The following is a 72,089-nucleotide window of genomic DNA, read 5'->3' on the forward strand; positions in this document are numbered from 1 at the left end:
CAGCTTGCAGTTTCATCAATGTTTTTATTTTTTAGATTCTATTTTATTTATTTTTGCTCTAATCTTTATTTTTACTTCTACTCATTTTGGTTCTAGTTTTTATTTTCTAGTTTTTTTTTAGTTGTAAGGTTAAACTGTTTATTTGAGATTTTTCTTATTTCCTTAAGTAGGCCTGTATTGCTATGAATTCTTCTCTTAAAACTGTTTTTGTTTGGTCACATTGATTTTGGGTCATTGTTATCTTTTTATTTCTTGCTTCATCTCATTGTTAACTCAGTCATTGCTTAGTAGCATGTGTTTGTGTGTTTTTCAGTTTTTTTCTTGTAATGGATTTCCAGTTTTACACCATTGTGGTCAGAGAAGATGCTTGGTATGATTTCAAAGTTCTTTAATTTATTGAGACTTGTTTTGTGTCCTAGCATGTGGTCCATCCTGGAAAATGTACCGTATGCTCTTGAAAAGAATGTATGTGTTGTTGCTTTGGGGTAAAATTCTCTAAAAATGCCAATTTAATCCATCTGGTCTAATGTGTCATTTAAGCTTGTTGTCTACTTGTTGATTTTCTGCCTGGAGCGCTCTGCACTGGTGCCAGTGGGGTGTAAAAGTCCCCTCCTATGACTGTATGACTGTCAATATCTCCCTTTGTGGCCACCAATATTTGCTTTCTATATTTGGGCACTCCCATTGTGGGTGCCTACACATTTACAAGGGTTATTTACTTCTGTGTAGATTGACCCCTTTACATTTTGAATTGTCCTTCTTTGTCTCTTATTATGGCTTTTATTTTAAAGTTTATTTCATCTGATATAAATATTGCTATCCAGCCTTTTTTTGGTTTCCATTTGCATGAAATATATATATATTTTCCATCTCTTTACTTTTAGTCTGTTTTTTTCATCTGAAGTGGATCTCTTTTATTTATTTTATTTTAACATTTTAATATATTTTTAGAAAGGCAGAGGTAGGGAGAAAGAGAGGGAGAGAAACATCAATGTGTGGTTGCCTCTTGCAGGCCCCCAACTGGGGACCTGGTCCACAACCCAGGTGTGTGCCCTGACCCTGAATCCAGTCCCCGAACTTTCCGTTTTCAGGATGACGCCCAACCCACTGAGGCACACCGGTCAGAGTGGTCTCTTTTAGGTAGCATATTTATGAGTCTTTCGAATTTCTTTAGCGACCCTTTATCTTTTTTATGTAATCACTTTTATTTAGGTTTTTGAAAGCAGTAGGATAGATTAATACCAATGTTTCCAAGTTAAGCTATAAAACTATTTCCAAAACTTAAAGTAAGACTCTCCTGCTCAAAGTGCGAGGATAATCTGTGTCATCTTAAACCTGTGACACTAAGTGAAATATGAAACATACTTTTATTTAGAGTTAAAGCAAATAGTGGCATCATGCATGCACTACTAAACTTCAAGAAATATACTGCTAATTTGGAGCGAACATTTATTTGCCCAATTACAACACGTGGACAAACTCAGAAGAGGGGAGCAGGCCTGGTATTTGCACCCCATGCAGCGTTAGACACAGGGAAGGACTAGTCTGTGATGATCTCTCAGTGGTGGCAAAGGTCAGGGGCGCAGGGAGTGCATGGGGCGCAGCTACTATTCCTTGTCATCAGAAGACTCTCTCAATAGTGCAGGCCATGAAGCAAGTGTCGGGTCTCCTGGGCACAAGGGGATGCCCTGGCTTCACGGCCTCAAAGCCCATAAAGCTGGAGGTACAGATGGAGCAGAGCATCTTTGTCATCATGGTTTTTGTGGAAGCAAGTGTGGGCGTGGTCAGCGTGCAGCCGCTCCCATGCAAACTGGGGGAGAACTGCGAAGCTGCCTTTGCTTCCCTCGGACAAAGCACAGCCAGGGATGGCGGTGTAGTGGAAGCTGCTTCCCAGCACTGCGCTTCCTGTTTGCCTCCTGTGAGCCCGGTCTGGACGCTGAGAACTCTGGTCTTGCTATTAGACATTGGTTTCTCTGTTACATTCAGCCTACATATCAGAGTAAAATAAATGAGCTGAAAGATTGCGATCCCTCTGACGATTCCCTCGCCCATCCGGGATGGTCAGGGGTGGGTGAGGCACCAGGAGTGCCACTGAGGCCCTGGGCCCAGGTTGCTGCGGCAGCGGAGGGACACCCTGGAACCCTCTGTGCTGCCAGCCTCTGTGCCGGTTGAGGAGCGCAGGGTGAGGCCGGCGTGGAAGCTGTCGCTGGGCTGATTCCCCCGGGGAAGCGGTGGCTGTTGAGGATCTGCGGCAGGTGGATTTCACGTCTGGCCACTGGGGTTTGAAACCAGGAAAACCTCTGAAGCACCTCTGACCTCCGCTGCTCCTCGTTACCTATCCTGTATCTTTTAATTTCAGCATTTAATCCGTTTAAAGTGATTGTCCATAGGTGCATAGTTATTGACATTTTCTTATTTATATTGAAATTCCTTAGAAATCTCTTCAACCTTTCTTGTAATTCTGATTTGGTGGTGATTAACTCCTTTAGTTTTTTCTTATCTGGTAAGCTCTTTATCTCCTTTAATTTAAAGTGCAAAATTTAAAAAAATTATATTATATTGACTATGCTATTACAGTTCTGATTTTTCCCTTTGCCAACCTCCACCCACCGCCCCCCCCTCAGGCAATCCTCTCACCCTAGTTCATGTCTGTGGGTCATGCATATAAGTTCTTTGGCTATTCCATTTCCAATATTGTACTTTGTATCTCCATGGCTATTCTGTAACTACCTATTTGTCCTTCTTAATTCCCCTTTAATTTTAAATGAAAGTGGTGGTGCTAGAGTAGTCTTATATGTAGGTAATTGCTTTTTATCACTTTAAATATTTTGGGCTAATCCCTTCTGGCCTTTAAACTTTCTGTTGAGTAATCATCTGACAGTCTTATGGGAGCTTCCTCGTTGGTAACTGATATGTCTTTGTGTAGACTTTTTTTGGCTCATCTTGTTTGGGATTCTCTGAAATTTCTGGACATGTATGTGTATTTTCTTCACATAGTTAGGGAATTTTTCAGTCATTAGTTCTTCAAATATGTTCTCAATCATTTGTTTCTCTTCCTTCTGGTACCCATATGATGCAAATATTATTATGCTTTATATTGTCTCAGAGTTCCCTTACATTATCATTTTTTAAAATTCTGTTTTCTTTTTGCTGCTCTTATTGGATATTTTGTGCTATTTTTGCCTTACAAGTCACTTATTTGATCCTCTGCTTTATTCTATGTACTTTCGATTCCTTCTAATGTATTCTTCATTTCAGTTATTCTCCATTCTGTTTTTCTTCTAATGGTTTATAGGTCCCTTTTAAGCCTATCTCTTTGTTGAAGTTCATGAAGTTTATCTATGTTTTCCCTAATTTTCTTGAGCATCCTTGTAACCAGTGTTTTGAGTTCTGTATCTGGTAGATTGCTTGACTCAATATTATTTAGTGTTTTTTTTAGATTTCTTCTGTTTTTCACCTGATTATATATATATATCCTCCCCCAAATGGAATTTATTTATTAAAAAATTATGTATTTAAGCCAGGTGGTGAAAGACAACTACCATATGATCTCACCTTTAATAGGCATCTAATCAACAAAACAAACAAATAGGCAAAATATATAACCAAAGACACTGAAATAGAGAACAGGCTGACACTGACCAGAGGGGAGAGGGGAGGGAATTTCAGGGGAAAAGGGGAAGGATTTGCAGGAACAAGTATAAAGGACAAATGGACAGTAACAAGGGGGCAGAGTGGAAACAGGAGGGAGGTAGGGAGGGCTGAGGGGAGGCCTGAGGTGGGAGTAAAAGGCAGAAAATTGTACTTGGACAACAATTAAAATAAAAAATAAAAAATAAAAAATTGTATATTTATTCTTACATATTTAAACTTTAATCACTTTCAAAGTATTCTACATTTTAAAAACATATTTTATTTATTTTTAGAGAGAGGGGAAGGGAGGTAGAAAGAGAGGGAGAGAAACATCAATGTGCGGTTGCCTCTCACGTGGCCCTTACTAGGGATCTGGCCCACAACTCAGGCATATGCTCTGACTGTAAATCGAACTGGCAACCTTTTGGTTTGCAGCCTGCGCTCAATTCACTGAGATACACCAGCCAGGGCTCAAAGTAGTCTACATTTGATGTAATACACCTATTGAGACTTTTTCCCACTGCTCAAAACAGTTTTTGAACCCATTAATTTTGATGCCTTTCAGTGTATCTGCTTTTTTTTGTTGTTTCACCTCTTCCACATTGACAAAATGTTTCCTTTTGAGGACTTTTTTCATTCAGGCAAACAAAAATAAGTTACTCAGAGTGAGATTTGGTGAACAGGGAGGGTGGGGCATGGGGGTGGTGCTGTTTTGGGTCAAGAACTGCTGAACTCACTGCAGTGTGGGCAGGTGCGCTCATATATTACCAATCACAAAATGGGCAAACTGGTTGAAAGAGTCTTCAAAAAAATTCACTGAAGCCAAATGTAGCCTCTTACAAAAATGCCTGCTGGTGCACTGATACAGGTGGGTTCCCAGGACACTTCCCTAATGGTGGAAGCCTGTACTACAAGGGGCCTGCCCTCCAGAAGATAATTCCTGTTTTGGGGGGGGTTCCCCATATATATATTGACTGCAGTGGGAGAATGGCTTAATGCAAGAAAGATGGCAGCCATCCTTCCTATCTTTATCCCAAAGCCACTCAGCTCAGTTTCTCCCTGTATGTCTTTGGTAACCCCTGAGCTATTTTTCCTTTAATGGAGCCCAAGGTGAGTGCCACGAGCAAGAATTTGTGTGCTGGCCCTTTAAGAGGACACCTGGGATTACCGCTGGTTTTCACAACCAAACTTTATATGGACACTTTTTCCTGGCACTGGTGCTCTGAATGGGGAAGTCATGTGTTGGGCTAAGATCTCTCGCTGCCAAGGTGTGACCTCTGCAGATGAGCTATCTCTTCAGATTCCTAACCACTGGTCTGTTTTGTGTCTCTGCCCTCCAACTAGTCTTGATGTGGCTTATTTATATCCTTCGTTACAGGACTTCTGTTCAGCTAGTCTTCAAATGGTTGTACAGGTTGATTGTTCTATAGTTTAGTTGTAATTTTGTTCATCTCCTCTGCCATCTTGATCAGGTTCTTTGAAATTACACAATTTTTAGATTCCTTTGGAGAGAATGGCCAGTTTCATAATATTATTTTTTAAATGTATGTACATGATAACTCTTCATTTATGTTTTCTTTAACATATCTTAGCAAAATTGCATTACTGTCTTCAGAAATGTAATAGACATCTTTTGTTGTTATTATTCCTATACATCATCATTTTCTACTTTTTTATGGATGTCAAGACAAACCAATTCTATAATTTATATATAGAGACAAAAGACCCAGAACAGCTAACATAGTCTTGAAGGATAAAAAATGAAGTTGGAGGTCTGATATTACCCAACTTTAAGACTGACTATAAAGTTAAATTGATTAAGATAGTGTGGTATTGATGAAAGAATAGACAGATAAGTGGACAGCATAGAAAGCCCAGTAACAGACCAACATAAATCAAATAATCTTTGACAGAGGAGTAAAGGCAAAACAATGGAGTGAGGATAGTCTTTTCAACTAATTGTGCTTGAACAATTGGCCATATATACAAAAAAATGAATTGGGACACAGGCCTTGCACACATCACAAAAACTAACTTAGAGTAGACCCGAGACCTAAATGTGAAACACAAAACTATAGAACTTCTAGAAGATGACATAGGAGAAAATGATGACCTTGGGTATGGCAGTGACATTCTACATACAACACTGAAGGCAAGACAATCCACAAAAGAAATAATTTATAACCTGGAATTCATTATAATAAAAAAACTTATGCTCTATGAAAGACAATGTCAAGAAAATGAGAATACAAGCCACAGAGAGGAAAAATATTTTCAAAAGACACATCTGATAAAGACTTGTTATCCAATATATACAGAGTTTTTAAAACTCAATGATAAGAAAGTGAACAACCAATTTAAAAAAATGGGCAAATGACCTTAACAAACACCCAACTAAAGAAGGTGTACAAATGGCAAATAAGCACATAAAAGATGTTCAACATCACAAGTCATTAGGGAAGTATAAAATATTAAAACAGTAATGAGATACCACAACACACCTGTTAGAATGGCCAAAATCCAAAACACAACACCAAGAGCTGGCAAGGATGTGGGGCAACAGGAATTCTCTATCATCAGTGGTGGGAATGGAAAAAGGTACAGTCACTGTGGAAGGTGGTTTGATGGTTTCTTATACAGCCAAACCTATACTCTAATCACATGATCTAGCAATTGTGCTCCTTGGTAGCTACCCCTACCCCTAAAACTGAAAATTATGTCCAAAGTCTGCATATGGGTATTTATGGCAACTTTATTCATAGTTGTCCAAAACATAGACAACAAAGATGTCCTTCAGTAGGTGAATGGATAAAATGTGGTATATATACAAGATAATGAAATATTACTAATACTAAAAAAGAGCTATCAAACCATAAAAAGATAGGGAAAAAAACTAAAGTGCATATTACTAAGTGAAAGAAGCTAATCTAAAAAGGCTACCGTGTATGATCCCAACTATATGACATCCTAAAAAAGACAAAACTATGGAGACAGTGAAATGATCAGTGGTTGTCAGAGGTGAGTGGGAGGGAGGGGTGTATAGGCAGAGCACAGAGAATTTTTAGGGCAGTGAACTAGTCTGTATGATCCTACACTGGTGGACATATTTGTATAAATCCATAGAATGCACACCACCACCAAGAGTGAACCCTAATTAAACTACAAACTTTGGGTGATCACTAGGCGTCAATGTAGGTTCATTAATTGTAACTTTCAGCTCAATTTTGCTATGAATCTAAAACTGCTCTAAAAATAGTTTTTAATTAAAAAATGAATCCAGAGGGAATGAATGGTATACCAGATACAAAGGAGAAAATGGCAGAGAAGCAATACTTGAAGTGATACGAAGTGATACTAAGTGATACTTTTCTAAAATTAAAGGAGAGCATGAACTGGTAGCAGCTAGAAGCTGGGGAGGCAGAGCAGTGAAATATGGTATGGAGGGCTGCCCGCCAAAGCCAGACCCCAAGGGGATAAAATAAAAGATGTGCAAGGGTGTGATCACCCCCATATGGAACTTCCGCATTAAGTGGCCCTGCTGTGAGTCACTCCTTTTATCTCAAAAACATTGGATGGCATATAAAGATTGAATGTCACATGTGGGTGTGTGATGTGTGAACCTGGTTACGGCTTCTACTCTGCAAATAAGTCTGTAGGTGACGTGGAGACTTTTATTGAATGGACATAAAACTTCTACTTGTTAAGAACAAGTTTGGCTCTGGAAACTGACCTTCATAGTTAAAATGTAAAATTATTTGGGAAGTACAAAAGACATTTTGTGGTTATAGTATGCCCTTGTACCTGTGACGTTCAGCTTCCATGAATGTTGGTGTAATTTTAAATAATGTCAAACTCCATTTTCTTGCAAGTATTCTATAAGGGAGTTATGTCTGCAATGACGCTGTCTTGTCAGTCATTTTTTAAATTTTTATTTTATTTTTTAAAATATATTTTATTGATTATGCTATTACAGTTGTCCCATTTTCCCTCCTTCACTCCCCTCCACCCTGCACACCCTCTCCCACCCATATTACCCCCTTTTAGTTCATGTCCATGTGTCATACTTATAAGTTCTTTAGCTTCTACATTTCCCGTACTATTCTTATCCTTCCCTGTCTATTTTCTACCTACCATCTATGCTACTTATTCTTTTTTTTAAAAAAGATTTTATTCATTTATTTTTAGAGGGGAAGGGAAGGAGAGAGGGAGAGAAATATCAATGTATGGCTGCCTGTCCTGTGTCCCCCACTGGGAACTGGCCTGCAACCCAGGCATGTGCCCTGACCGGGAACCAAACCAAGATTGTCTGGTTCTCAGGCCCACGCTCAATCCACTGAGCCACACCAGCCAGGGCACTACTTATTCTCTGTATCTTTTCCACCCTCTCTCCTCATCCCACTCCCCTGTTGCTAACCCTCCATGTGGTCTCCATTTCTGTGGTTCTGTCCCTGTTCTAGTTGTTTGCTTAGTTTGTTTTTGTTTTAGGTGTGGCTGTTAATAATTGTGAGTTTCCTGTCACTTTACTGTACATGTTTCCTATCTTCTTTTTCTTAGATAAATCTCTTTAACATTTTTCTTTTTCTTTAAAGATTTTATTTATTTATTTTTTAGAGGGCAGGGAAGGAGAGAGGGAGAGAAATAACAATGTATGGTTGCTTCTCATGAGTCTCCTGCTGGGAACTGGCCTGCAACCCAGGCATGTGCCCTGACTGGGAATTGAACCGCGATTGTGTGGTTCACAGGCCCGCACTCAATCCACTGAGCTACACCAGCCAGGGCTTTCTTTAACATTTCATATAATAAGGGTTTGGTGATGATGAACTCCTTTAACTTGACTTTATCTGAGAAGTACTTTATCTGCCCTTTCATTCTCAATGAAAGCTTTGCTGGATAGAGCAACCTTGGATGTAGGTCCTTGCCTTTCATGACTTGAAATACTTCTTTTCAGCCCCTACTTGCCTATAAGGTCTCTTTGGAGAAGAGACAGCTTACAGTCTGATGGGAACTCCTTTGTAGGTGACTGTCCCCTTATCTCTTGCTGCTCCTAGGATTATCTTCTTAATTTTAATCTTGGCTAATGTAATTATGATGTGCCTTGGTGTGTTCCTCCTTGGGTCCACCTTCTTTGGGACTCTCTGAGCTTTCTGGATTTCCTGGAAGTCTATTTCCTTTGCCATATTGGAGAAGTTCTCCTTTATTATTTGTCCAAATAAGTTTTCCACTTCTTGCTCTTCTTCTTCCCCTATAATTCGGATGTTGGAACATTTAAAGATGTCCTGGAGGTTCCTAAGCCCCTCATTTTTTGAATTCTTGTTTCTTCATTCTTTTCTGGTTGAATGTTTTTTTCTTCCTACTGGTCCACCCCATTGATTTGGGTTCCAGTTTCCTTCTCATTGCTATTGGTTCCCTGTACATTCTCCTTTATTTCACTTAGTGTAGCCTTCATTTTTCATCTAATTTGTGACCAAATTCAACCAATTCTGTGAGCATCCTGATCACCAGTGCTTTGAACTGTGCATCTGATAGGTTGGCTATCTCTTTGTTGCTTAGTTGTATTTTTTTTCTGGAGCTTTAATCTGTTCTTTCATTTGGGCCATTTTTTTTTGTCTTAATGAACTTCTGAGGTAGTGAGGGGAGGAGCCTTAGGTGTTCACGAGGGTGGAGCAACCCACAAGGCTGGGCTGTGACACTGTATATAGGGGAGGAGTTTTCAGTCACTTCCACTGCTTCCTCCAAGCAAACTGGGCCCTTCTGGTGCTGATTCCCATGTGGGTGGGCTTGTGTACATTCTAGGACCCTGTGGATCTCTCCAACGAACTCTCCTGTAAGGCTAGGAGTCTCTCCAGGCACCTCAATCCCCACAGGTGTTTACAATTGGTGCTTTTAGGTTTTATTTCCCTGCCCTGGAAGCCTGGGTTGCATGGTATGTCTTGCTCCCCAGTTTCACCTGGTTTATCTGCACACGAATGTGGGATGATCCGGTTCCTCAAGCCACCTTGTGCACCAAGTCCCTCCACAATCCATCGCCTCACTGGGTCTGCCTGCTGCTGCCCTGTGCACCTGCTGGTGTCCGCCGGCCACCACTTTTTTTTTTTTTTTGCTGTGAATCCCCCACTGCCCAACTCCACCCCTCCTACTAGTCTGGATGAATACATCTACTTTAACTCCTTGGTTGTCAGACTTTCATACAGTTAAATTTTCTGTCAGTACTGGTTCTTTTGTCAGTCATTTCTTGACCTTTTTGTTCTGTCTGCAGTATATTTGTTGAAGAACTCCTTATATTTACTTATGTTTTATGAAGCCAGTGCACACTGCCACAGCATTTAAGTGTAGGACCATAAGTCTATATTTTTAATGAATGTACCAATGAGAAAAAGCCATAAACCTTTACATCGAAAGTGTGTTCCAAAACTGAGCACACTACATCAAACATGAATATCCACATCTAGATACCTCACAGAGAAATAGCAACCTACACATCAAGGATAACAAGAGAAAATTAACTAGAATTTCTCATTTAAAAAGCGAGATCAGACTACTTACAAAGGAATCAAATTAGATGAGAACCTATTTGTTATCAACAGCCTTGACTTTGAGTACAAGGGTTCAGAAATCAACAAAAAGTGTAGGGAGTGTCTATCTGTGGGTAGGCACAGGGTTAGTGGGAGGATCAGTGAGAGACAGAGAGGAGGATGGTGAGAGATTTAGTGCTAAAATGGTGAGTGTCACTTTGGATGAGTTGAATGTGAGGTACCGAATTGGCCAAGGGAACAACGGGAATGGACAGATTGTCGGACCACTTGTAGAGCTAACAAGGAGTAGGGGAGCACGTGGCTGGCTGTCAGACCCACTAATGAGGGATATGGTTGCATCCATGCACTGAACCACCACACAGAGGCCTTGGCCTCATTCACGTGAATTCCTAAAATGCTCATGGCTCAGCAGGATGGAAAATAATGTGGGTGAATGAACCAGAGTTCAACGCGTATGAAGATCTTAGCCAAAAAAGTGGGAATAACGAGGAGAACAGCAGCAGTGGAGGCTAGGTAACTGGGAGTCGGTGATCAAGTGGACAGGAGTGGATACTAGAAAACCTGTCTACAGGGAGTAGTGCCTTGCCTGTGGATGAATACTGTGACAAAGGGACCCAGTTCTGCTGTGGGAGACTTGGCAGGACAGAGGTGGGTATCGAGTTTTGAGATGTAGGCCTGAATTAGGATGTGTAGTAGTGTATATGTAGAGCAGATTTTATGGTCTGGGTTGACCAAGGAAGTGAGGAGTCCTGCGTTTTGGGTGTGGGGAAAGCTACATGTGTTTCGGGGTTCACACTTAGCACATCTGAATATGTAACAATTAAGTAGAAATGGACTACAGAACGTGTGAAGACGCACAAAATGGTTCTAGGGTACGGTGGGCCCTGAAAACTTGTCAGTTCCAAGTCCCGAATGATGGTGGACCCAAAGATTTGCTTATTTTCTGCCCTGCCAGTGTTGGCCAGGGATTGGACGGACCTGGGTCAGCAGAAAAGGTCCACAGATAGATGCACGATGTGCTGGGGGAGTCAAACACTGGAAGTCCAACTAGGACCTGATGGGACTCAGCTCACACGCTACCCCTGCAGCTTCGTTGATTTGGGGCTAAACTTTGGAGATCACCAGGCAGGTAGCAAGTTCTGACTTAGTCAGCTTCCTATAGCTCACTAAATCCTGTGACAATGCTTCCTTTCTATACACAAGCAACAAGGCACCTGCAGCGCCAGGTGGTCAAAAGAATCTAATTATTCCCTGCTATATGTTGTTTCTGTTCTCCTATGATCCAGGCTGAAAAAATCAAGTTACCTGTGCTTTCTTCTGTGACCTTCGAATACAATCCTTCCTCAGTCCTGTCTGTTCTACTGTGAGGAACCCCCCCTTGGGGCCCCTCCTCTCCTCTTCCTGCCAGTCTTGACCCAGACCCTTACTTCCCTTCTCCTGCCTTTCTGGAAAGAGGTTCTTACCTGGTCCGCCTGTTCCAGGCTCTTCTCCTTCCGATTTTGAAATTTCCCTTTCCCTCACACCCTCATACAATCAATCAGCCAAACCTTCACCATCACCTCTAAAACATAGTCCCAAACTGACCACTGCCACAGCTACACCCCTGCTTCCGGGGCCTTTCACTTCTCATTTGGATGGTAGTAATAGCCTCACTCTTGCTCCCCGTAATTCCCCACCACAGCGTGAGTGTTTTAAGATGCAAATCAGGTAATTTTACCTCTGCTTTACCCAGAAGCTTCTAGAATTCTGCCACTGCATGTAGAATAAAATTTGAACTACTGTCCATGTACTTCAAAATGCTGTGAAACCTGGGCCTACCGACTTCTCTGAGACCATCACGACACCCTGCCCCAGCCCCCTCACCTACACTGACTGACTACTTGCTTTGCGCAGAAGTGACAGGCAGAACTGTGCTCAGGGCCTCCTCCTAGTACTCCCTCTGCCTGGAAGACTCTTCCAGACCTGCGCAGGGCTCGCTGCCTCCTGGGGCTAGAGTCTCCCCTCTGATGTCACTTGCTTAGAGAAGCCTTCTCTGGCTCTCCAATGGGAAATGGTTTTCGCCTAATGTCTATTGGTGTGTCTTGCTTTACTTTTTCTTCACAACATGTTATTATTTGAAATTATCTTATTTATTAATTTTCTTGTTGTCTCCTCCCCTAAAATAAAGACGTCTTGAGGGCAGGGATTAGAACTTCTCTCTTCAGCAACTAAAACAGTGCCTGTCAAATATGGTGATTTAAATAAATGAATAAATGGTCTTAATAAATTGATCTCAGAGTGAAGCTTTGGGCATATCCAATATAACACATTCAGTTTTTACTGTCCTTCAAGATGCTTCAGAATCTGTTCCACACTTTCTTTATATTCTTATCTTTCATAATGTCCTTTCCTATTGCTTGCAATCCACCCAAAGTGGGTGGTGTGTTGTTTCCCAGGTACGCAGCTCTTCCTCCCTTTTGGCTTTCTCTTCAATCAGCTTCTCTAACTCATATGCCATTTCCCACATATTCTCAGTTTTTCTTCTTAAAATAAATCTCATCTCAGTGTGTCCTCATCTATGAGGGTGCAGTATGACCATCTTCCCTGCCTACAAAGTTCCCTTCTCACTCTGAATTGCATGAGACTTTGGTACCTGTTAGAGTCTTTCACCACCACATCCTTGAAATCTGGTACTTGTGTCTTAGTAAGTACCCGGTACATAGTTGTCAATGGAGAGTATAATTTTGTGTATCTCTTTCACTTTTCTCCAATTTCTCCACTTTATATCTTTTTTTGAGATATAATTAATATACAACATTATATGATTTTAAGGTGCATAATGTGTTGATTTGATACACTTACATATTGCAATATAATTACTTTCATAATGTCGGCTAAGATGCCCATCATAATGTAATTATGGTCATGTAATTAGCATATCTTATTCTGTGGGAAGAACATTTTAAGATCTACTCTTAGTAACTTACAAGTATGTAGTATGATATTGATATCTAGGTCTACAGAATTTATTAATCTGTTAACTTGAAGTTTGTATTCTCTGACTAATTCTTCCCATTCTCACCCCCAGTTCCTGGTAAATACCACTCTACTTTCTATTTATACAAGTTCAGCATTGTTAGATTCCACAAATAAGAGATACACCAGTATTTGTCTTTCTCTGTCTGAATTTTTAATATTTATTTTAAGATTACAGTTGGTGTACATTATTATATTAGTTTCAGGTGTACAATCCTGTGATTAGACATTTATATAACTTAAAAAGTGATCACCCTGATAAATATAGTACCCATATGATGTCATACATCAGGGGTGTCAAACTCATTTTCACCAGGGGCCACATCATCCTCTAGGTTGCCTTCAAAGGGCTGAATATAATTTTAGGACTGTGTAAATGTAACTACTCCTTAATAGTTAACCAAGAGCTTGATGCTGCCGCCAGGTAAAAACAAGGCACCGGGCTGGATAAAACAAGGTGGAGGGCCAGATTCGGCCTGCAGGCCTTGTGTTTCCCACCTGTGCCGTACATAGTTATTACAATATTATTGACTATATTCCCTGTGCTGTACTTTGCATCCCCATGACTATTCTTTAACTACCAATTTGTGCTTTTAAATTTCTTCACCCTTTTTCTCTCAACCCCCCAATCCCCCAACCCCTTTTCCCTCTGGCAAACATCAAATTGTTCTCTGTATCTATGAGTTTGTTTTTGTTCTGCTTGTTGTTTTTCAGATTCCACATGTAAAGGAAATCATCTGGCATTTGTCTTTCTCTGTCTGACTTACTTTACTTAACACAATACCCTTTAGGTCGATCCATGTGTAGATGGCAAGATTTTATTCTGTTAATGAAATCTAATTAAAAAATGGCTGAGTCATATTCCATTGAATATATGCCCCACTTCTTTTTTTAAAAATATTTTATTTATTTATCTTTAGAGGGGGAGGGAAGGAGAGAAATATCAATGTATGGTTGCCTCTCGGGAGTCCCCTGCTGGGAACTGGCCTGCAACCCAGGCATGTGCCCTGACTGGGAATTGAACAGCGATCCTGTGGTTCGCAGGCCCATGCTCAATCCACTGAGCTACACCAGCCAGGGCTATCCATTCATCTGTGATGGATACTTAGGTTGCTTCTGGGCTATTGTAAATAATGCTGCAATAAACATATGGATATATATGTCTCTCTGAGTTATTGTTTTGGGTTTATTTAGATAAATTTTCAGTAGTGGAGTTGCTGGATTCTTCTTTGACTCTTGTTATAGGCTTTGTTTTCAAGTCTATTTTGTTTGATATAAGTATTATTATCCCATTTTTTTTGTTTTGTTTCCATTCCATGAAGTGTCTTTCTTTCATCTCTTTACTTTCAGTTTGTGTGTGTTGTTCAGTCTGAAGTGAGTCTCTTGTTAGCAGCATACAGAAGGGTCTTGCTTTCTTATCCATTGCTCTGTAAGTTTGTTGTATGTTTGATGTTGTTGTGGCTGACTCTGAGTACCACATTTACCTATGCCACCATCTTGTTCAAAATTCTCCGATTTATTTCATTTAGCATAATCCTCAAGGACCATCCATGTTATTATAAAAAAGGAGGGTGTCATTCTTTCTTATGGCTAAACAATATCCCATCATATCCCACAAATTCTCTATTTTTCTGTTGGTGGACACTTAAGTTGTTTCCATGTTTTGGCTATTGTGAATCATGCTGCACTAAACCTGGGAGTGCAGATGCTGCTCTGATAATCTGTTCTCAATTTTGGGGCTACATACCCAGAAATGAAATGACTAGATCATATGGTAGTTCTATTTTTTAATTTTGTGGGAACGTTATACTCTTTTCCATTGGGGATGCACCAATATACATTCCTACCAAAAGTGTACAAGGGTCCCTGTAATCCACATCCTTGCCAACACTTATTTCTTGTGTTTTTGATCATAGCATTTCTAGTAGATATGAGATGATATCTCACTGTGCTTTTGATTTGTACTTTCTTGATAATTAGTAATGAGTATCTGTTGGCTATTTGTGTCTTCTTTGGAAAGATGTCTATACAGTTCCTCTGCCATTTTTAATTGGATTATTACTATTTTTGTTATTAATTTGTATGGTCTGTTTATCTATTTTGGTTATTAACTGTTGGGAACCACCCTGCCTGGTTTTAGAAGCTGTGACCCCCTGTGGTGATGGCTGAGTAAAAAGACCTTGGGACCATAAGCCACTGAGACAAAGCTTATCTTCCTGGCAGGGGTGCAGCCTCTGTCCCCTTTACTTTACTATTCTTGGCCTTGGACAGATGACTAGTTAGCCAATGACAGGTAAGATTCCTCAAGGGAGGGATGACCTAAGACAGGCATGGTCACAAAGGGGACATCAGGGAAGGACTTGGAGGACTATAGAAAAAGGAGGAGAATGACGCTCACCTCTTAGATTTGACATAGCCTGAATCCTCATTCTGTCTTCAAGAAGTCTCCTAATATTTTGGCTGCCTTACTCCCCCCACCTGACTTAAGCCTGAAACAATGCTGGAGGTGGGTGTGGCCCTTTCCAGTGCTGGAAAGGGTGGGTTTTCAGGGCAATCAGGCCCAAGAAAAGAATGCATAAAATCATGTGAAACCTGTTTTGCTAAGAATACTCTCAGTTTAAATGGTAAGGGTTCAAGCATAAAATTAGATTGTTTCCCAAAGTTTCGTGGCACTTTGGCTATCTGACCCTGACTCAGAATAAGCTCTTTAGTTCTTTGAATGTTATCTATTGTTTAATCATTTCTGCCCGACTATGATTAATGAACTTTACATATAAGCCCTGTCTTTCTATGCAAATAAGCCCAATAAAAGCCCATTGAGGAACAGGCTCTTGGCCCTTCTCCATTGAGAGATTGGCCACCTTTTCTCTCCAAGTAGATCATGTCTTGGTAAACTTATTCTCATCTGTGGTGGATGAAGGGGGGGTCTTTGGGGGAGAGACCCCCTCAATTAACTCCTTATCAGACATATGACTTGCAAATATTTTCTCCCATTCCATGGATTGCCCTTTGATTTTGTTGAGTGTTTCTTTTGCTGTGCAGAAGCTTTTTAGTTTAACGTAGTTATGCTTAATTATTTTTTACCTTTGTTGTTTGTGCTATAGATGTCATTGCCAAAAAACTCATTGCTAAGACCTGTCTCAGGTAGCTTTCCCCTTATATTTTCTTTTTGATGTTTTATGAGTCAGGTCTTATATTTAAGCCTTTAATCCATTTAAGTTAATATTTGTGAGTTGTATAAAATGAGGTCCAGTTTTATTCTGTATGTGATTATTCAGTTTTCTTAATACTCTTCATTGAAGAGACTCTTCTTTCCCCAATGAGTGCTCTTGGCTCCCTTGTCACATATTAGTTGATCATCTATATGAAGTTTGTTTCTAGGCTCTCAGTTCTGTTCCTTTGGCCTGTATGTCTATTATTAAATGCCAGTGTGATGCCTTCAGCTTTGTTCTTCTTTCGCAGGATTGTTTTAGCTATTTGAGGTCTTTATGTTTTCTTAAAAAATATTAGCTGTCATGGAACATTCTTTGTTTTATTTTTTGTGAATCTCCCTCCTTGCACCATGGCACCTCACATCTGTTGAATGAATTAATTAATAAAATCATTGTTCTCAACTTCAGAGTATACTTGAAGTCAAATAACTAATAAACCTCCCTACTATGTAAAGCATTTCTTGACATTCTTTGTCTCTTTAAGCACATTGCTTTGTTTACATGCCTAGAATTTTTTTTAGAATAATGATATCAGTAATTGATGATTGTGGTAGACAGAACTGTAAGATGATCTCCCAAGACTTCTGGTCCCTGGTGTACCTATTTACTTTCCTAGTTTTTCAAACATTGATTTAGGCACTACTCTAGGGGTTGCAGATATAATTAAGGTCCCAAATCACCTGACCTACAGGCGGGAGGATTATCCAGATGGGTTTGACCTAACCATTTTGAGCCTTACAAAAGCAGAGTTTTCTCTGTGTGGTTACACACACACAAAAGTCAGAGACTCAAAGCATGAGGGAATTGGACACACAGGAAGTACTCTGTTGCTGATTTTGAAAATGGAAGTCAAGTGTTAAGGACTGTGGGAGGCCTCTGGGAATTAAAGGTGACCCCTGCATGATGGCTAGCAAGAAGATGGGACCTCAGTCCTACAACCACAAAGAACTGATCCTGACACTGGCAGATTCTTTTCAGCCCTGGAAGGAAACCCCAGACCTGGTGAACACTTGGATTTTACCTGGTCAGACCCTGAGTGGGGAACCCAGACATGCCATGCCCAGATGCCTGACCTAAAGAAACTTTGAGAAAAACAATTTATGTTATTTTAAGCCACTTACTGTGGTAATTTGTTACTCAGTAATAGGAAACTAATACCATAATGGTGATGACAGTGATGGTGACAGAAATGTACTTCTGGAAGAGATGGAGCAAATAAAGAGCCGGTGAAGCCCCTAATTTTCAGTCTTAATTGTATGATGCAAGCCTTCCTTGTAGTAAGCTCTCCAGTGATGACAGGTCTCAACTCTGCCCCTGGACACTTCAGGCAGGTTCTAGAAAAGAGTATTCTGACGTGATTAGGAAATGAATGTCTTTGGTTTGTCTGTTTTTTTCCCCTTTCTTTTAGGCTTAGTATTCTAAGGCATATGATGTTTCTCCACTGATCTCCTCTAATAAGTGTACCGACCTGAAATGATTGACCTTAAAAAATAAAAATAAATAACTGCTCCCAGAGCACCAGCAGGCAGCGTTCAGTCTGTCTGGTTGTGTCCTGGGAGTCTCAAAGAAATGAATATTATTAGTCAGCTGCTGATGGCTGTTCCTGATGTTCATCCACCTTTTCCCCCAGCTGTAGCTGCTGAGCCTGGTACCAGTGTTACCAGGCTACTGGCTCTGTAGGAGTGGAAGAGGGTTGGGAGGCACACTGAGCCATCATCTCCAAGGCCAAAGCAGGCTCTTTGGTTTCTGCACATCAGAGGAGCCTCCAAATCTGTGTAGGTAGGTATCTTTCTCAGGAAGATAAGTCATTGTTACAATTGGTGGTAAAATACGTCATTTAGAGGTCTTCAGTCTCCTCTTTTTTGTGGTGAGATATGTCCTCCACATAGAGCAGTGCATATCACATATGTGCCTAGTTTTTAAAATTATAAAGCAAACACCAATGTAAAGAAAAAACATTGCCAGCATCCAGGAAAATTGTGTGTTCCCATCCATATGCACACTTCCTTTCTTTTGCCTAGGGAAAGATAATCACTATTTTGAAGCTTATTAGAATTATTTTTTGCCTCTAAAATATCTAGTTTTAATACCACTGTGTATATTTGTAAATAGAAAGTTTGGTTTGGCTTGTTTGCAAACCTTATGAAAAGGGAATGTGTGTATCTTTTTACATCTTGCTTCTTTATTCACTATTAAGTTTTTGAGATTTATCCATATTAGCATATAACTGTAGTGTGTTCATTTTTGTTGCTGATTAGTTTTCCATTTTTGAATATACCATGATTTATTTATTTTAATCATGACAAACACTTAATTTAGTTTGTTTTTAGTGTCTAGCTTTTTAAACCACACTTCTATTAACATTCCTATACTTATACACCTGGCAGTTTATCTATGGTACATACTGAAGCACAAAGCTGAACAGACGCAGCCAATACCTGTCTTCAACCTTCCTTGATAATGTCAAACTTCTTTCCAAATGGAAGCCAAATACATACCCATGAATGGTAGGTAGAATTTCCTAATTCTCTTCATTTTGCTAGCAGTTCATATACTAGCTTTCTATTGCTACATAACAAATTGCCACAAACTGGGTGGTTTGAAACAACTTTATTACCATACAGTTTTCATAAGTCGGAGTCAGGGTCCTCTGCTTCAAGTCCAGGAAGGCTGAGACCAAGGTGTTGGCCTGGCTGGGGCCTCATCTGAGTGTTTGGTTCTCTCCCAAGCTCCTGAGGTTTTGTCTGTACAATTCATTTCCTTTAGGCCGTAGGACTCATGGAGGCTGTATCTTCAAGCTCAATGGGAGTACGTTGTTCTCTGACAATTTCCCTTCTTCTAGAGGCACATTTGATTAGGTCAGTCCTACCAGGCTTCCAGTCAAGATGGTGAAGTAGGTAAAGGTGGTACTCACATCCTCTCACAACCACATCAAAATTACAACTAAACTACAGGACAACCATAATGGAAAACCATGTAAAGTCTAGCCAAACAGAAGTCCTATAAATGAAGGCTTCTGTAAGAAGCCACACTGAGAATGGTAAGAGGAGCAGAGATGTGGAACAGGCTGGTTCCACTCCCATGTGTGTTGGTAAAACATTGAGAGGGATATCCCAGCCATATAGGGCCCCGCTGAAAAGCAAGGAGTGCCAGCCAGACACCAGACACCTCACCTAAGGTTTCCAGTACTGGGAACACAATAACTTTTGGTAGGGAGAAGGGATATTGTGGCTTGCTGAGATTGAGGGCTTCTGGAGACCCAGGTGTTCCTTTTAAAGGGACCATGCAGACTTACTCAGGCTTACTTGCTCAGAAGCTTCAGTGCCAGGGTAGAAGCTCAGAAGGCAAGAATACATGGGAGGGACTAAATAGTTTGGGTTCAGGATGGATGTTGGAGGGGCACTTTCTTCCAGACAGAAGTGCTGGTAGAGGCCATTGCTCCTTTGCTGAGCCCTCCCTGTGAGGAGCAGGCAGGTGCCACATCTGAGTTTCCATCAACCTGGCTCACACCGTGTGTCCCTTGCTATTGATCTCCTGAGACCCTGTCTCACCCAAGCTGCTTCCAGTGGCATTGCCAGACAAACAACCTATCTTGGCACATGCTACATAATTTCCTAACATCTTTCAAAGTTTCACAAACCTCAAATGGGCAGCATCTAGCCTAGGCATTCCCTGTACCTCTAGCTAAGCAACCCCAAGCATGGCACTAATGGCTCCTGACCTCAGATCACAGCTGGGAAACTCCAAGTTCAGTACAGGTGGCAGGTACTTTGTAGCTTATGTTGGGTGGCCCCAGGCAGGGAACAAACTGGCTGATATTAATTAGCCAGCACCTCTCAGGATACCCTAGAGTCAACACACTCAGTGGACTGTTTTAGACCATGCTGGAGCACCAGTCAACAATCTCCCTGAGTAACAGACTCAAAGAGCAGACTTGACAGACAGCAGAGCCCCACTGACGTGACTCCTGCTCCATGGGGTAAACCTTACACAGCAGCTATTGCACAGTAATTGTGCAATTGTCAACCCTTGCAGCAGATTGCCTTGGAGTAAATCCGTCTCATTGAGGTGCCAGCAGCAATCAGACCTCAACTACAACAGAACAGTGCACATAGCCCACATGGGGAGTGCACCTGAAGTGACCCATTTGTGTAACCAAGTAGGGGGCACCACTGGGTTCCACAGGTCACCTACCACATAATGCCACTCTACCAAGAATGGGAGATAGGGCCATTCTACCTAATTCATAGAACAAATACAGGAAGACATCCAAAGTGAGGAAAAAAGAAACATGTCCCAAATGAAAGAACAGGTTAAATCTCCAGAAAAATAGAGACAAACAACCTGCCGGATGCATAGTTGAAAATACTGTTTATAAAGATAATCAACAAACTTAGAAAACAAATAGATCAACTTAGTGAGATCTTCAACAAAAAGATAGAAAACATAAAAATAGAGGTAGAAAACATAAAAAAGGAGCAGAGTGAAGAATACAATAACTGAAATGAAGAATACACCAGAAGCAATCAACAGCAGATTAGATGAAGATGGTTGAGTCAGTGATTTGGAAGATAAGACAACAGAAAATGCTGATTTTAGAACAGCCCCCCCAAAATAAAAACAGAAGAATCCCAAAAACAAGGCTAATATAAGGGGGCCTCTGGAATAACATCAAATGCATCGACATTCAAATCATGGAGGTGCTGAAAGGAAGGGAGAGAGCAAGAAATCAAAAACCTATTTTAGAAGATAATTTTGGAAAACTTCCCTATCTTGGTGAAGGAAATAGATAAACAAGTCCAGAAAGCACAGAGTCTCAAACAGGATGAACCCAAAGAGGCCCACGCCAAGACACATCATAATTAAAATTCCAAAGGTTAAAGACAGAGTCCTAAAAGCAGCAAGAGAAAGGCAGTTACTTACCTACAAGGTAACTCCTACAAGACTTCTAGCTAATTTCTCAACAGAAACTTTGTGGGCCAGAAGGGATTGGCATGAAATATTTAAAATGATGAAAAATACTACAACCAAGATTACCCAGCAAAGCTATCATTTAGAATCAAAGGACAGATAAAGAGCTTCCAAGACAATAAAAAGCTAAAGGTGTTCATAACCACCAAACAAATATTACAAGAAATGTTTAAGGGTCTTCTTTAAAAAGAAAAAGAGGATAAAAAATGTAAATAAGAAAATGGCAATAATCACATTTCTACCAACAATTATTTTAAGTGTAAATGGATTAAATGCAGTGATCAAAAGATGTGGGGTGACTAAATGGACAACAAAACAAGATGCTCACACATACTGTCTACAAAAGACTCATTTTATATTAAAAGACACACACAGGCTAAAAGTAAAAAAATGGAGAAAGATACTTTATGAAAATGGAAAAATAAGTTGGAGTAGCAATACTTATACCAGACAAAATAGACTTTAAAACAAAGGCTAAAACAAGACAATAAAAAGGATCTAGCAATCCCACTTCTGAGTATATATCTGAAGGTACCCAAAACTTAATTTGAAAAGACACATCTATATAGTCATTGCAGCATTACTTACAATAGCCAAGATATAGAAACAACTGAAATGTTTATCAATAGACAAATGGATAAAGAAATGGTACATACGTACAATGGGATATTAATTGGCCATAAAAAAGCAGGAAATCTTACAATTTACAACAATATAAATGGGCTTAGGTACTCTGCTGAATGAACTCAATCAGACGGAGAAAGACAAATGCCATATGATTTCACTTAAATGTAGAATCTAAAGAACAAAATAATGAAACAAAACAGAAACAGTCTCATAAATACAGAAAACATTTTGACTGTTGCCAGAGGAGTGGGCGTTTGGAAAAAGGGGAAGGGATTAAGAAGCACAAATTGTAGTTACAAAATAGTCATGGAATATAAAATATAGCATGGGGAATATAGTCAATAATATTGTAATGACTATATATGGTGCTGGAGGGGCCCTAGGTTTGTCAAGGTGATCATTTCATAGTTATGTAAATGTCTAGTCACAGGCTTTATACCTGAAACTAATGTAATATTGCATAGAAACTTTAATTGGAAAATAAAAAATGTTTAAAAAGTAAAACCTTTTGTACTACAGATGATATCATCAAGAAAATGAAAATGAGACATGCAGAATGGGAGAAAATATTTGCAAATTATATATCAGATATGGGACCTGTATTCCAAAGACATAAAGACTCTTACAACTTAATACTAAAAAACAGAAATAACCCAAGTAGCAGTTGGACAAAGAATCTGAATAGATATTTTTCCACAGAAGATACACAAAAGGCCAATCGGTAAGTAAATGAAAATAGACTTGATAGCATCAGTCATCAGGGAAATGGAAATGAGACACCACTTCAGACATACTAGGATGGCTCTAACAAAAAAGACTTAATAACAAGTATTAGCAAAGTTATGGAGAAATTAGAAACCTCCCACAATGCTGGTGGGAATGTAAAGTGATGTAGCAGCTTTGAAAGTGGTTTATTAGTTCCTCAAACTGTTAAACGTAAAGTTGACATTTAGCCCATTACTTTTCCTCCTAGATATACAAAAATGTGTACAAAAATACTGACAAAATCAAAGGGTCATTAATCAAGTCAGGACTGATCACAGTCAGTATGAGGGATTATATATGACATGTACATCAGGTGGGAGACATCTTGAGAGCATCATAGACTTGCCTACCACACTTTATATTGTTAGTTTGTTTAACTTTCATTTAAAAATTATATTTTGAGAGGAGATTAAGATGGTGACAGAGTAGCACAGAGGGAACCCAGCTCCCGTGCACCTGATAGAAAATCCAGGTGGATCTACTGAAGAACAGCATAATCAACCAACAATTACCCAACATTTATGAAAATAGGAGACCAGAGAGTGTGACAGAGGAAGCAGACAGCTGCAGGTCAGCGAGGACTCCAGAAGGTGAGTGAGGACAAAAGCGGCCTCCTCGGTGGCGGGCTGCGCCCACAGCGGGCTGTACCCATGGTGGGCGACCTCTGGCCCGTGTATGAGGAGAACTGACAGGAGGAGAAGCAGCAGACGATCTGGGCTGGTGGCTTCAGTGGGAAACAGAGGCCCCTTCTGGGGCCAGTGCCGGGGCGCCGGTGGCGGAGGGAACTCCAGAAGCCCGGCATCCGGTGGGTCTGCAACAGACTCTGTGGGAGCCATGGGCCTGCTACAGGGGTCCCTGGGAGAGAACTGGCAACACCGCCCCCCCCCCCCCAGTCTAGGGAGGCTGGGTAATACCGGGCAGAGACCTGTGGGCTTAAGTTTATGTAAAGAGTGGCAGGGGTGGAGGGCTCTGTTCAACTGCGTACTCTGTGGTCGCCACCCCGCCAGCCCACCAGCCCTGGGGGATTTGACGACACTGTTGTTGCCAATCTTTTGGGATTGGGCTGGGCTGAGAGGCAGGCTTTGTGGAGAAGTCTCTATTGGAAAGTGAACTGAGGTGTTCTGTGACAGCAACTTGCCTCACGGCCCACCAGGGGAGGGGCAGGAACACCTGGATCCCCACACGGGACTGAGAAGGACAGTGCTAGATACTGCGGGACCCAGGTAGCCTGCCGGGGATGTGGGCGCCCACATCCCAATCCGGTAGCCTGGCTCTCGCGCCTGTGTGCATGCGTGAGGGTGCGCGCCTGCATATCAGCTCACAGAGAGGTCCTGCCACAACCAGAAAAACCTGTTTGGGCAGTTTGAAACCGACAAAGGAAGGGTTTTTTTTTCTCTCTCTTTTTTTTCTCAACTTCTTTTCTAAGTAATCTTATATTTTTTAAACTGTATTGCTGCTCTATCTTTCGATACTTTGTCCCTCATTTTTTCCCTTTTGTCTGGTTTTAGTCCTTCTTCCTTTCTTCCCAAATTCTTCACTTATTCCTCCTCTCTCCCGACTTTTGTGTGTGTGTGTGTGTGTGTGTGTGTGTGTGTATGTGTGGGTGTGTTGGATTTTTTGTCTGTTTGTTGCTGTTTTCTTTTAGGTGCATTATTATTTTTTGCATTATTCTCACTTCTTTTTTTATTTTAATAATATCTTCGTATTCCTCTTTCAGTACAGGTTTCTTAGTCCTGGCTGGTTATATTATACAACCTGACAGGTTCCCACTGCTCTTTCCTCCACAGTGTATCCCTAATTTTCTATACTTCAGGCCACGCTTTCCTTTGACATGCTACCCAAGCTCTATAACCCCCATTTAGACAGATCACATAGAGTCTATCACGTGAATGATGCTCTAATATTATTGTAAATAATAGCTGTTCTATTCAATGGTAAATGCTTCATAACACATCTCTCAGACCTTAGGCCACCTTACAGGTTCCTGAATTCTATTACTGTAGTGATTAACTCTGTTTGCACACATGCTACACCTAGTTACTAACCTTTACTCTCACCTTACCTCAAAATCTGACCACCGGCAACTACACTGCTTTCTAGATCCAATTCACAAGCCTTCTCTTCCCAACAAGAGACTTATCTTATGTCCATCCATTCTTAAAAGTGGTAAGCTGGGTAGAAGAGCACGGTTAACTCTATGCATAGCCTAAAGATTGTCTATTTCTTCTCTACTGACTGTGACTGTAAATAACATAAAATACTCTCCTGCTATCATAAACCATTTTGCCTCCCCCTCCAACTGATCATACACGCACAATAGAGAAAGGAGAAGGTGGAAGCGGAGAACACCAAGATACCTGCAGGAGACTGCACTACTGAATTTCACAGGTATCCTACCACAGAAGTTCACACCATAAACCTAAGGAACCAAAACAGATCAATTTAAGAAGCTGAGGCCAACAAGAAGAGTATCACAAACAATGGGAAGACAAAGAAACAATCCCCAAATGAAAGAAAAGGAGGAAGTCTCAGAAAAAATATTAGATGAAATAGAGGCAAGTCAGCTATCAGATGTTGAATTCAAAGCACTGGTTATTAGGAAATTCAAAGAGCTTACAATGAGCTACCAGAAACTACAGGGGAGCTACAATGAACTCTCCACAGACTATATCAACATGAAAAAGGAAATAGAAACCATCAGCAAAGGCCAAGAGGAAATGAAGAATACAATTTCAGAACTGAAGAACACAGTAGAAGGTATGAAGAATAGGATCGATGAGGTGGAAGATCTCATAAGTGAGATTGCAGACAGGATAGAAAGAATCTCCCAGACAGACCAAGTAATGGAAAAGAGACTAAGAAAAAAGGAGGAGAATTTAAGAGAAATGCAAGACAATATGAAACGTAATAATATCCAAATAATAGGAATACCAGAAGGAGAGGAAGAAGAACAAGGGATAGAAAACCTACTTGAAAGAGTAATAATGGAAAACTTTCCTAAGTTGAGGAGAGATAAAGTCACATGAATCCAGGAATCGCAGAGAGTCCCAATCAGGTGGAACCCAAAGAGGCCTACTGCAAGACACATCATCATTAAAATGACAAACCTCCAAGACAAAGAGAAAATCCTAAAGGCATCAAGGGAGGAAAAGGAAGTAAAATACAAGGGGGTCCCAATAAGGTTGGCTACTGACTTCTCAATGGAAACATTCCAAGCAAGAAGAGAATGGCAAGAAATATTCCAAGTAATGAGAACCAGAGGCCTACAACCAAGGCTACTTTACCCAGCAAGGCTCTCAATCAAGATAGAAGGCCAAATAAAGAGCTTCCAAGACAAAAGAAGCCTAAAAGAATATGCCTCCACCAAACCAGCTCTCCAAGAATTACTAAAAGGGCTGCTTTAAGGAAAGGAAAGAAAAGAGAGAGATGGAGAGGAACACAGGTACATAAATGGCAATGATAAGTACCTTTCAATAATAACCTTAAACATAAATGGAATAAATGCACCAATTAAAAGAGAATAGCTGAATGGATAAGAAAGCATGACCCACAAATATGCTGCCTACAAGAGACCCACCTCAGGTCAAAAGACCAACACAGACTAAAAGTGAAAGGATGGAAACAAATTTTCCACGCAAATGGACAAGAAAAAAAAGCCTGGGTAGCAATTCTCATATCAGACAAAATAGACTTCAAAAAAAGGGCCATAAAGAGAGACCCAGAAGGTCACTTCATATTACTCAATGGAAGAATACAGCAAGAAGACATTAACATCGTAAATATATATGCACTCAACATAGAAGCACCCAAATATATAAAGAAAATCCTAGAGGGCCTCAAGAAAGATATTGACAGCAACACATTATACTAGGGGATTTTAACACCCCACTGTCAAAAATGGACAGATCTTCCAAGCCAAATATTAACAAGGATATTGCAGCATTAAACAACACTCTAGATGAAATGGACCTGACTGATATATATATACAGAGCCCTCCATCCCAAAGAAGCTAAATACACATTCTTTTCAAATGCACATGGAACATTTTCAAAGATAGACCACATGATAGGACACAAAATGAGTCTCAAAAAATTTAGGAAAGTAGAAATTATACCAAGCATTTTCTCTGATCACAAGGGCCTGAAATTGGAAACCAACCCCACAGGAAAAAACCCAAAACACCCAAAAGCATGGAGACTGAATGGTACACTATTAAACAACGAATGGGTTAAGATTGAAATTAGGGAAGAAATCAAAAAGTTTCTGGAAACAAATGAAAATGAACTCACAACAACCCAAAACTTATGGGACACAGTGAAGGCAGTCCTGAGAGGGAAGTTCATAGCAAAATAGGCTTACCTAAAGAAGATAGAAACATTTCAAACAAACAACCTAACCCTACGCCTGCAAGAACTCAAGGAACAACAACAAAGACAGCCTAGAGCAAGTAGAAGGAAGGAAATAACCAAGATCAGAGCAGAATTAAATCACGTAGAGACTAAAAGCACAATTCTAAGGATCAATGAATCCAGGAGTTGGTTTTTTGAAAAGATAAACAAAATAGATAAGCCTTTAGGTACGCTCATCAAGAAAAGAAGAGAGAGGACCCAAATAAACACAATCAGAAATGAAAGAGGAGAGATTACAACTGATACCACAGAAATAGAAGGGATTGTAAGGACTTACTATGCAGAACTGTATGCCAATAAATTTGAAAACCTAAGTGAAATGGACAAATTTCTAGAAAAATATAATCTTCCAAAACTCAATGAAAAAGAAGCAGAAAACCTAAACAGGCCAATAACAGCAGATGAAATTGAAGCAGTAGTCAAAAAACTCCCATGACACAAAAGCCCGGACCAGATGGTTTCACAGGAGAATTCTACAAAGCATTTAAGGAAGAGGTAACCTCTATTCTTCACAGACTATTCCAAAAAATCCAAAAGGAGGGAAAACTCCCCAACTCTTTTTATGAAGCCAGCATCATCCTAATTCCAAAGCCAGGTACAGACACAACAAAGAAAGAAAACTTCAGGCCAATATCGCTGATGAACATACATGCTAAAGTCCTCAATAAAGTATTGGAAATTGCATCCAACAATACATCAAAAAGATCATACACCACAACCAAGTGGGATTCATCCCAGGGATGCAAGGATGGTTCAATATTCATAAATTGGTAAATGTAATACACCACATGAACAAAAGCAAAGACAAAAATCACATGGTCATATCAATAGATGCAGAAAAAGCTTTTGCTAAAGTACAACACCCAATTATGATAAGGGTACTCAGATAAATGGGAATAGAGTGAGCATTCCTCAATATAATAAAGACCATATATGAAAGACCTACAACAAACATCATACTCAATGGGGAAAAACTAAAATCTTTTCCACTAAGATCAGGAACAAGACAAGGTTGTCCACTTTCACCGCTTCTATTCAATATAGTATTGGAGGTTCTAGCCACAGCGATCAGACAAGAAAAGGAAATAAAAGGCATCCAAATCGGAAAGGAGGAAACAAAACTGTCATTGTTTGCAGATGACATAGTAGTGTACATGGAAAATCCTATAGCCTCTACCAAAAAACTGCTGGAACTAATAAATGAATTTGGCAAGACAGCGGGATACAAAGTCAATATCCAGAAATCAAAGGCATTTTTGTATACTAACAATGAATCAGCAGAAGCAGAAATCAAGAAAAAAATCCCATTTGATATAGCAAAAGCAAAAATAAAATATCTGGGAATAAACCTAACCAAGGAGGTAAAAGACCTGTATGCAGATAACTACACAACACTGAAGAAAGAAATCAAGGAAGACACAAACAAATGGAAACAGGTACTGTGTCCATGGATTGGAAGAATTAACATCATCAAAATGTCCTTACTACCCAAAGCAACTTTCAGATTCAATGCAATACCTATTAAAGTACCAATGGCGTACTTCACAGACATGGGACAAACACTTCAAAAACTTATATGGAACCATAAAAGACCCCGAATAGCAGCTGCAATTTTGAGAAAGAAGAACAAAGTAGGAGGGATCACAATACCTGATATCAAACTGTATTACAGGGCCACTGTAATCAAAACAGCCTGGTACTGCCATAAAAACAGGCACATAGACCAATGGAATAGAACAGAGAGCCCAGAGATAAACCCAAATCTCTACAGTCAATTAATATTTGACAAAGGGGGCAGTAACATGAAATGGGGTAAAGATAGCCTCTTCAACAAATGGTGTTGGGAGAACTGGACAGCTACATGCAAAAAAATGAAACTTGAGCACCAGCTTACACCATACACCAAAATAAATTCAAGGTGGATAAAAGACTTAAATATAATCTGGGAAACCATTAAAGCCCTAGAAGAGGGCATTGGCAGAAAAATCTCAGATAGTCCACACAGCAATATTTTTACTGATATGTCCCCATAGAACAAGGGACATAAAGGAAAGAATAATCAAATGGGATCTCATGAAACTTAAAAGCTTCTGTATGGCTAAGGAAAACAGTATCAAGATAAAAAGAGAAGCAACTGTTCGGGAAAATGTATTTGCCAATGATACCTCAGACAAAGGTTTAATCTCAAAAATATACAAAGAACTCACATGACTCCACTCAAAGAAGATGAGCAACCCAATTAAAAAATGGGCAAAGGACTTGAACAGACACTTCTCCAAGGAGGACATACAGATGATCCAGAGACACATGAAAAGATGCTCAATATCACTAGCTATCAGAGGGATGAAAATTAAAACCACAATGAGATACCACTTAACACCAGTCAGAATGGCTATCATAAACAAAGAAACAAGCAACAAGTGCTGGAGAGGTTGTGGGGAAAAGGGGACTCTAGTTCACTGTTGGTGGAATTTCAGACTGGTACAACCACTATGGAAAACAGTATGGAATTTCCTAAGAAAATTAAAAATGAACATGCCTTTTGACCCAGCCATTCCACTGTTGGGAGTATATCCTAAAAACCCTGAAGCACCAATGCAAAAGAACCTATGCACCCCGATGTTCATAGCAGCACAATTTATAATAGCCAAGAGTTGGAAGCAACCTAGATGCCCATCGGTAAATGACTGGATCAAAATGCTATGGTACATTTACACAATGGAATTCTATGCTGTAGAAAGGAAGAAGGAGCTCCTACCCTTTGCAACATCATGGATGGAACTGGAAAGCATTATGCTGAGTGAAATAAGCCAGGCAGTGAAAGACAAATACCATATGATATCACCGTTAACAGGAATCTAAACAACAAAACAAAGAAGCAAGCAAAATGTGACGCAAGACACTGAAATACAGAACGGGCTGACAGGGTCCAGAGAAGAGAGGGGAGAGAATCCCGGGGAAGGGGGGGGGAGGACTCACATGTGCAAGTATGGGGGACGCATGGACAGTGATTGGGGTGGGGGGTGGCAGTGGGGTGGTGGTGGGGAGCACTGCAGGGGGCAGGGCTGGGAATATGGGACAGAGAGCTGTACTTGAACAAGAATTAAATAAAAGGGTCAATTTTTAGTTCTTTAAAAAATTAAAAAAATAAAAATAAATAAAAATTAATTTTATTATTGACACTGTTACAGTTATCCCAGTTTTCCCCCTTTGTATCTCTCCACCCAACCTCCCCTCCCTCAGATGATCCCCACACTCTTGTCCATGTCCATGGGTCAAGTATATATGTTCTTTGTCTACTCTATTCCCTATGCTTTACTTTGCAACCCCATGGTTATTCTGTAACTACCAATTTGTACTTGATCCTTTCACCCTTTTTGCCCAATCCCTTGACCCCTCTTTCCATCTGCCAACCATCAAAATGTCTCTGTATCTATGATTTTTTCTGTTCTGCTTGTTTATTTATTTTGTTTCTTAGATTCAATTGTTCATAGATATGTATTTATTGCCATTTTATTGTTCATATTTTTATCTTCTTAAAGCAGATCCTTTAATATTTAATATAATACTGATTTGATGATGATGAATACTTTTAGCTTTTTCCTGTCTGGGAAGCTCCTTATCTGTCCTTTGATTCTAAATGATAGCTTTGCTGGGTAAAATAATCTTGGTTGTAGGTTCTTGTTTTTCATCACTCTGAATATTTCTTGCCAATCCCTTCTAGCCTGCAGTTTCTTTTGATAAATCAGCTGAAAATCTTATGGGAGCTCCCTTGTAGGTAACTACCTGTTTTTCTCTTGCTGTTCTTAAAATTCTCTTAGTCTTTAACATTTGGAATTTTAATTATGATGTGTCTTGGTGTGGTCCTCTTTGGATTCATCTTCATAGGAACTCTCTCTCTGCTTCCTGGACTTGTATATTTGTTTTCTTCACCAAGTTAGGGAAGTTTTGTTTCATTATTTTTCAATGTGCTTCCAATTTCTTACTCTCTCTCTTCTCCTTCCACCCTCTGCCCCCATTATGTTAATGTTGGTATGCTTTAAGTTGTCCCAGAGGTTCCTTATATTATCCCTTTTTTTAGATTCTTTTTTTTTTCTTGCTGTTCTGATTGGGTGTTTTTTGCTTTCTTATATTTCCAAATCGCTGATTTGATTCATTCACTGTACTCTTGATTCCCTGCAAATTGTTTTTTATTTCAATTAGTGTATCCTTCATTTCTGTCTGTTTTTTTAATGCCACTGGTTTCTCACTAAGTTACTCGAGCATCCTTATGCCCAGTGTTTCAAACTCTGCATCCATGAGATTGCTTGTCTTCATTTTGTTTAGTTATTTTTATGGAGTTTTATTCTGTTCTTTCATTTGGCTCATGCTTCTCTGTCTCCTCATTTTGGCAGCTTCCCTGTGTTTGTTTCTATGTATCAGGTAGAGCTGCTACATCTTCCAGGCTTGGTAGAGTGGCCTAATGTGGTAGGTGTCCTGTAGAGTCCAGTGGCACAGCCTCCCCTATCACCCAAGCCAGCTACTCTAGGTATGCCCACTGTGTGGACTGTGTACACTCTCCTGTTATAGTTGAGCATTGATTTCTCTTGGCACATCCAGTGCCAACCTCTGACTGTTTTCTGTCCTGATCACACAGCGTAAGCTACAAAGCAATCTGAAGATGGCTGTTACTTGTGTTGGGCTTGGAGTTGCCCAGCCCAGGCAAAAGCTGTGGACCAAGGCTGGCTACTGTTAATGCTAGGCATGAGGCAACTTAGCCAGAGGTAGAGGGCTTGCTGAAGCCAGATGCTGCTTGTGTTGCAGAATTTAGAAAAATTGGAAGCATGGGCCAAGACAAGTCATTTGTATGGAAAAGATACTGAGAATGGCTTGGGTGGGTCAAAATACTGAGTGGGGCAGGGTCTCAGGGAATCACCAGGGTGTGGCAAACATTGTGAGCAAGGTTGATGGAGACTCATATATAGCACCTGCCTGTGGCTTTGTGGCTCTGTTGGGGGAGGATTCAGAAAAGGAACACTGGCCTCTGCCAGCACTTCCATTTAGGAGAAAGCTGTTCCTAGTCCTAGCTCTTGCCCTGATGCTGGACAATCAGTTCCTCACCATATGTTCTCTAGAGTCTTTCTGTCTGCTGCCCCCATGCTGGAGTTGCTCAGAGGGAATAAGTCCAAGTAAGTCTGTGTGTAGGCCCTTTAAGAGGTACTGCCTGAGGCTCTAGCAGTTTCTGTCTTCCACAGCTGCAATCTCTGCTGGTTTTGAAAGCCTTAAGTTATAGGGGCTTCTCTTCCTGACACTGGAGTCCTGAGCTGTGGGACCCGGTGTGGGGCTGGAAACCCTCGCTTCCCAGATATTCTTCCTGATTTTTATCTGCCACGTGTGGGTGTGGGACCGGCCTATTCCAGGTCTCTGACCCTCCTACCACTCTTGATGTGGTTTTTTTCTTTACTTCCTTCATTGTAGGACTTCCAATCAGCTCAATTTTGATGGTTCTGAATGATGGTTGTTTTATAGCTTAGTTATGATTTTGATGTGGTTGTGTGAGAAGGTGAGCCATACTTACCTCCACCACCATCTTGACAGGAAGACTGTTTCATTCTCAATTCTTAGATTTTTTAATTTTGACTGTCTGAGGTGAAGCAGTTTTTATATGTTTATCGATGCCTGGCATTTCTTGAGATATTCATTTCATATACTCCTCATTTGACCAATATTTTTTAATAATGAAATAGTATAGTATGACATATACTGAGTTCTTATACTTTGTTAGCCATTTATAGGCGTTAAGTCTTTTAACATAGTTGAAACCCCTCAGAATAGGTACTATTAGTTTCCCCATTTTTCAGATGAGGAAACTGAAGGTCAGAGCAGTTAATCAACCTAACAAGGCCCTATGGCTAAGGAACCATTGACTTGGTTTTTGAACCAGCTCTGTATGACTCCAGTGCCCATGTTCTTAAACTGAAAGAAATCTTGCACACTGATTGAAGGGACAAAGAGATTTTCTCCTTGCCATCTTAGAGGGAAGTGGTTCCCTATTCCTTTTATAATAAAAATATTGTTTTTGTGGATGAAAGAGCAACCCTTTATGTACACTAGGTTAAGTCTTTACCTCTTTATCTTAGTGCTTTGTCTCCCTAGCTAGCTTCTTCTCTCCTTTCCAATCTAACCAGTGTATTGCTATTACATTAGGCTTTTCCAGTCTCTGAGTTCATTTCTTAGACCCTGTCCCAAAGCCTATGAGATTAATTGGGAATCTTGCATCTAAGTTTTTTTCCCCTCTCTTTGTGATGCTGACCTCAAGCTCCTTCCTAGCCTCATCTTCCACAAACCCTCTATTCTGGATCTGAAATATGACTGGAACTTATACAATCCACTGCTTTACTCAAACCTTGGTCCCTAATTGTTAACTCTAGTCCCATATTTTCTCTCCAAATTCTACTCATCTTTCAAAGCCCTTGATTTATACCTTCTCAGTGAATGAATGGCCCCATAAGCTTTCTGTTCCTAAGAGATCTTTTCCTCTATTTACTGAGTTCCTACAGTATTTACAATTTTTACCACTTTACCTCTAATCAGATCTTTCATTATAATGCTATTTAATTGTCTGTGTCCCTCCCCAAAAATCCTATATTCATTTCATGTTGGTGTTCTCAGTTTTTATCTTACTTAAAAATACCCGTAGAATCGAATACTTATAAACAAAGAATCAGTCTTACAATTTTCTTTGCTATTGGTATCCATGACATCTTCCATTTACTTTGGATTCTAACCTTTACCCATACTCTAAATGTCTGTTCTTTGGCATTCTGTCTTTGTTCCCGACTCCCTCTTTTACCCTGTATGTGTACTGTAGCTCTAACTGCACTGTCACTTCCCAGGAAGCTCTCTTGCATTGGACCCTTAGCACCCTGAAGGTAAGGAGAGCATCCTGCCCGTCTCTGCATTACATCCCTGGGGCTGAACTCAAAGATTAGCAGAATGTGTTTCTTGAGGATGGGTACCTTGCTTATATGGTTTGTGAATTTCCACAATTGCCCCAATGTTGCAGTGCCTGAGGCTAATGCTTGTGGAGGAAGGAGAGAGAACTCATGCTCATTAATGGCTTAGACAGGATCTGTATCTAATGGGAATGGGATAGAAAAAGTACAGTGTTTGCTGAAGAAGATATCCTCTTGGGAATTCTATTTTCTATATTTTTGACTTGGGGTGGTTTTATGTGTGAAATACTCATTGTCGTCAAATATTTATAATAAATATTTAGAAAGTTCTCAGGCCTTTAGTCCTATTTATGCCTTTCAGATTCTCTCAGGTCTATTCTGGTCCACGGCTTCTAAGATACCCAGAACTCTATCTCTGACTTGGCTCCGAAAACCAAACATAGAAAGTTAAATCAGATTTGGACACAGATTTTCTGTTCTTAAAATGTTTCTACATCTACTCACTTGGTTTCTCTTAGAATACTGTGTGTATGAATTCAGCCACTAGAAGTATTTCTTGGTGTAGGCACTGTCCATTGTGCTGGAAGAGCTATGGGAAAAACCAGGTTGACTGGCCTTGACTTAGGCCCTGCTCTCCTGGTTCCCACTGGGAGCTGAGGAAATAGAGTCCTTGGCAAAGTGCAAGGTCTGCTGTGAACAAAGGAGCTGCGATTTGAGTCCAGACCCTCTTTCCCTAAAGCCACCTTTTGTCCCTCATAACCTCTCCCTAAGTGAGCCACTAAACTCTGAAGTGCAGTGGAAATGTGCTTTATTGTCATGTGTAGTTTGCAAGTTTTGTCTTTTTCTTAAAGGGAAAGACAGGAGCACTGTGTATGTTTAAAGCAATGTTCAGCTTTTTCTTTCAAGTTATTTAATGGCCCAAGTTCCAGAGGGACTTTTCAGCAATGATTTCAAGACTTCTCCAGTCCTGGGGGAATCTCACCAACCTGAGCCACTCTCCAGCCCCTCAGTCTCTGATTGCTGACATACTTGTCATGGAGAGAATGCAGAGGGCAGAAAGGTGTAAGAAGTGTGCCCACTCTGTCCAGCTCACAGGCTTGCTGATGTTCTGAGTTCGGGGGGCCCAGCTGCCTGACTCCCCATGCCCATCATGCTAACTTTCCTCAGAAGAAAGCAAAGGTTAACTGAGATCACAGAGCCAGGTGGATGCCCGGATTTGCTTTCCCTGGGGCTAATTATGGAACTACATTAGATAAAAGTCAACATATGTTGTAAAAGGCACTGCGTATCACTGCTTGACAGTTTCTAACAATGTGCTCATGTAACAGCTGTCAAAGGCAGGGCTAGAAAGTGAGTAATATGTTGATTTATGTATATCAGATCTGTCCTCACGCTCTGCGTGGAGCAGACCAGGCAGCATTGCAGATCTGTGGGTGGAGACTTGGGGAGGGTGGTGAGGAAGGAAGGAAGGAAGGAAGGAAGGAGTTTCCCTCATTTTCAGCAGCGCCTGGAAAGCATGGCTGAAGCCTGTAGCAGCTGTTACATTCTGTGGTCCTTTGGGAAAAAAAATGCCTATGGGACATCTGTTCCCTTTCTACAAAAGTGGGAAGAGTAAAATCCAAGTCTCCTAAGGCTCTAGGGGCTGCTGAGGTCATCTGTGTGCTTGCTCCCTGGCTGCTGACAGGGCTCAGGGTGACACCATGGACCCCACTCTACATGGCTTTGGGGGAGGGAGGCTTCTATGTAAGTAACCACCTTGCATTTTCTTTGCAGTTAGGGTGTTTCTTTATTGATCAACTCAGTTTTCTTATTTGGTTTATAAGTATGTCTGAAGATTTCATTTGCAAAGCACATTCAAAGAGGAAGTAACATGATTTCTTGTGCATTTAAGAAGCCGTCTCCATGCTCTGTGCTGTTTCTCTTCCAGCCGTGCCCAGGGCCCATGGGTCTCTCAGAGGGTCTGGTTATTGCATTTTTCCACTCTGGTGCTGCCTTTGGAATCTCCACTAGGTTCTGCTACCCTCTCTCTGGTGCTCTCTCTGTCCTCATTCTCTTTGCCTTTGCTAAACTTACTCACTCAGTCTTAGTATTCTCCTTCTCCAAAAGATAAGAAGTGGCTTAGTAAGAGAATTAGGCCAAAAGCACAAAGCCAACCCTTGAATGCTAATAGCAAATCCACAGTCTTAAATAGTAACCCCTAAATGTGTAGCTTTGGAGGGATCTCTCACTAATGGACATAAATAAATGGTTCTACTTACTTGGTGGTATTTATTGGGACAACAAGAGACACTCCCTGCTTATTTCTATAGCCACCAAAATAGCATCTCTGCAGGAAGATGGGGGATGGATTGTAAACCACCCTTGTTTGAGGTGGGAGCCAGTGGTCCCTGGAGCAGCCCTGAGAGCTCTTACTGCAGGGTGTGGGCCACAGAGCATCCTTTCCTCTCTTCAAGGTTGTCTCTTCTTTTTCAGGTCACACCACTAATTGTGTTGCCAAAGGCATGTTCCTGTTCCTCTGTGACATAGCACAGAAGCCACCATTTTGCCTGGCAAGCACAGTGGTGTCCTTCCCCCTCCTGAGCCCTGGGTGCTGCTGCCTCCGCCACGGAGCACATCTCAAACAGGCACATGTGCTTCCTACTCTGGAAGTACTGGCTCCCAGGAGGCTCCAATCACATGCAGATGAGCCAAGCTCCCACAGCAGAATCAGCTTCTGGTTAGTGGAGAAAGCCGCTTGCAAACCCCTGCTCTGGTAATTAAGATGCAGAAACAGTTGACTGAACATCAGTTAACGTAAGTTTCCGAGCACTGTACATTTCTTAGGCCAAGGATTTAGAGAGAAGTTAAAATTCACAATAGGCCAAGGGTAGTTAATGTAGCCAATCCAAAGTTTCCGTCTGCAAAAACGGGTGTCTGTTCTCCAGAGAAAAACGATGAAATGACCAGCATGGAGCTAGCCGCTCCAGAAGACTCTGGAGCTGCCAGTCATCCTGGCAGGCCTGCAACCTCTGGGGACAGCTGCGTCTATGGAGCCCAGCACCTCACGGTGACCGCCGAACTTGATTTGTAGGTTGGTTCAAAGACAATCTTAGGTAGGCGTGGAGACGTTTTGAGAGCAGCTATAAAAAATCTGCAGGAGCAGACTTTTAAAAACTTATCTGTCCTTACTAGTGGTCCTCAGCAAAAGATTTTAGATGAAAAGTTTCTACTGGTTGAAGACAGAAAGGTAATGTGGGGTGGTAAAAAGAATTTGGAATTTATAATCAAAGAGTTAGAGTACTGGTTTATTAGCTGTGTGTGCCTGAGCAAACACAGCTAATGTCCTGTAGGCTTGGCTTTTTTAATTTGTAAAATAAAAATGATAATCATCATCATAATAATTATTGCTACCTTATGGAATTGTGGTAAAATTAAATTAGATAATGAGTATAAAAGTGCTCTTCAAACTAAGTATACGTTTAAAGTTGCTCTTTCCTCTCTTTGAAGACACATTCCCCTCATGTTTTAACATTTCTTATAATTGACATGCATATTTAGTGTGGTTCTACTTTCCCTTTTCCCCTGGAAAGTTATTAAATTGATGGCATGCCTTGTGATCAAAATCTTCTTAGAGACATGAAAATATGGAAGTTCAATAAAATGAGGTCAGAGTTAGTTTTCATTTGGGTATTTACGTCACCTAGTCATGTGATGTAGCCACCACTTATTAAGTGCATTTTGTTATTTGCAATGAAACATGACCTAATACAAACACCTTTTAACAAAATTTCCATTTCCTCTGAATTACACTTTGTTTCCTTGTTGGGACAATACTTGCCGGTCAACATTACCAATCTTTCATTACCAAGAAAGGCAACAGCGGGAACGCAGAACTGCACACACACTGCCAGCCCCGTTCCAGCTCACTGCAGGCAAGCTTGAGAGGGAGAGTCCCGTAAAATGAAAAGTTTTATGATTGCTAAAGACAAGATTCCTTAGACACCAAAATGCAGTTTGCTTTCTTCTAGATTGATTTTTGTTAACTGTAATGCAGACTCTTCTTTGTACCTAATTGGGCCAGTTCATTTTCAAACACACATGCCGTATTGACAATCTTATTCCCTCACCGACTCTTCCGTAGACTTGTTGTCTTTTGCAAGGCTCTTCCAATGAGAGAAGAAGTTAAATGGAATGTATGGTGATATATTTGGTGAGGTTGTAGCTATTTCTAAAATGAATACAACTTTTAAGACAACTAAACTGAAAAAGTGCAGACATCTGTGGAAGGCTTCTCACCTTCCTTTTGGAGGGATGAAAATGTTTCCCACTTACCTTGTGCCTTTGTCTAAGGCCCTTCTGATTTTCACAAATAACTGTCATCTAAATGGAGTATCTTGTATGACATTGTACACCCTGCGGTGGTCCTATAAATATTCATTAGTAAAATGTGCCTAAGACACTGATCCATGGGTTTATTTTTTATTCAAAGATATGTTTTTAGCAATAGAAATTCAATTTTGATTTACTGGGTAGAGTCGGTATAGGCCTAAAATCGTGATCCTGAATTCCACTGCTCCCATCCTTTGGAACTTGAAAGAAATATTAACAAATCCAGCCAAAATAAAGCTGGAAAGACATAAAAATGAAGCAGTAAATGCCATGAGATGCCAAGTTCAGAATTCATCTGCGCCAGTTGAAGGCCTCTTGGTGTTTGCAATGCAAATCTCAGACTCATGCCTTAATCATTACCTCAGGGAGACAATTAGGGTTAAAATAAAGATTTCTGGATAACAAGAATCAGTCAATAAATAAATATACAACACAAAGGAAGCTAATGTGACTCATTTACAGCAGCGCTTTGTTCAAGGAAGCTCGAAGGCTTTTTCTAGCCCAAAGGTAGGTTTTCTGGATGCAAAACTGTGCAGCTTGGCTGGAGACTCCAGATTTCATGAAGTAAAGATGGAAATATCCTCTGGGGTCCTTGGGTTCAAGTTGAGGGCCTCTAAAATCGAGGTACTTGAATAGTTTTATGTTTTCTATTTTATATTCCTAGTGGTTAAAAACTCAGGCACCCAAATCAGACAGATCCATGTTTAACTCTCAGTTCAGCCTTGGGCAAATTATTGCACCTCTTTAAGAGCTAAGGCTTAAATTTCCTCATTCAAACAGTTATCAATCTCACCTGTTTGTTGTGAAGGATAAATGAGAGAATATACATAAAGCCATCCATCTTAGCTGTTGTTATTATTCAAGTTGCTTGCTGTGCCAATCATGTGTCCCTTTTTATTCTTCCGAGGCAACCTCCTTAAAGCTGTGCGTGCTGACCAGCCATCCTTCAATCTTTCTTCCTATTCAGAGCTTTAAACGATCAATTGCTACCACTAATGACCATATACCTCATGGGAGAAGTTGGATGTCTGTGACTGGGAGAGCATGTTCAATTCCCCTCATCGCTTGCTATGGCAATACGAGACTCTTCTGGAGGTCGCCCTTCAATCCTCACAGTGAGCAAGCACTTCCTGGGGGGCTCCAGGGAGCACAGACTCACCCCTGGACAATAATTCAGAAGCAAGGGTTCTAGTCCTGGACGACTGTGCTGTCTGTGCTGTGCATCATACCTCACTGGGCTTTAGCTTTGCAACCACCTTAGAGGAGTTGTACCAGATCAGGGGTTTCCCGTCCAGGCTGGATGTTAGCATCACCAGGGGAGCTTCAGAAAAATACCAGCACTAGGGCCCCACTCAGCCCAACTAACCCAAAATCTCTGGGGTGGGCACCAGAGTTAATATTTTAAAATAGACGCCCAGGTATTTCTAACATGTAGCCAGGACTGAGAGTCACGAGGCAAGACCGATGGTTTCCAAAATGTGCCTCTGGAGTGGAGGGAAGCGGGTGCTGGGACTCTGAGGTCCCGCTCCCTCTGCAAACAGGGCCACCAGACACTGGTTAGACACCGCCGATGTTTACGTAAGGTTTAGTTTAAAGAGAGAGCTCTGCTGCTACAAACCAAAGCAAAAACCTCTGAAAATTACTGCAGCCGATGGTCTCTGATGTCGTCTGGTATTACTCTCGTGATCTGGAACTTGATTATTTTCTGGATGCTGCTAATTGTTTCATCTCTCGTCATGTACTTATTTTATGATTCATCTTGGAAACACCTACTTAATAAGAAAATAAATAAGTTTTGTTCATTTAATCATTGCTAAAAGTATCAATGTGATATACTAACATTTAAAAAATTAAAACATATCCTGCTATTGATATATGCAGACATCAGTTCTTTACATATACTGATTAAATAAAGAATTTGAAATTGGTGGCAGATGTCCTCTTGTCATATGCCAATTGCAAATAGATTGTATTTACATATAAGCTATACATCCATATATTTACATATGCAGATAAAAAATTTTTATCTCTTAGTTTCAGCTCATGTGCGTACCCTTCCATGTGTGCATTCATTCCTTTCTTTCTTCCAGAATAATTTCCTTTGCATACCTTTTTTTGTACGAGATGAAGTGTGTGCTGAGTGTACTGTGTGAGTGCGTATGGAAATAAGTCTACATGTTTATAGACAGATATAAGAAAATTGCATACCCATAGCAAGCATGTGCCTGGATTGTAAAAGATACCAGTTTATTTCTGGACGTTATGGACTCAGTTTCCCACTAACTGGATAAAATAGGTGGTTTTCCGAACTATCTTGTACAAAGGATATATTTGGTAAAAAAAGAATAGCATCAAATGAAAATACAAGTATATTAGAAACATCTGAAAGACTTAATAACAACTTTAGAGTGAATAATAAAGACTATGAAAGAAGGACCTGATGCTAATAAAAGAAAATGCCAGCTAGTCCAGAAAAATGTGTCTGCAATGGGAAAGGAGAGGCACCTCGTCTGTCTCTTTGGGGGGATTCAGATACATCACTGTTTTTCAAACCTGGGGATCTTTAAAAACATGCTCATGCCTGGACACCCACCTCAGACTAGCTGAATCATACTCTCTGGCTTGGGGTCTAGGTAGCAGCGATTAAAGTTTGCCTGCTTCAGTGTGCAGTGCAGCTGCATGGACAGTGCCTGAGCCCAGTGGCTTCTGCAATGGGTTCATGCTCCACACTGGAGTTAAGCCCAATGGCAGGTTTTTTTTTTTCTTTTGCAAGAAGCTGGTAAGTTCTACAAGGAGTTTCAGCATCATGGGGGGTTAGTTGGGTGATGATTGCCTCTAATTGGCTCTCCTAGCAGCTGAAACATTCTCCGCCTACAGCTGAATGACACTCTAAAATGGGAGAGATGTGCTCTGACCTTTGAAAACATCAGAGTCACTTCCAACAGGGTTCTCTAGCCCTGTGCCCCGCAGCTGAGCAGGGCCAGGCCCAGCCCAGCAACACTGGCTGGAAACAGTCTTGGCAGAGGCCGATTTTCAATCTGTCCCCCAGATCAGCCTACCAGCTGAGTCACAGAGAGGGCACTCAGACGGAGAAGGTGGCAGCACCCTGACTCAGGGTCGGCATCTGACCCTGAACTTGTTTAGCTATCACCCTGTATCTGTTGGGTGCTAATTCCTATTAGGTGGAGAAACTAAGGTCTACACATACGGTTTTTAACCCAAAGGAGTGATACTTAATACTGGAAAGGGTTTAATCAGTCTTTAGCAATTAACATGGCTTATAAGGCATTCAAGGCCTAATATTTAACTAATATCTCCAATTTTATCTTTAACAACTTTGTGTACCAAACACATGGAAGCCTTTCTCTCTCCTTAAATAAGCCTGGTATTCCTGGTACACCTTTCTTTTCTATCTTTTTTTTCTTTTCTTTCTTTCATTGTATATCTGAATTTTCCTCTACACAGTTATCTCAGCGTGGACAGGGACTGTGGTCATCCTAGCACAGCGCCTCACCTAGAACAGGGGTCCACACAGTGGCTGAACCAGGGGCAGTGTGTGACGTGGCAAAGTGATGTCACACTGCCTTGACTTTCAAGTGCCACAGAATCCAAGTCCAGATGAAAACATTCAGACGGCCTGGCCTTTGCCCTCGAGGTGACCACAACCTGGTATGGGAGCAAACATGGGAGAACAAGCGCGATTCAATGGGAGACCAGAGGAAATCTCTTCTTTTTCTCTCTCAGGTAGGCCTGGAGGAGACAGGTCTGGCAGAGCAGGAGGAAGGGGCTCAGGCTGGGCTGGGGCCCCAGTGGCAGGAGAGGGAGGAATGGAGGCTTGCTCAGTGTGCTGGCGGTTGCTCACAGTCTGAGGGGAGTGGGGTGGAAGGTCAGTGGGGCTGCGTCTCAAGGAACGTGCCAACGGTTAAGGAGAATTGCGTCTTTGCATCAGGTTATGCTAACAAAGCTAAGGCTGGACTAAAATACGAAGAGTAAGGGGAAGAGTGAGAAATAACAAAGAGCTGCTGCCTCAGCCTAGGATGCCCACATATCACTTTTATTAAGTGGAAGTCAATATTGCCTCGTGAATCAAAACACCAAATTTGGGGTTGGGTACATGGAAAGGGGTTGGAATCTCACCTCTGCCACGCATTACATGTACATCCTTGGACAGGATACTCCATCCCTCTATGCCCTCTAAACACAGGATTTGGTGCTGCCTCCCGCAAGCGCAGTTCACACCGAACAGTGTGAGTCTCCAAGACGGGAGGCCCAGGGACAGGAGGTTAGGACCTGGGGCTCACTGCACAGCTATCCTCTTGGGTCTGCCCTGTTCATGTGCTGCCCCCACCCCCCATCATATCTGCACAACTGTCACCAACATCGACTGGTGGCAACATGCTCCTTTTTCCACGATCAACAGGAGCAGGGTGGCATCTCAGGACTCCTGAGCAGCTCAGTTCTCTGGTGTTGTCGTCATCTTGGGCTGGCTCAAGAAGGCTGCAGTAGTGTCCTAGGACTGTTGTAACCAAGTACCACAAACTGGGGGGCCTAGAGCAACAGGAATGTATTGTCTCATCGTTCTGGAGACCAGAAGTCTGAACTCAGGCAGCAATGGGGTTATGCACCCTTGGAGTGAGTGAGGGCAGGATCGGGTCCAGGCTCCTCTCCCAGCTTCCGGGGGGCTCCCTCTCTGGTGGCAGTGCAGTTCCAGTCTTCCTTCACACAGCGGCACCCACCCTGTGTTTGTGCAGCTGTGCCCAAATTCTGCTTTTGATTGAGCACGCTGGTCATACTGAATTAGGGTCCACCCTAATGGTATTCTAACTGGACTGCCTCTGTACAAACCATGTCTCTAAACCACAGCCCATTCTGAGGTATTGGGAGCTGGCGTTTTAAAATCTCTGTTTTAGGAGAACACAATTCAACCTGTAAGAGCAGCCTATGTCTAAACCAAATACTGCAAAGGGAAAGACTTGCTGTGAGTGGATTAAATCACCGAGGGTGGGGTGGGTGTCAGAGAGCTGTCTGCAGTGCCCACGCATTGTGCTCACGGGGTGCTTTGAGAAGAGTGGGAACTCAGCCCCTGGCAGTGATAAGGCACCCGGAGTATGGACTTAGAGTCTACGTGTTTGGTGGTTTGTGACCTGGAACGAGGTGCTTAGCTTGTCCGAGCTTCAGCTGAGCAGCTGCAATAATGGAGATGGCATTGCCTACCTGGCAGGGAAGCTCGCGGGGCTAAACGAGATGATGCATGTAAAGAGCTCGCTTGGTCCCACAAGCGCGCGCTCCATAAGTGAGACCATCACTTGTTGCTGTTCTTACTATAATACCTTCCTCTGGCCATGGTTGAAGAAGCTGTCTGAGTCATTAAAACAGACTAAAGTGTCACCAGAGATAACAGGGGAAATGAGAGCACTTGGCTTTGGAATCTTTGAAATTAAAGACCTTATAATGTTCATGGAAGGATCTCTGGCAAGAGTATAGGCTCCAGGCTCTGCAGGATGCTGTGGGACTAAAAGCATTGTCATTGGGTGGCTGTAAGAACTCCGAGTGTAAACCAGCCCCCTCAGGGACAGGCGGCAAATGAGGAAAGGAGTAGGATGCAGACCAGACTCTGGGTGCCCCTGCACTCAGGCAGGAATTGGCTAGAAAGAAGACAGGGACCCAGAGGCCCTGACAGCATTTTTACTTGATGTATCAAGGTGAAAAAGAAAAAGCTATAATTGAGTGGCATGAGCTCCAAAGGAGGAGTTCTTGGGCTAGCTCACAGTTTCTGGTGAGGGGTTGTCTGCACTGCAGCTGGCCTGGGGGGCATGTACGGAGTGGAAGAGAGAACTAAGACTAGGGTAGGGTGCCAAATGGGAGAACTGTGGTAGCTTAAGGGAGGAAGGTTCGAGTCCAAAGCTGAGCATTAGGCAGGATGTTGGAGATCTGTGGTAACACGTGAATGGCAGAGGTGGAAGCCCAGAGGTGGGTTTTTGAATTACAATGAAATGATTGTGAGTTGCAGCCAGCATGGAGATCAGTCTGGACACAATTCAGAGAAAGATGCCAAATTGGAGATAATTTTCTGGGCACCGAAGCCTGGAGGGTGAAGGAGGCTCGTGGGGCTCCCAGAGGGTGTTAAGGCTTGTGGTGAAGTTCAGGCTAGTATCAGGGGGTTGAGGAGGCTGCAGCAGTTCTGACCCATGTGGATGCGATGATGTACAGGCACAGAAAGCTAAAACTGTAGATGCACATTTGGGGCTGGGGGTGGAGAAGATGATGCCTTAGGAAACTGTGCTATATACATTCCAGGCTTTTTTTCCTGTAGTCTGGACCAACTTGAAGGCTCTGCAAATGTTGTAAAAACCAGAGAGTTTTCCCCCGAACCTTGTTATAATACCCAACCTTGTTACAAAGTGGTAAAATGGATGCATACTGTAATTATTTAGTAGTTTATTTTTTAAATATATTTTATCGATTATGCTATTACAATTGTCCTATCCCCTATTCACTACCCTCTGTCCTACACACCCCCTCCCACCCACATTCCCCGCCTTTAGTTAATGTCCATGTGTCATAAGTCCTTGGCTTCTCCATTTCCCATACTATTCTTAGCCTCCCCCTGTCTATTTTCTACCTACCGTCTATGTTACTTATTCTCTGTACCTTTTCTCCCTCTCTCCCCCTCCCACTCCCCTGTTGCTAAACCTCCATGTGATCTCCATTTCTCTGCTTCTGTTCCTGTTCTAGTTATTTGCTTAGTTTGCTTTTGTTTTAGGTATGTTTGTTAATAACTGTGAGTTTGCTGTCATTTTACTGTTCATATTTTTATCTTGTTTTTCTTATTCTTAATTTGTGGATTTAAGCACCACATGTTTGTGATTCACTCTGTGTTTAGGATTGGTTAACGTTTTCGTTGTCTGTTTCAACACCCGATCCCCTGGGAAAACAGGGGCCAGGTCTACATCAAATACTGTGGGGTCTAGCCAAGTTGATGACTAAAGCTAATTTGCTCTCTTTTGGGTGGTGCCAACTATTGAAAGGACATTATTTTATTAATGGGAAACATTTCCAGTGTGGGAAACAGAAACCATGCATTAATGTTCCCATGTCCTGCAGGTGAGGAGTGAGGGGGCAGTACAGGAATTGGCATTAAAAGCCCTCGGTTCCTGGTCCGCTGGCTCTGCACGGTGTCCTCTCCTGAGGCAGTAGTTCCTAGACTCTGCCACACACTGAAATCATGTGGACACTGAACAAAAATGAATGCCTGGTTTCTAGCCCTAGACACTCTAATTCCATTGGTGGTACAGTGTATGACCTGAGTGTCATTATTTTTAGAAGCTATTTAGATAATTCTACTCTATAGCAAACTTTGGGAATCACTGTCTCAAGGGCTTCTCTGTCACAATTCAAATAAATAATATCATTATTGCAGCTTTCAAAATACAAATAAAAAAGAATAGCATAAGTATATATGACACTGATTTATGAATCAATATTATAGGAAACTGGTTGAAAAAATGGCAGCAGAGCAGGATGGAGCGACTCCAGTTCTCGTACCCCTGGGAGAAAATCCTGGCAGATTTACTGAAGAACCGCGCAATCAATTCCCCAACCAACAATTCCCCAGCATTTATGAAAATAAGAGACCAGAGATAGTGACGAACCAGACAGCTACAGGTTGTTGGGGTTTCAGGGACGCTAGTAAGGACAGAGGCGGCCAGGCCGGTGGCAGCCATTGGCCTGCGTGTAAAGACCTCAGAACCGCGGCTGCTGCAGCCGTCGGAGCCCAGAGGCTTCTGTCTGCGCCCAGCGACAGGGGCGTCTGCCACAGAGGACTAATCAGGACCCCGGCACCTGTGAGTAAAGACAAAAGTGGCCGAAGCAGGGCTGGCTGCCCTCAGGAGCCAGGCTCCCCAGAGTAAACTCAAAAGCAGCAGCGGCAGGGCCGGCTGCCCTCAGCCAGCCCGAAACCCCTCAGAGCCACTGCAGCTGCAGCTGCAGCTGCGTTAGGGGTGTAGAGGCTTCCATCTGCAGCCAGTGCCATGGAGGACTCATAGGGAGCCCAGCACCCAGTGGAGCATTGTGCCAGCTGTGGGGTCCTTGGAAGACCTGGCTCCCTCCCTCACCATCTAGGCGGGTCTGGGTGGCAGAGACCTGTCTGCCTAGGTGTACAGGGAGGGTGGCAAGGACAGGGGGCCATGTTCAGTTGCGGTCTCTGTGGTCGCCAGCCCACCAGCCTGCCAGCCCAGGAAATTTGAGAGGAGCATTGTCCTAACCAGTCAGGTTGGGGAGTGGGCTGGGCTGAGAGGCACGCTTTCTGGAGAAGTTTTTACTGGAAAGTGGACTGAGGAGTTCTGTAAAGGCAGCTTGACTTGCTTCTCCCCCAGCCACAGGACTGAGAAGAACCAGTACCAGATCCTGTGGGACCCAGACAGCCTGTCAGGTGGGTGGGCACCCCCACCCCAGTCTGGTAGCGTGCCTGGCATGCAGGTGTGCGCCTGGGCCTACAACCCAGCCCACAGAGGGGTCCTGCTGAAACCAGAAAAACCGGATTGAACAGTTTGAAACCACCAAGGGAGGAGTTTGTTTTCTTTTGTTTTGTTTTACTTTTTTTTTACCTTTTTTACACTTTTTTCTCAGCAATCGTATATTTTTTAATGTGATTGTTGCTGTATGTTTCAGTACTTTGTTCCTCTCCTTTCTTTTTTCCTGTTTTAGTCCTTCTTCCTTTCACCCTAAACTTACTGCTTTTTCCTCACTTCTCTTGCCCTTTTTTGTTTGTTTGTTTGTTTGTTTCTTGCTTTCCATATCACTGTAAATACTTCACAACACATCTCTCGGGTCTTAGCCCAGTTTACAGCTTCCTGAATTCTGTTACTGTAGTGATTAACTCTACCTGCTCACACACTACATCTATTTACTATTCTTTACTCTCACCTTACCTCAAAATCTGACCACCTGCAACCTCACTCCTTTCTAGATACAACTCACAAGCCTTCCCTCCCCAACAAGAGACTTATCTTTGGTCTATCCTTTCTTAAAAGTGGCAAATTGGGTTGAAGGTTACAGTTAACACTATATAGAGCCTAAAGATCTTCTATCTCTTCTCTACCAGCTGTGACTGTAAATATCATAAAGTACTCTCCTGCTGTCATAAACCATTTTCCCTCCCCTCCAGCTGATCACTCACACACAAAGAAAGGAGTAGGTGGAAGCAGAGAATATCAAGATACCTGCAAGAGACTGCACCACTGAATTTCACAGGTATTCTACCACAGAAGTTCACACCATACACCCAGGGAGTCAGAACAGATCAATTTAAGAAGCTGAGGCTAACAAGAAGAGTCTCATAAGCAATGGGAAGACAAAGAAACAATGCCCAAATGAAAGAAAAGGTGGAAGTCTCAAAAAAATGTCAGATGAAAGAGAGGCAAGTCAGCTATCAGATATTGAATTCAAAGCACTAGTTATCAGGAAATTTAAAGAGATCACAATGAGCTACCAGAAACTAGAGGGGAGATACCAGAAACAAGAGGGGAGCTACAATGAGCCCTCTGCAAACTATATCAACATGAAAAAGGAAATAGAAACTATCACCAAAGGCCAAGAGGAAATGAAGAATACAATTTCAGAACTGAAGAACACAGTAGAAGGAATGAAAAGCAGGATTGATGAAGCAGAAGATTGGATCAGCGAGTTGGAGGACACAGTAGAAAGAATCTCCCAGAAAGAGCAAGAAAGGAAAAAGAGGCTCAAAAAGAATGAAGAGGGACTAAGAGAAATGCAAGATAATATGAAATGTAACAATATCCGAATAATAGGAATACCAGAGGGAGAAGAAGAGGAACAAGGGATAGAAAACCTATTTGAAAGAGTAATGATGGAAAATTTTCCTAATTTGATGAGAGAAAAAGTTACATGAATCCAGGAGTCACAGAGAGTCCCATTCAAGAGGAACCCAAAGAGGCCCACTTCAAGACACATCATCATTAAAATGGCAAAATTCCAAGACAAAGAGAGAACTTAAAGGCAGCAAGGGAGAAAAAGGAAGTAACATACATGGGAGCCCCAATAAGGTTAACTACGGACTTCTCAATGGAAACACTCCAAGCAAGAAGAGAATGGCAAGAAATATTTCAAGTAATGAGAACCAGAGGCCTACAACCAAGGCTACTTTACCCAGCAAGGCTCTCAATCAAGATAGAAGGCCGAATAAAGAGCTTCCAAAACAAAAGAAGTCTAAAAAAATATGCCTCCATCAAACCAGCTCTACAAGAAATACTAAAAGGATTGCTTTAAGGAAAGCAAGGAAAAGAGAGAGACAGAGAGGAACTCTGGTACAAAAATGGCAATGAATAAGTACCTACCAATAATAACCTTAAATATAAATGGATTAAATGCTCCAATCAAAACATAGAATAGCTGAATGGATAAGAAAGCATGACCCACACATATGCTGCCTACAAGAGACCCACCTCAGGACAAAAGACCATAACAGAATAAAAGTGAAAGGCTGGAAACAAATTTTCCAAGCAAATGGTCAAGAAAAAAAAAAAGCTGGGGTAGCAATTCTAATATCAGACAAAATAGACTTCAAAAAAAGGGCCATAAAGAGAGACCCAGAAGGTCACTTCATAATACTCAAGGGAAGAATCCACCAAGAAGACATTAACATCGTAAATATATATGCACCCAACATAGGGGCACTGAAATTTATAAGAACAATCATAGAAGACTTCAAGAAAGATATTGACAGCAACACAATTATACTAGGGGATTTTAACACCCCACTGTCAAAAATGGACAGATCTTCCACACAAAATATCAGCAAAGATATAGCTGCACTAAACAACACCCTAGATGAAATGGACCTGACTGATATATATAGAGCCCTCCATTCCAAAGAAGCTAAATACACATTCTTTTCAAATGCACATGGAACATTTTCAAAGATAGACCACATGATAGGACACAAAACGAGCCTCAACAAATTCAAGAGAATTGAAATCATACCAAGCATTTTCTCTGACCACAAGGGACTGAAATTAGAAACCAACCCGAAAGGAAAAAACCCAAATCACCCAATGGTATGCTATTAAACAACGAATGGGTTAAGATTGAAATTAGGGAAGAAATAAAAAAGTTTCTGAAAACAAATGGAAATGAACTCGCAACAACCCAAAACTTATTGGACACGGCCAAGGCAGTCCTGAGAGGGAAGTTCATAGCAATACAGGCTTACCTAAAGAAAATAGAAACATTTCAAACAAACAACCTAACCCTACACCTGCAAGAACTCGAAGAACAACAACAAAGACAGCCTAGAGCAAGTAGAAGGAAGGAAATAACCAAGATCAGAGCAGAATTAAATCACGTAGAGACTAAAAGCACAATTCTAAGGATCAATGAATGCAGGAGCTGGTTTTTTGAAAAGATAAACAAAATAGACAAGCCTTTAAGTATGTTCATGAAGAAAAGAAGAGAGAGGACCCAAATAAACACAATCAGAAATGAAAGAGGAGAGATTACAACTGATACCACAGAAATAGAAGGGATTGTAAGGAATTATTATGCAGAACAGTATGTCAAGAAATTTGGAAACCTAGGTGAAATGGACAAATTTCTAGAAAAATATAATCTTCCAAAACTCAATGAAGAAGAAGTAGAAAGCCTGAACAGACCAATAACAGCAGATGAAATTGAAGCAGTGATCAAAAAACTCCCATGACACAAAAGCCCCAGACCAGATGGTTTCACAGGAGAATTCTACAAAGCATTTAAAGAAGAGGTAACCCCTATCCTTCACAGACTATTCCAAAAAATCCAAAATGATGCGAAGCTCCCCAACTCTTTTTATGAAGCCAGCATCATCCTAATTCCAAAACCAGATAGAGACACAACAAAGAAAGAAAAGTTTAGGTCAATATCACTGATGAACATAGATGCTAAAATCCTCAACAAAATATTGGCAAATCACATCCAACAATACATCAAAAAGATCATACACCACAACCAAGTGGGATTCATCCCAGGGATGCAAGGATGGCTCAATATACGCAAATCAGTAAATATAATACACCACATAAACAAAAGGAAAGACAAAAACCATATGGTCATATCAATAGATGGGGAAAAATCTTTTGATAAGGTACAACACCCATTTATGATAAAGGTACTCAGCAAAGTGGGAATAGAGGGAGCATTCCTCAATATAATAAAGGCCATATATGAAAGACCTACATCTAACATCATACTCAATGGGCAAAAACTAACAGCTTTTCCACTAAGATCAGGAACAAGACAAGGTTGTCCACTTTCACCACTTCTTTTTAATATAGTATTGGAAGTTTTAGCCTCAGCGATTAGGCAAGAAAAAGAAATAAAAGGCATTCAAATTGGAAAGGAGGAAACAAAACTGTCATTGTTTGCAGATGACATGATAGTGTACATGGAAAATCCTATAGAGTCTACCAAAAAACTGCTCAAACTAATAAATGAATTTGGCAAAACAGCGGGATACAAAGTCAATATCCAGAAATCAAAGGCATTTTTGTATAGCAACAATGAATCAGCAGAAGAAGAAATCAAGAAAAAATCCCATTCGATATAGCAAAAACAAAAATAAAATATCTGGGAATAAACCTAACCAAGGAGGTAAAAGATCTGTATACAGAAAACTACACAACACTGAAGAAAGAAATCAAGGAAGACACAAACAAATGGAAACAGATACCGTGTCCATGGATTGGAAGAATTAACATCATCAAAATGTCCATACTACCCAAAGCAATTTACAGATTCAATGCAATACCTATTAAAGTACCAATGGCATATTTCACAGACATGGAACAAACACTTCAAAAATTTATATGGAACCATAAAAGACCCCGAATAGCAGCTGCAATTTTGAGAAAGAAGAACAAAGTAGGAGGGATCACAATACCTGATATCAAACTGTATTACAGGGCCACTGTAATCAAAACAGCCTGGTACTGCCATAAAAACAGGCACATAGACCAATGGAACAGAACAGAGAACCGAGAAATAAACCCAAATCTCTACAGTCAATTAATATTCAACAAAGGGGGCAGTAATATAAAATGGGGTAAAGATAGCCTCTTCAACAAATGGTGTTGGGAGAACTGGATAGCTACATGCAAAAAAATGAAACTCAGGCACCAACTTACATCATACATCAAGATAAATTCAAGGTGGATAAAAGACTTAAATATAAGCCATGACACCATTAACGTCCTAGAGGAGAACATTGGCAGGAAAATCTCAGATATTTCACGCAGCAACATTTTTACTAATATGTCCCCTAGAGCAAGGAATATAAAGGAAAGAATAAACAAATGGGATCTCATCAAAATAAAAAGCTTCTGCACAGCTAAAGAAAACAGCATTAAAATAAAAAGACAACCAACTGTATGGGAAACCATGTTTGCCAATGATACCTTAGACACAGGTTTAATCTCTAAAATATACAAAGAACTCACACAACTTCACTCTAAGAAGACAACTAACCTAATTTACAAATGGGGAAAGGACTTGTACAGACACTTCTGCAAGGAGGACATACAGAGGATCCAGAGACACATGATGAGATGCTCAATATTGCTTGCTATCAGAGAGATGCAAATTAAAACCACAATGAGATACCACTTTACACCGGTGAGAATGGGTATCATAAACAAAACAATAAACAACAAATGTTGGAGAGGGTGTGGGGAAAAGGGGACTCTGGTCCACTGTTGTTGGGATTGCAGACTCGTACAACCATTACGGAAAAGAGTATGAATTTTCTCAGAAAACTAAAATTGGACTTGCCTTTTGACCCAGCAATTCCACTGCTAGGATTGTATCCTAAGAACCCTAAAACACCAATCCCAAAGAACCTATGCACCCCAATGTTCATAGCAGCACAATTTACAATAGTCAAGGGTTGGAAGCAACCTAGGTGCCCCTCAGTAAATTAATGGATCAAGAAACTATGGTACAATTTTGGCCGGACTTCCGCCAAGATGGAGGCATAGGTGGAAACACTGTGCCTTCTCCCACAACCAAGTTTGAATACAACAAAGGTTTGGAGAACAAAGACACAACCAAAGAAGAGAAAATTGAATTATACGGAAGTCCGACAACAACGAACTGTTCAACGGGGACAGTAGGAGGGGTGGAGCCAGTAGCAGAGCAGGGTCGGGCAGAAAAGATCCCCAGACCTAGGCGCGCAAGTAGCCCGGACCCAGTCAGGGTGTGGGGCAGACTGACTGCAGTCGCATATTCGTGCACAGTGAGACGGACCACGCAGGCCCCAGGGGGCGAACCCAGTGGTGGAGGGCTGATGGCAGTGGCACACTCGCGTGCAGTGGGATGATACACATGGGGCCCTGGTGACGGTGGCAGCTGCGGCAGCTGTGGGGCCACGGTGGGAGGTGGCAGATGGGACGCTATTGCTCCTCTTTGACCCCACCCCCACATACAGTGTCACAACCCAGCAACTGAGTTTCCCTGCTCTGGTGAAAACCTAGGGCTCCGATCCTGCTATGGAACAGGCAACAACAGCCCAAAAGATGGCACAAGAAGAACTCAAAGTCCCAGAGCCGATAACTCTCAGCGACCAAGAGATTGCCAGCCTATCAGAAGCACAGTTCAAGACACTATTTATCAGGATGCTCACAGAGCTGGTTGATTATAGGCACAAATTAGAGGAACATATGAAGGCTAAACTAATTGAAATGAAGGGAGATGCACAGGAAACCAATAGTGAAGGAAAGGAAACTGGGACTCAAATCAATGGAATGGACCAGAAGGAAGAAAGAAACATCCAACCAGAAAGGAATGAAGAAATGAGAATTCAAAAAAATGAGGAGAGGCTTAGGAACCTCCAGGACATCTTCAAATGTTCCAACATCCGGATTATAGGGGTACCAGAAGGGGAAAAGAAACAGCCACGAGTGGAAAATGTATTTGAACAAATAATAAAGGAGAACTTCCCCAGTCTGGCAAAGGAAATAGACTTCCAGGAAATCCAGGAAGCTCAGAGAGTCCCAAAGAAGTTGGACCCAAGAAGGAACACACCAAGGCACATCATAATTACATTAGCCAAGACTAAAATGAAGGAGAGAATCCTAGAAGCAGCAAGGGATAAGGGGACAGTCACCTACAAAGGAGTACCCATCAGACTGTCAGCGGATTTCTCAAAAGAGACCTTACAGGCAAGAAGGGGCTGGAAAGAAGTATTCCAAGTCATGAAATCCAAAGACCTACAGCCAAGATTGCTTTATCCAGCAAAACTTTCATTTAGAATGGAAGGACAGATAAAGTGCTTCTCAGATAAGGTCAAGTTCAAGGAGTTCATCATCACCAAGCCCTTATTATATGAAATGTTAAAGGGACTTCTCTAAGAAAAAGAAGATGAAAAATATGAACAGTGAAAGGACAGTAAACTCACAGTTACCAACAACCACACCTAAAACAAAAGCAAACTAAGAGGACAGCTAGATCAGGAGTGGAACCATAGAAATGAAGAACACATGGGCAGCAGGGCAGCAGACCTGCAGAGGATGAGGGAAGAGCATAAAGGAATGGGGAAATGAGGCTTCACCCCCACAGAGAGGGATGACTCTTCTACATGCACTAATTTCACATAGATTATAGAGTTCAATGGAAGAGAGTGAACCTTTGACCGAAAAAGCAGAATGATACTTAGGTGGCCATTTCTTTGCCTTGTGAATAAGGAAGGTCTTGCTTAGCATTGGAAAGGTAGCAAGAATCACAAAGAGACAGATCTGTAACTTTGATTACACACAATGTTGGGGCTATTGGATTATTACAGATTTTTAAAACTGAAGATAGTACATGATAAGGGAGGATAAACTGAAGCAACCTTTCTGGATATAAATTTGGCAGTTTATTTTAAGAGCTTTAACATGTTCACATTTGTTCACTCAATAGTTCCAGTCTTAGGACCCTGACAATGCAATCAATGACAGGGTCAAAGATTTATGTCCAAAGATGTTCATTCCAGGTTATTCATCACAGTGGGGAAAAAAAAACCAACTAAATGCCCAACAATAGGAAAATGATTAAATAGACGAAGGTTACTCTATACTATGGTAGTTTTATGTTTCAGTTCAAAATGGGACATTTAAATACTTTCTAATAGGGGAAATGCTTGAAAAATGAAGCAAAAACTATTGGGTACAAAAATAATGTATTGTATACTTGTAATGGTGCAAAAATGAATTTTATTTAAAAATATTTTTAAAAATCATCAAAATGTTAATAGTGATTGTGGGTATATTTGCTTGATTTAAACCAATAAAATTCTGTTTTTTTCCATTACCTTTAGATGAATGCTCATTAATAATGTTCTTCTTTAAAGTGCATATCCTTTGTTGACAGCTGAAAATCACCTGAGCCTTCAGCAGGCCGGTCTCTAGGGACCAGGAATGGAAAACTACCTGTGAACTGCGTGTGAGCAGAAGGTGGGGGGGAGCTTCCTGCAACCCAGGGGTCTCATTGTGCCAGGGCAGTTGGATGTGGAGTGGGGTGCTAGCATCGCCTCTGTGTGAGCAGATGCAGGGGAGTAATACAAAAAGATTTCGTAAGAATAGATAATACTGCTACTGCATGAATTACTTAAAATAGGCAATCAGATGGTTAGATATAAAGTTGCATTGGAGTCCTAGGTCTTAACCCAATCCACACTCAATGCAGCTTCTGGGGGAAAAGCACTTTTTTTTTCTTATTTTATATTTATTATTTTTTAAATAATTTTTTTATTTAATTCTTGTTCAAGTACAGCTTTCTGTCTTATATTCCCAACCCTGCCCACCCCCCGCCCCATGCTCCCCACCTCCCTCCCATTTCCACCCCCCACCCTTAGTTATTGTCCATGTGTCCTTTATACTTGTTCATGTGAGTCCATCCCCTTTTCCCCTATGATTCTCTCCCCTCTCCCCTCTGGACCCTGTCAGCCTCTTCCGTAATTGAGTGTCATTGGTCATATTTTCCTTGCTTGTTTGTTTTGTTTAGATCCCTGTTAACGGTGATATCATATGGTATTTGTCTTTCACCACCTGGCTTATTTTGCTCAGCATAAAAGGAAGAAGGAACTACTACCCTTTGCAACATCATGGATGGAACTGGAAACCATTATGCTGAGGGAAAAGCACTTTGGAAAGAGGTGTGTGAGAGACATCAGGGCAGGGGCACCAGCTGGGCGAGTGTGCAGTGACAAAGCTGCTGGAGCCAATCCAGGGCCCGCAATCCACACACTGGTGCCTCCTCCGAGCATCTGCCTCGGGGCTCCTGCCCGGGTGCAGGACTGCTGGCCCGCCCCAGCCCAGACTGCACCTTGCTCCTCGCCACTTCCAGTAGGACAGCCAAAAAAGCCCCTTCTGCTCCTCTCTCTGCAGAAAGCCAGGTGGATTTGTATGCAAATCTAGTTTATAAGATTCCTAACCTTGCTATTTTATCCAGGCCTGGAAAGCTTGGCTTTGGACAGGTTCAAATACGACTAACAGAAAAGACTTCCAGTTTTGAGTGCGGACAGAGTGAAGGGTACGTTTCAAAATGCAATGTTCCTCCGAAGTCAGGCTTTTCTCTCAGCCTCTTCTACTTTTTAAAAATATGTTCTTTCTTCCTTGGGTCCAAATGTTTAAGGTAAAAAAAATCCCAGAAAACAAAAGAATATTTGCTTAGATTGTTGCTTGACCTTGATGAATCACTAGCTGAAATTAGGAGTACACAGCAACATTTTATTTCTCCTCTTTGAAAATTTGCTTTTTTTTTTTAGAACTTTAGTATTATTTATTAAAAATTAGCTGGGACAAGTGTGCTACCAGCTCGTTTCAGTATGGCAGTTCCTCAAAAAATTAAAAATGCAGCTCCCCATGACCTAGTGATTCCACTTCTGGGAAAATATCCCGAGAAACCTGAAACACTAATTCAAAGGGAAACAAGCACCCCTCTGTTCACTGCAGCGTTATTTACAGTAGCCAAAATCTGGAAGCAGCCCAGGTGCCCATCAGCAGATAAAGGGCTAAAAAAGCTGTGGTACATATTTATAATACTATACTACTGGGCTGTAAAAAGAAGGAAATCTTACCCTTTGTAACAGCATGGATGGACCTGGAGACCATTATACTAAGTGAAATAAGCCAGCCAGAGAAAGACAAATAGTACAGGATTTCACCTATGTGTGGAGTCCAATGAACAAAAAAACACACAAACAAAATAGAAACACATTCACAGATACAGACTGATGGCTGTCGGAGGGGTGGGGGTTTGTAGGGCTGATTAAAAAGGTGAAGGTGTTGAGCAAGAAAACAAAAACAAACCCCTGGTAGACATAGCAACAAAGGGAAGGGGGCTGGGAGGGGAGGTAGAAGAGGGCAGAGGGGGAATAAATGGTGACGGAGGGAGACTTGACTTTGCATTGTGAACATACAATACAATATACAGATGATGTGTTATAGAGTTGTACACTTGAAACCTATGTGATTTTATTAGCCAATGTCAACCCAATATGTTTGATTGAAAAAGATTTCTGCATTTCAGTATGGCACTGAGCTATGTTGGACAGCGACCTTGTCAGGTTAGGAGAAATCCATTACCGTCTTTTCCGTATTTCCTCAGCACTGCATTTTCTGTGTTTTCTGCCGCTCACCCCAGTGTAGTTTGAAGTGTATAAATTATCGAATGATACATAATGTAGCTGGTGCAGGACTGGGAAGTTAAAACAATGTGCAATGATGTGAGACGTGGGCAGCAAGGCTGGCGTGGAGATATTTGCAATGTGCCGTGGTGCTTTTCTGAAATGTGTGATTAAAGAGTCAGTGGTACCCTGATGCTCCTCACACTGCCTCTAACTGGGGTTTCCTCTTTGTCTTTGGCAAAACGTGGTTCTGCTGGATGTGGAGTCTACCTCGAGGGCAGGTCTCTCTCCAGGCTGTGGGCATTTTCTGTAGAACCGGAACCAGGCTGGATTTGGCGACTAGAAAGGGAGACAGCTCCATGTCTCAAAGTCTCACTTGTGTTCCCCCTGACTCCAGCAGGCATGAGGACCTGAATCAACTAGGGAACAGTAGGGAGGTGTGAGGGAGAAGGAATCAATCTGTTCTGATGTCTGTCTCTCTGATCCTTGGAATGGAGACACAGCGTCACCTCTGAGCCCAAGTGTTCTTGTATGGGGAAAGCGTCCTTTTAAAGAATGAGTCTTCAGCATTCTGTCAATTATGGCCTCCAAATCTGGCTGAGTAATTAAATGCCAGCTGACAGTAAATATCAAACTGCTTGGGAGCCAGAGTGAGACATAGACAAGTGGATTCTGTGTGATTGCTTTGGTAATTTGCTTTTTAATCTTTAATACCAATTAGATGCAGTGGAGCTGGAGCCTGAGCACTGATCGGATGAGACAGCCCATCCTCTGTGGCCCTGAGCTGTCCAGCATGGGTCGCTTAGCTCCCGGGACTCCCAGGACTGGGTCAGGTCTCGGGAAACTGAAGCCTGGCAGTGCCAAGTGGGCTCTGCACAGTCAGCAGGCAGAGAAGTCCCCGGCCTTCACAGGCAGGGCCACAGTCCCCAAAGGCTATGATCAATTACCTTCCCTCTACTTTCCCCCCTTGGTTGTCCCAGCATCATTGTGGTTTTTTTTTTCCCTGCCTTAGTGCTTTGGGGGAAGGAAGGAAGGAAGGAAGGAAGGAAGGAAGGAAGGAAGGAGGAAGAGACAGCATTAACAGAGCACATTGCAGCTGCAGTTACATGGCAGCCACTGCTCTTTGGTGGTTCCTGCCAAGGCAGTAGTGTAGGCTTATGCCCCTGAGAACAGCCCCAGAGGAAATTAAGAACAGTGGTTCTCAACCAAGGATGACACCCCCTGCCCAGGGGTGTCAATATCTGGACAATAGTTTGGTTGTCTGAGCTGGGGACAGCTGGCAAGGGGGTGACAGTGGCAGGCAGTGGGTATAAGTCAGGGATGCTTCAGGAATCAACAATGCACATTTGGCTTAAAATGTAAGTAGTGCTGAGGTTGAGAAACTTGCTCTAGAATGAAAACAGGAACTTAAAGAGAAAACTGAGAAAATTACGGGAGTGATAAAGATTTTTTGAACTTGTGACTGAGAGGGAGGGATGGTTTTGATGCAGGACAGGACAACCAGCACAGGGATAGGGAGGTCAGACGTGTAGGAGGCGCCTTTTGCTTTCCCTGCACCACTGCTGTAGGCAACACAGAGGCCGTTGCCTACACACACCTATGGCAACTCAAGCTCAAGGCCAGACATTCCCAAGTACAGCACAAACCCTGACCAAAACAGGTGGGCAGTCCCATATTTTAGGCAGTTGCTTCCTGCCTTTCCCTATCTAACCCTTCTCTACCCTCCCTTTCCTACCTTAAGGTTGTTTTTATCTAAGGAGTTTCTCCTCTTACCATTGTTTCCTTTGGGTTGACAAAAAGTAATGTTTTGAGGCAGGTGGTTGTTTTGTGCAGCAGAAGGTGATTGACTATGGCTTACTGGTACATAATGTTCTCCTATCATAGGGTTTATTTGCCTGAGATAATTAGGCTAATAATGAGAGGACTTCTGGTTTCCCCACACTAATTGTCTGATGGAATAGCTGGTACTCTTAGGGAAAAGGAGCTCACTGACCAAAATAAAGAAACATTTGAAAAAAAGGCTACTTTTTAAAAGTGGCATAAAAATTTATTATAATGCCATCAGAAGCAAGAATATTAGCACATATAGACCAAGACATTAAAACAAGCCTAATACACACTCTAAAAGAGGCAACAAAACAGGGAACAAGAACAGAAAAACATAAAAAGTAAAAGGGTGAAAGTCTAGGTATAAAATATATAATAGTTGAATAATGATGGATTCTTTAGCAAGATGGATATAGCTTAGGAATGAATTAGCAGCTTAGAACACCAGAGTTAGGACGTTTCTGAGAAAGCAGATAGGAAAGACAAAGAAAAAGAAAAGCTATGAGAGAGATGGAAAAAAGAAGTGCAGATCCAATCTATAGAGATTCCACCAAGCCAGCCATGTAGAACTGATAAGGGATATGCAAAATAAAAGTAGAAAAGAGGAACTCTTGGTAGAAATAATAAATACAAATTTTCTGGGGAAAAAAAACTCTCTGATTGAAAGAACTCTGATTGTACCAAAGTGGAGAGATAAGGGTAAACCTCACACCTTATTAATTCAAAGGGTAAATAGCAGCTTAATAGTGGAGAAACCTGGAGGCTGCTACCTTAACCAGGTGATGATGGAGCAACATCCTTTATCCCTGATACGGTGCACTAAGGCGGGCACAACACTTCAATGGGATTCTTCCCTAAATTTTATTTCCTCAACACAGTTGTTAAAAAACATCAGACAAACCCAAGAAGAGGACATTCTACAAAGTGCCTGACCAATGCTCTTCAAAAGTGTTACGGCCAGGAAAGACAAAAGACTTAGGGATTGCCACAGATTGAAGTGACTCCACAGACTATGAAGACAGAATATCTGAATGTGATGTAGGGTTATGGGTTAAATCCACAGCAAAAAAAATGGATATTAGCAAAAAAATGATGATATATGAGTAATGTCTATAGTTTACTCAATAATATTGTTTCCCTGTTAATTATATACATACATACATACATATATTTTAAAGATTTTATTTGTTTGTAGACAGAAGGGAAAGGAGGGAGAAGAGAAAGGGAAATATCAATGTGTGGTTGCCTCTCATATACCCCCTACTTGGGACCTGGCCAGCAACCCTGGCATGTTGGGAATTGAACCTGCAACCCTTTGATTTGGAGGCCAGTGCTCAATCCACTGAGCCACACCAGCCAGGGCTAATTTTATGTTTTTATGTATGATGTTAATTTGGGGGAAGACTGAATAAAGAGACCAGGAATTTTCTTTTCTGTCTTGACGATTCTTCTGCAAGTCTAAAGTTCTTTCAAAATAAAGAGTTGAAAATATGCAAATCCATTATCTTTAGTGCTGAAAAATTTGATGACCAATTGTTTTTGTGGGCATTCCAGTGGTGCCACCTCCTCACTGACACATGATATAAACAATCTTTATAACTTCAGATATTCTAATAAATGTCTAGTGGCATCACATTGCGCTTTTGATTTGCACTTTCCTGATGACTAACAGTTTGGAGCATCTTTTCAAATGCTTATTTGATATATACTTGATGAAATATCTATTTATATCTTTCTATTAATTTCTGTTTTTCCTTTGCCTGTCTTGCCAGCATCACTAAGTTTATTGATGGTATAATTGAAAAGTTTGGCTTTGAGCCAAGTGTTGCTTTCTTTCAAAAAACATTTTTATTGTATTTTTTCCCATTACCATTTAACCCCTTTATATCTCCCTCACCCCTGCAAATTATTTTGTTTTAATTTGGTATTTTTTTTTGCTTGGGGGATTTTTTACATATTCTGCAAAAAATAAGAAATATGATGTACAGATATTTTCTTGGACATTATGTGTAAATCTCTAAACTTCTAAAGGAAAGACAGAATAGAATAAGATTTGTTTTACTTTGGGTTGGGCAAATCATTTTCAGGTACAATACTGCAAGTGCAATCCATAAAATAAAAAATTAACTTGGACTCTACTGGAATTGAAATTTGCAATGTCTTGTTTTGATCTTACTTTTAGAGTAATGCTGGCTTCATTAAATGAATTTGGAAGCATTTACTTCTCTTCCATTTTCTGGTAGAGGTTGTACAGAATTTGGTAGTGTTTCTTTCTTAAATGTTTGGTAGAATTTGCCAGTGAAACCATATGGGCCTGGAGTTTTTTCCTTTGAGGGTTTTAATAACACACTTTATCTCCTTAATAGATACAGAGATATTCAGGTTACTGTTTCTTCTTGAGTGAGTTTTGGTAGTTTATATGTTTCAAAGAATTAGCTGATTTCATTGAAGATGCTGAAGCTACTGGCATAAAGTCATTCTGATTATTCCTCATATTATTGTTCTAATTCAAGGAGTAGTAGTCATCGCCCCACTTTTACTTCAGATATTGGTAATTTGTGTTTTTTCTTTTTTAGTTGGCCTGACTAGAAATGTATTAACTTTACTGGTTTTTATTTAAAATCCAATTTTGGATTTCATTAATTTTTCACTGTTGTTTTTCTTTCCCATTTCATTGATTTCTGTTCTTAACTGTATCATGTTTTTCTTTTTTCTTGCTTTGGCTCTAATTTACTTTTCTTCAGATGTACTGTTAGATTAATGATTTGAGATCTTTATTCTTTTGTAATATAAGCATTTATTTCTTTTTCTTTTTTTATTGTCCACACTATTACAGATGTCCCCCATTTCCCTCCCTCCCCTCACCTTAGCAATGGTGCTGTGTTCATGGGTTTTGCATACATATGTATATGTTCTTGGGCTAATCTCTTCCAGTCCCCCCATCTCCTGGCCCCCTTCCCTCTGAGATCTGTCAGTCCATTCCATTGGTCCATGTCTCTTTTTATTTTTTGTCAGTTTATTTTGTTTATTAGATTCCACGTATGAGTGAGATGATATGGTATTTGTCTTTCTCTGACTGGCTTACTTCGCTTAGCACAATATTCTCTAGGTCCATCTATGCTGTTACAAAAGGTAAAAGTCCCTTCATTTTACAGCTGTGTAGAATACCAGTTTTTTGTCTCTTCACCTACTGATGGGCACTTAGGCTGTTTCCAGCACTTGGCAATTGTAAATAAAGCTGTATGAACATAGGGATGTATATATTCTTTCTGATTAGTGTTTTGCAGTTCTTAGGATATATTGCCAGAAGTAGGATCACTGGGTCAAAAAGTAGTTCCATTTCTAATTTTTAAATAAGATCTTATTTGTTTATTTTTAGGGAGAGAGGAAGGGAGGGAGAAGGAGAGGGAAAGAAACATCAATGTGTGGTTGCCTCTCCTGCACCCCCCCCTGGGGACCTGGCCTAAAACTCAGGCATGTGCCCTGACCAGAAACCTAACCGACAATCTTTTGGTTTGTAGGCCAGCACTTAATCCACTGAGCCACACTAGCCAGGGCCCCTTTCTAATTTTCTGAGGAAACCCCATACTGTTTTCCACAGTGGCTGCATTCCCTTCATATTCTTGCCAGAACTTGTTGTTTGTTGATTTATTGATGATAGCCATTTTGACAGGTGTGAGGTGATATGTCATTGTGGTTTTAGTTTTTAAAATTTTTATTTATTTTTAGGAAGAGGGGAAGGAAGAGAGAAAAAGAGGGACAGAAACATGTATGGGTGAGAAAAACATTGATTGGATTGCCTCTGGCACGCCCCCATCTGCAAACCTGGCTCAAAACCCAGGCCTGTGCCCTGACTGGTGTGGCTCAATAGGTTGGACATTCTCCTGCAAAGCAAAAGCTCACTGGCGTGAATCTCACTGTGGTTTTAATTTGCATCTGTGTGATGATTAGTGATGTTGAGCACTTTTTTATACCTCTATTGGCCATCTGTCTATCCACTTTGGATAAGTGTTGGTTCAGATCCTTTGCCCATTTTTAATTGGATTTTTTGATGTTGGGTTTTAAACATTCTTTATATATTTTGGAAACTAACCCCTTATCAGATGTCTCATCTGATTATTTACCTCCTAGGCAAATAACCAAGGAGGTAAAAGATCTGTACTTGGAAAACATAGGACATTGAAGAATTTGAGGAAGATACAAATAAGTGGAGGCACATACTGTGTTCATGGTTTGGAAGAATAAATATCATTAAAATGTCTATACTACCCAAATCAATCCATAGATTCAATGCAACTCCTATTAAAATACCAATGCCATATTTCCTAGATCTAGAACAAATATTCCAAAAATTTATATGGAACCAAAAAAGACCTCCAATATCCTCAGCCACCTTGAGAAAGAAGAACAAAGTTGGAGGGATCATAATACCTGATATCAAACTATGCTACAAGACTACTGTAATCAAAGTTGTCTGGTACTGGCATGAGAACTAACACAGAGACCAATGGAAAAGAAGAGAGAGCCCAGAAATAAACCCACATCTTTGTGGCCAATTAATATTTATAAAGGGAGGCAAGAGCATATAATGGAGTAAACGGAGTCTCTTTCAATGAATGGTGTTGGGAAAATTGGACAGTCATGCAAAAAAAAAAAAAAGAAACTAGATTTCTTATACCACCAACTTATACCACACACAAGGATAAATCAAAAATGGATAAAAGATTGAAATGCAAGTTGTGAATGACTGGATCAAAAAGCTGTGGTACATTTACACAATGAAATTCTATGCTGCAGAAAGGAAGAAGGAGTTCCTACCCTTTGCAACATCATGGGTGGAACTGGAAAGCATTATGCTGAGCGAAATAAGCCAGGTGGTGAAAGACATACCATATGATATCACTGTTAACAAGAATCTAAACAACAAAATAAACAAGCAAGCAAAATATGACCAATGACACTCAAATATGGAACAGGCTGACAGGGTCCAGAGGGGAGAGGGGAGAGAATCATAGGGGAAAAGGGGATGGACTCACATGAACAAGTATAAAGGACACATGGACAATAACTAAGGTGGGGGGCAGAAATGGGAGGGAGGTGGGGAGCACTGAGTGGGGCAGGGCTGGGAATATAAGACAGAAAACTGTATTTGAACAAGAATTAAATAAAAAAACAACAAAACAAACAAGCAAGCAAAATATAACCAAAGACACTGAAATAGAGAACAGGTTGACAGTGACCAGGGGGGAGAGGGGAGGGAATTTCAAGGGAAATAGTGGAGGGATTTAGAGGAACATATATAAAGGATACATGGACAACAACTGAGAAGGGTGGAAATGGGAGGGAGCGGGGGGGAACATGGGGGTGGAATGGGATGGGAGTAATAGAAAACTGTACTTGAAAAATAATTACATAAAAAAATGAAAAAAAATAAAAGAGGAGGCAGGTAAAAAAAGAATTAAATAAAAAAATAAAAATTAAAAATTAAAAAAAAGGAAAAAGAAAAAAATTTAAGTTGTGAAACCATAAAGATCCTAGAAGAGAACACAGGCAGTAAAATCTCAAACATCTCTTGTAGCACTAATTTTGCTGCTCCATCTCCTAGGGCAAGGGAAAAAAAAGAGAAAAAATAAACAAATGGGACTACATCAAACTAAAAAGCTTCTGTACAGCGAAAGAGACCAGCATCAAAATGAAAAGGGACCCCACTGTATGGGAGAACATGTTTACTAACATAAGCATTTAATGCTATACATGTCCATGTCAGTGTTGCTTCACCTGCATTTTGTATGTTATTTTCATTTTCATTCAGTTTAAAATATCTTAAAGTTTCCCTGGACAGAGAACTTTTCTTTGGACGGTTACTAGTGGTGTGTTTTTACTTTCCAAATATCTTCTGATTTTAATTTTTAGTTTAATTTCTTTATGGCCTGAGACATTACTTTGTATAATTTCTATTTTTGGACACTGTTAAAGTCCAAAAATATAGTGTGTTTTGGTAAACATTTCATGTAAATTTAAAAAGAAATAAAATTTGTTCAATTTTGGTTTATAGTGTTGTTTAAGACCTTCATATCCTTAGTCATTTTCTGCCTTCTTATTTTGTACATTTCTTAGAACATTGATTTTCAACATTTTTCATCTCATGGCACACATAAACTAATTACTAAAATTCTGCAACACACCAAAAAATATATTTTTCGCTGATCTGACAAAAATAGGTATAATTTTGATTCATTCACACCAAACAGCTATTGTGTTGGCTGTTCTCATTTTTCATATTTGTCAATGTAAGTGAAAAGAGGTCAGTGCCCCTGACTAAGTAGCCAGGTATTGCATGTTTTAAAATTTCTTGCAACACACTGGTTGAAAATTGCTGACTTAGAGCATTGAGGTTACCAACTATCAGTGTAGATTTGGTTATTCTATTTCAACTACATAAGCTTTGAGTTCACACATTTAGAAGCTCTGTTGTTGATTGTATTCCAGGTAGAATTATTACTTCTTACGTGAGAATGGAACCCTTCATTATTAAGTCATGTTCCTATTTTCCCTGATAGTATTCTTTGTAAAACAGATACTCCAGCCTTCCTTCGAGGAGTGTTTGCATGCAGTGCAGTGAAGCGTTAACACAGCAGGCCTGAGGCTGCTGAGGAAGCTCTATGGGTAAGGCTGGCTCTTGGCTGACATTTGGGAATTTGGATTTTGGAGGTATTCCCACCATTGCCTCACTAGTGAGCGAGGCTCACCATGTCTAGGCTGTTTGTACAAACAATGTGGTTCATGCTACACAGCTGTTCATTCCTATGGGGAATCTGGAGTTCTAGCACACTCAGCACACTCTAGGTAGAGGGTGCCTACAGTACCAGCACCAATTTTAACATGAGTGCTGAATATCTTTGAGCTTCCTGGGCAGAAACATCACACTTGTGTTGCTGCACCTTCACACTGGGGGAAGATGTGCTCAAGGGAGGGAGATAGTGTGAGGAAGTCTGTACGTGGATTTCCCCAGACTTCACCCCTGCTTTTTCCCTTGTGAAAAAGGGGTGCAGCCTTACTACATCCTGTCATAGACGTTAGCTGTGAGCACAACTGTATGCTGAGTCCTGGAGTCCTTCTAGCCTTTCCAGACATGTTGGTAGCCTTGGGGGCCCCCAACCCACATGGTACATCATTTTCTTCCTTGGTTGTGTTGCCTGTCTGTGTCTTCTTTCAGTTAAACTTTTTTATGTAGAAATAATTGTAGATTTACCTAAAATTATTTTAAACATTTGCCTTATCTACACAATTATCTCAACATTTACCTATGTTAAGATAATTGTAGCTTTACCAACAGTTTGTAAAAAAATAGTAAAGAGGAGTCCTATGTACTCTTTTCCAAGTTTCTTTCAGTGATAACATCTTACAAAAAAAAAAAAACCCTAGCATGCCACATGAGAGACTCAATATGAACTATAGTGCAAGGGCAAGGATCTTGACATTGATGCAGTCAAGATACAGAACAGTTCCGTCACCACAACATTTCCCATGTTACCCTTTTCTAGCCACAATCTTTTCCCTTCTGTGCCCCTTCCTCTTCAACCCCTGGTGAACACTAACCCGTTCTTCATTCTATACTTCTTTATCATTTAATAATGTTATGTAAGTAAGAGTCAAACAGTAGGATCTTTTGAGATGGATTTTTTCCCACTCAGCTTAATGCCCTGTAGATCTATATAAGTTATTGTGAGTATTAATAGTTTGTTCCTTTTGGTTCCCTGCGTGGATCTAGCACAGTTTGTTCAACCATCCACATGTTAGGGGCATCTGAGTTGTTCCCAGTTTGGGACTAGTATAAAAAAATTCACACACAGGAATTTTTGTAGCGAAAGTCTTTTTTTTCTCTCAGGGATAAATGACCAGAAGAACAAATGCTGTTTTGTATAGTATTTGCCTGTTTAGTTTTTTAAAGAACTTTTGATATTTCCCAAGTGGCTGCATTATTTTACATTTCCACCAGTAATGACTACAGATGAATGACTCAGTTTCTCTGCATCCTGTCAAGAATTTGGTGGTGTCACTATTTTTTATTTCAGACATTCTGAGAGTATGTAATGATAACTCATTGTGATTTTAATTTGTATTTCCTAATGGTTAATGCTGCTGAACATCTTTTTCTGCACTTATTGTCTATATCCTCTTCAGTGGAATACCTTTTATTTATTTTTGCTCATCTTGTACTTAGATTATTTGTTTTCACTGTTGAATTTTGAGAGTTCTTTCTATATTCCACATATTAGTCCTTTGTCAAACATATCGTTTGCAAATATTTTTTCTTGGTTTATAACTTCTCTTTTACCCTAGTAATAGGAATTTTTACAGAGTACATTGATTAATTTTTCAATCCCGTCTTTGTCATCTCCTCCTGAGATCCCAATAATACAAAAGATAGATTTTTTTTATTGTGTCTCCACAGAAAACTGAGGTTCTGTTTACAATTTTTTTCACCCTAGCCTGTCTTATATTTGTTGTTAAGATTTGGTAACTTTTATTGTTCTGTCTTCCACTTCACTTATTATTTCCTCTGTCCTTTACACTCTGCTGTTAAGCCTGCCCACTGAATATATTCCACCCCCAGTTATATATTTTTTCAGTTATAAATTTTTCACTTGGTTTTTCTCTATCTCCTGTTTCTTTACTGAAGCTTTCTACTTCTACATCTATTTTAGATAGGTTTGTAATTGCTCGTTGAAGCATTTTTCATCACAGCTGCTTTGGAATCTTTGTCAGATAAATCTGACATTGCTGTTGTTCCAAAGTTGGCATCTGTTGACCATTCTCTAAAACTTAGGCTGAGATTTTCCTGGTTTTTGGTATAATGAATGACTTTTAATTGAAACTTTGACAGTTTTATATCATGTTTAAGACTCTGGATCTTATTTAAATCTGTCTTAGTGGGCTTTTACTGATGCTGCTCCAAAGGGAAAGGAGAGTTGCTGTGTGACTACTGCCAATGTCACTACTGCCAAGTGAAGGCAGAGATCTGGGATCCCCATTCCACCTCCACTGACAACCAAGGTACAAGCTATTCAGTGTTGCTGGAGTGGGAGTTCTAGCTCCTCATGTGGTCTCCAGTGATTCCCCAGAGCATATGGTCTTGTTACTGCTGGGGGAGAGTAGAAGTCTCAGCCCTTCAATAGTCTCCTCTGACACCACTCCAGTGAGGAGGGAGAGGAAGGATGTGCTACTTCCAAGTTAGAGTGGAAGTCCAGGTGCCCTATGTGGTCTCCCCTGGAGCTGTGATGCCAGCAGAAATCAGGTTGTGACTCTCCATGTGGCCTTTCCTGATACTGGCTGGGTGGGAATGTTATGCCTTTGCACAGCCTGGAGAGGATGGAAATCTAGCCTATCCGTGTACTTGACTTTCCACTTACTTTACTTTAGAGGATGGCATATGTATGGGCAAAGCCATAGTCTTTTCCATGATGTTTGTTGGGACAGAGTGGTTATTGAATAAAAGTATTCTGTCTTGCTAAACTGCCCCATCCCAGTCCTTTGACTAGAGAAATCAGGCTTTTGTTGGTTGAGGTTTACTTTATTGATGTTCCTAGATTGCTGACTATTTCAACTCCAAGGAAAACAGAGAGAACTCGCCACAGTGTTATTATTTAGCACCTTCTTTTTACCTTTCAAAGTTTTTAAGTTTTTTTCATTATATATAATGTCCAGGGCTTGAATGGGAGTGAATGGGGAAAAGTTTATTTTTAGGCTTTGCTTCCACAAAGCAGAAGTCTCATGATTTTATTTTTACATTTAATGTGGATTTTTTATAGACAACATATTGTTGGGTCTTGCCTTTTAAAAATTAATCTAATCGGATAATATTTTTAAACTGGTATGTTATACCATTATGTCATTTACATCTAATATGATTTTTTATATATTTGGATTTAATTTTATCACCGTGCTAGCAGTTTTCTATTTGTTTCATCCGTTCTCCATTCTTTTTTTTCTGAATTCATGGGTTAATTGAGCAAATCTTATTCCATTTGTGTTTTTTGTTGATTTATATCTGTTAAATTTTTCTTCAGTGAGGCTTTCTGTTCCTCCTGTTCAACAGACAGACACAGCTTCCTGTGCAGTGCCAGCCTCAACACTGAGACAGGATGGTGAAGGTTAGAGTGAACAGATTTGGCTGTATTGGGTGCCTGGTCACTAGGGCTCCTTTTTACCCTGGCAAAGTGGATGCTGTCATTGACCTCAACTACATGGTCTACATGTTCCAGTGATTTTACTCATGGCAAGTTCAAAGGCACAGTCAAGGCTGAGAACAGAAAGCTTGTCATCAATGGAAAGTCCATCTCCATATTCCAGGAGTGAGATCCTGCCACATCAAATGGGGTGATGCTGGTGGTGAATATGTTGGGGAGCCCAGTGGTGTCTTCACCACCATGGAGAATGCTGGGGCTCACTTGAAGACTGGAGCCAAGAGGGTCATCATCTCTGCCTGTTCTGTGGATGCCCCCATGTTTGTGATGAGAGTGAACCAGGACAAGTATGACAATTTCATGAAGATTGTCAGCAATGCCTCCTGTACCACTAAGTGCTTGGCCCCCTGGCCAAGGTCATCCATAACAACTTTGGCATGATGGAGGGACTCATGACCACAGTCCATGCTATCACTGTCACCCAGGAGACCATGGTTGGCTTCTCTGAGAAGCTGTGGCGTGATGGCTAAGGGGCTGCCCAGAATTCCATCTCTGCTTCTAGTGGTGGTGCCAGGGCTGTGGGCAAGGTTACTTCTGAGGCAAATGGGAAGGTCACTGGCATAGCTTTCATGTCCCCACCCCCAATATGTCAGCTGTGGATCTGACCTGCTGCCTGGAGAAAGCCCCCAAATATGATGACATCAATAAGGTAGTGAAACAGGCATCAGAGGGCCCCCTCAAGGGCATGCTGGGCTATACTGAGGACCAGGTTGTCTCCTGTGACTTTAACAGGGACACCCACTCCTCCACCCTGAATGCTGGGGCTGGCATGGACTTCAATGACCACTTTGTCGAGCTTATTTCCTGGTATGGCAATGAATTTGGCTATAGAACGGGGCGGTGTACCTTGTGGTCCAAATGGCCTCCAAGGGATAAGAACCCCCTGGACAACCAGCCCCAGAAAGAAGGGACCAGTCCTCAGCTTCTGGGGAGTCCTTGCCCCAAATCAATCCCCTGAAACACTGAGAATCTCCTGACCTCCAGTTTCCATCCCAGACCCCCTGAAGAGAGGGGGACCTTAGGGACCCCTACCTTGTCATGCACTATCATTAAAGTTCACTGTACCCAGCCAAAAATTTTTTTCTTCAATGATTTCCTGAGGGTTTATAATATAGTACTCTAATTATTCAGAGTCTATCCTCAAATAAAATTATACCACTTCATGTATAGAATAAGAACCTTACAACCATATATTACCCATACTTCTTTCCCATTCTTTGTGTTACTGTTGTTATACATGTTATCTTTACATAGGGTAAAGCACTCAAAGCATTCGTTGGTACTATTTGTCTTTTCTGCTTTAGAACAAGGGTGTCAAACTCATTTTCACCAGGGCCCACCTCAGCCTTGTAGTTGCTTTCAAAGGGCCAAATGTAATTTTAGGACTGTATAAATGTAACTACTCTTTAAATGTTAAGGAGTTGAAATTACATTCTGCCCTTTGAAGGCAACCGCGAGGTTGATGTGCCCCCCCCGTGAAAATGAGTTTGATACCTTTGTTTTAAAATATTGGTTATTGTTTACATTAAATAAAAAGAAAAACTTTATTTCACTTTACCTTCACCTTCTCCATTTCTAGTGATCTTCATTTTCTTATGTAAATCCAGGTTTTTGTTTCATATCATCTTTTTATTGTATCCTCACAGAAGAAACTTTTTGCATGAGAAAGCTTCTGTAATATCTTAGGTCGGCTGGCAATACATTTGATCAGTTTTTGCTTGACTGAGAAAGTGCTGATTTTTCACTTATTTTTGAAAGATACTTTTACTTGGTATAGAATTCTGGTTGACAGCTTTTCTTTCAAGATTTTGAAAATGGCACTTCATTTTTTTCTAGCTTGCATGGTATTTGAAAAAAAAAACGTAATGTAATTCTTGTCTTTGTTTCTCCATAATAATGTGTCCTTTCTGTTTGTCTGCTTTCAAGATTTTCTCTTTGTCTTTTGTTTTCAGCAGCTTAAATATTCTGTGTATAGGTGTTCTTTTTGTGTGCTTGTTTGTTTTGGTATTTGTTGTTTGGTATTCTCTGATCTTCTTAGATCTGTGGTTTGATGTCTATCATTAATTTGGAAATATATTTTTGTGTTTCTGTTTTGCTTGTTCACTTATTTTGTTTTTAGATTTTGCAAATAAGTAAAATTATATGGCATCTTTCTTTCTCTGGTTTATTTCACTTAGCATAATACTTTCTAGATTCTTTTTATGTTGTCACAAGTGGTGAGACTTCATTCTTTTTTATGTCTAAGTAATATTTTTTATTCTATTGTATTACCTCTTCTTTATCAAACCATCTATTGCTGGACACTTAAGTTGCTCCCACATCTTATCTTTTGTAAATAATGCTGCAATGAACATATGGGCTATATAAGAAAACCATGTTCACTAAGAGGATATGGCCATACTAAATAGGTATGCTTCTCATAATAATAGTTGGAAAATCTATGAAATAAAAATTGATAGAGCAATAGTAAGAAATCAATAAATCCACCTTTCACAGTGGGAGATTTCCACATATATTTGTGTACAATTGATAGATCAGGTGGACAAGAAGCAGCAAGTATATAAGGGATTTCAATAATACAATTACCATTGGCCCCCTCATATTCACAGGTTCTATACCTGGAATTTAATCATGAATCAAAAATATTTAAAAAATTATGTTATTGATGATGCAGACAATTGTTACATTTGTTCTATATACAGACTTGTTTCTTGTCATTCTATAAACAATACAGCTAAACAATCATTTATGTAGCATTTACATTGCACCAGATATTGTAAGTCCAAGATATTGTAATCTAAAGAGGACTTAAGGTATATGGGAGGATGTGCGTGGGTTCATATGCAGATACTGTATCTTTTTATATGAGGGACTTGAGCATCTGCATATTTTCT

General features: G+C 40.8%; 2 pseudogenes; one reads left to right on the forward strand and one right to left on the reverse strand.

Moving 5' to 3' along the window:
- Positions 1-1,620: 1,620 nt before the first annotated feature.
- LOC118981453 (ornithine decarboxylase antizyme 1-like) lies at positions 1,621-23,558 on the reverse strand (annotated as a pseudogene).
- A 45,637-nt stretch (positions 23,559-69,195) lies between these two features.
- Positions 69,196-70,071, forward strand: LOC118981454 (glyceraldehyde-3-phosphate dehydrogenase-like; annotated as a pseudogene).
- Positions 70,072-72,089: the final 2,018 nt, after the last annotated feature.

Source organism: Sturnira hondurensis, unplaced genomic scaffold (genome assembly GCF_014824575.4).
Source record: "Sturnira hondurensis isolate 20B ecotype Veracruz unplaced genomic scaffold, ASM1482457v3 Scaffold0024152, whole genome shotgun sequence".
NCBI lineage: Eukaryota > Metazoa > Chordata > Mammalia > Chiroptera > Phyllostomidae > Sturnira > Sturnira hondurensis.